Here is a 72,089-nt window from a genome sequence, read left to right on the forward strand (position 1 = left end):
ACCCTCGCAATGTTTATTCTCTTATGTTAGCATGTTCTTTGAAACTGCACGACTTAATGTATTCCCTTGACTCTCTTTATGTGTGATTTTGCCTATAATTGCTAGCCTAATAATGTCTTTGCACCTAACTTAGTTAATTTAGACTTAATGAAGCATGTTTAGTTTGGTGTTGTTGATAATTCGAATGATCTACCTTGATTATATTGTTTAATCCATGTTCTCTGCCTAATTCTGAACTTCTAGTGATTAATTGATGTTATTAGCATGCCTTAACTTGTTTAAGACCTTTACTCTAAGTGTAATATGCTCCTATGACTATGGTTTCTACTCTATGTGTTCTTGCCATGTCCAATTCTGCACCTCTAACAACCTGTTATCCTTTAAACTAATCCTCCTTGACTGATTCCCTCTATGATATCTAATCATGTTTGTATTATACTGTTTAATCCTGAGTTTGGTATAATCTGATACTTTAAGTTCTACACTGGTTGGATTGCTTGGTTTTACTAGTCTAATGCCCTTTCCTGTTGACTTGCAATCCTAGGCTCTTTGTTTCTTATCATATGTTACCCTGCCCAATGTGTTAGTTTGCTTCTTGAGTTCATTATGTGATTATCTTATAGTGTTTGCAAATGCTTTTTCAAACCTATTACTATTTTTCATTGATTGTTTCTTGTTATGAGTCTAATTTTGGGCCGGCAGAAAGCCAAGAACCCCCCTCCCCCCCCCCCAAAATCTTCTCTATTAACCTCTCTAGTGTGAGCACTGCTCGGGGTCCATTTTGATACCCTTGTGAACTCTGAAACACTAGGGTCTAAGGTTCTTTGGGCCACTTTTTCCTAATTGCTCAACTTTTCCCCCTCTTCTCACCTACCGGATAAACCAGTTGGTTTGTGTAAATGGCTATACCTCTGGGACTTTTGATGGCTACTAGATGTGGGCTATTTTGTGTGAATGGAGATTGTTTCTGGGCTGTTGTGAAACTATGTTGAAGGCCTAGCTAGGCTAGGTATACGTTGGGCCTGCCTTAGGCCCACTATAGCTATTCTGTAATTTATTTCACTCATTGGGCTTGTAATAATGTTATAATAACAATTGGGGTGTTAGTAAAATTGGGAAAAAGGGTTTATTTTAATATTAGCATGAAACAGGTAGAAATCCTGCCTATAGGTGTTTACTTTGCTCGAACATGTTCTGCTATTGTATGTGTTAGATAACCTACCTATAGGTATTTAATTCGTTTAACATATTCTGTTTCTACATACGAGATGTCATGCCTATAGAAAATAAAATGACCCATATCTCAATGTGCATTACAGCATATTCATTAGGTGCTACGACCATAGGGTTCTGTTAATTTATGTTCTACCAAATCTGCATTTTAGAAATCATGCCTATAGGGTTTAATTGGTTAATGTGTTGCTATTATAATTGCTCATTTAGGAAACATGCCTATAAGAGCTAAAATCAGTTTCAATCGCTAATCGTAAAAATCTTGCTTTAAGTGCTAAAATTAAACTTTCAACATTATTTCATTGCTTAAATCTGCTGCTATTAGAAAACATGCATATAGGATCAAACTAGGTAATTCTGAATATCTCATGTTATTATCACTGTTAATTAGTGCGTAAATCATCTAGATAGCACGCCTATAGGTTTAATCGCTTATAACCTGTAATTAGTAGGCAATTGTGTAGTCACTTAGAAATTATACTTTGCATACAAAAATGTCTGCACGTTCAAAATCCAGGTCATATAGAAACCATGTCTATAGGGCCTAGTGGCTTTAATTTTCCTCAATCCTGAAATTGTCTAACGCTTAATGTGAAAATTTGTTCGCGTGCATTTGTTTTCTAAGTGTGGAGGCTAACTTGATCCCTTAATTGCTTTTACAAGAAGTCTAACTTGTTTTGTATGTCGCCTAGTTTTATCATTTCGGAGCAGCCTAAGCTAAGTCTAGAAACCATCCAAAATAGAGGTCCAAACGCCTCCTGGGCCATAGGCATGGGACGGGTAGTGCACGCATAGGGCACGGTTTAGAATCAATTAGTGCGCTTTAGGTAAAAACTTAAAGATAGTAATCGGGTAGTAGGAGATGATAGTTTGTGCCCGCTGAGTAATACGAGTAACACCCCACCTCGAGGGAGTTACAAAGTATTATTTATGTTGCACGGGGTGATCCTTTAGGCTAAAAAACTTAAGACCCCCGTTTTCCCCTCCATCTTGTCTTTAAACCAATTACCTGTGTTTACTCAAGGACTTTCTAATAATGATGTTTTTTTCAAACTTCTTGTTTTTCTCTCTGACTATTTGACTAATTCATATAATTCAAGTTCGGCCGGGACCCACAGTTGTGGACCTCGAAAAGTGCCTAACACATTCTCTTCGAGATAATTTGAGCTCTTACCCGATCTTTGGTGACACAAATTGGTTAAAATATAGTTATTTCCAAATAGGTACCCTAACGTACCTCAAACCCATTAGGTGGTAACTCTCTCTTTTAACACCTTCCTTTAAAAGAGTTATCCTGTGTCGAAACCCGATTTCACGAGAAAGAGGGGCGCGACATAAGGTCCAAACCCCTGATGTCGATTTCGACACCATGACTACCTCCTTGGTTGCCAAAGGAAGCAGTCCCTGACGAAAATTGGCCACGAAGTCAGCCAAGACTTGCGACTTAATTGCAGTCCTCGGTTTATATTCTATGTCGAATTCACTCATTTCGACGACCAATTTGGCCAATCTGACCGAGTGTTCGGGTTATGAAGGATGTTCCGCAAAGAGAAAGTAGTCATCACAACTATTGGGTGGCATTGAAAATAGGGCCTCAGCTTCCGAACGGCGACTATGAGAGCTAAGGCCAGTTTTTCCAAATGTGGGTACTGTGTTTCTGCTCCCGTTAAAATTTTGCTAACGTAGTAAATAGGAAACTGCGTACCTTCGTCTTCCCGGACTAAAACCGCACTTACCGCAACTTTTGAAACCGCGAGATAGACTAGCAATGTTTCGCCTTCTTTTGGTTTCAAGAGCAATAAAGGGCTTGATAAGTACTTATTCAGGTCCCTCAAAGCCTGCTGGCAATCCGGCATCCATTCGAAATTGTTCTTCTTTTTTAGCAACGTAAAGAAGCGATGACACTTTTTCGACGATCGAAAAATGAACCTACTCAAAGCTGCTAACCTTCCTATGAGTCTTTGGACTTCCTTCACATTTTATAATTGATCCAGGATATCGTCTATGGCCTTGAATTTGTCGGGGTTTACCTCAATTCCCCTTTGTGAGACCAGAAACCCCACGAACTTACTGGAGTTGACCCCGAACGCGCACTTTTTGGGGTTAAGTTTCATGTTATGCTTCCTCAGGATATCAAATGTCTCTTGCAAATGCTTGAGGTGGTGACCTGCATTCAAAGACTTAACGAGCATATCGTCTATATAAACTTCCATGGTTTTTCCTATTTTCTTTTCAAACATCTTATTTACGAGCACCTGATAAGTGGCTCCGGTATTTTTCAACTCGAAAGGCATTACATTGTAACAATATGGACCAAAATTTGTTATAAATGAAGTCTTTTCTTGATCTTCCGGGTTCATCATCTTCCGAGACCAAAATTTGATCCCGGAATAAGCATCAAGGAAACTCATCAACTCGTGCCCGGCCGTGGCATCAATCATTTGATCGATGGTTGGCAGTGGAAACGAATCATTCGGGCACGCCTTATTAAGATCTTTATAATCTACACACATGCAAAATTTATTGTTCTTATTAGGAATTACTACTACATTGGCTAACCAGTTTGGATATCTTACCTCTCTGACCGAACCAATTTTAAGCAAGCGGGTTACTTCTTCGGCAATAGGGTGCTTCTTCTGTCATACCGGTGGTACATTGGGATCTAGACTTAGCTTTTTCACGGCTATTTCTGTCGGGATACCTATCATATCCTCGTGAGACCATGAAAAACAATCAACATTAATTTTATGGAATTCAATAAAACCAGACCGGAGCTTGGGGTGCAGTCCTGTTCGCAAGTTAAATTTTCTTTCTAAGAATTCTTCGAATAATGACACTTGCTCTAGTTCCTCTACAATGGATTTCGTTGCGTCCGTTTCTTCAGGAACTTGGAAATATCTCGGCACCTGATATAGTTCTAACGATTCTACCCCTAGAATAACCTCTTCTAACTCGAGAGTAGGCATTGGTTCCTCTAATTGCTATGTCGTGCGCTCATTCCCTTTACTACTGGAAACTGAGATTGCATTCATCTCCCTTGTTGCTGGTTGGTCACCTCTCATCTACTTGATTCCTTCGGGCGTTGGAAACTTTAGCAGTTAGTGATACGTCGAAGGTACAACTTTCATCTCGTGTAACCATGGCCTTCCTAAGATGATGTTGTATCCCATATCATCATCCACTACTTCGTACACAGTTGTTTTCATTACTCCTTCAACATTTGTGAGCAGCAAGATTTCTCCCCGGGTCATCACGCTCGCAGGGTTGAATCCAGCGAGGAGTTTTATCGCCGGAATAATGCTTTCGGTGAGTTTAGCTTGTTTCAATACTCTACATTGAGTTTAGCTTGTTCCAATGCTCTCAATTGTATAATATTAGTTGAACTTCCTGGATCCACTAGAACACGCTTAATTTTAAAATCTAACACATTTAAAGAGATTACCAGTGTGTCGTTGTGCGGTAACATCAATCCATCTGCGTCTTCCTCCGTGAAAGTGATATTATCCTCCCGGTGTCTTTTGCTGTAAGTTATCGATGCTTTAGTCTTCTTTGTTGCCGAAAAGGTGACCCCGTTAATCTGGTTCCCCCCAGACATCATGTTGATCGTTTGGCGTTGGGTTTCTTCTTCTGTTTTCGAGGATTCTGTGTTGTCTCTGTTGCGATCGTAATTGTTCTTAGCTCGATCACTCAAGAATTTTCAGAGATGACCATTCTTCAATAGCATTGCCACCTCCTCCAAAGATGTCAGCGGTCGCCTGTCCGGTGACCGTTTGTCACGTGGTATTCACACCATAAATTGGGATCCCTCTGGCTGGAATTGGACCTCATAGATCTCGGGAATCATGATTTAATGTTCCTCATGGCTGCCACCAACTCCACTACACTGACGTTGAAGTTATATTATGATAACCTGGGGTAAGAAAGATTTCGAGACCCCGATAATTGTTTATCTTGAAGTGATCTATTGCTTCGACCACGATCAGTCCATCCTTCAACGGTGAACTTATTTGCTGCTCGAAAATTTCTGCCACGGTCTTCGGTACGCTCGTAGGGAAAAAACCGACCCCTCGAAGTCCACCTATTCGCATCGTAGTCGTCCTTTGATTTTTCTCTGTTCTTCTCCCGTCCTTTGGCCGATGATGTAGAATCGACCTGGTGATCTTCGATCCTTACCTTCGATTCGTACCGGTTATGAACATCTGCCTAGAATGTTTCTTGAAACTCAAGCAGGCTCTCCTTCAGCTTTCGGGAAGTGTCTGAACTTCTCAGATTCAATCCTTTGGTGTATGCTTCAGCTTCCCATTCATCCAGCACGGCAGAGAGCAACATTCTTTCTTTCTAGAATCATGTCACAAACTCTTGTAATAATTCTGATTCTCCTTCTGCGATTCTGAATATGTCGGCCTTGCAGGCTTGCACCTTTCTGGCCCCGACATGAGCTTTAATGAATAATCCGCGAGCATCTCAAAGGAATCTATTGAATGCCCGGGCAGTAACAAATACCACATTAGGGATCCCCTTGTGAGAGTTTCACCGAATTTCTTTAGCAACACAGATTCAAGTTTGTGAGGAGTTAGATCATTTCCTTTCACCGCCATTGTGTAGGTGGTAATATGTTCCTATGGGTTTGAAATTCCATCATACTTTGAAACTTCGGGCATTTTGCAATGCCTCGGGATTAGTACTGGTGCCGCACTTGGCTTGTAAGGTAATTGAACATACTTCTACGAGTTCGGGCATTTCAATACTGGTGGTGTGCCCGGGATTTGATCCATGCAGGCGTTTACTTCCCTCATGAACCGTAAAAGCTCATCTTAGAATGAATCGTTCTCATTGTTAAGACCTAATCTGCTCCCCCCAGACCCATCGGAGCCAACTTCACCCCTGGGAGTGTTGTTCTTGACTCTCTGTGTTGTTTGGTCTGCGGGAACAACGGGAGGAGTTGGATCGTGCCTGTTTGCATTATTTGAAGCACCTGATAGCGCCTGCTTCAGTTCCTTCATAACCTGATCCTGCCGCGTGAGATGGCCTAGGATGATTGCTTGTTGCTCTTGCAGGATCATCACAACATCCGCTACTGGCTCCTCGTCGGCATCATAGGGAGTTGTCTCCCGAACTTGTCGAGGGTACCGTTTATCATGCACCGGTATGGCATCATTCCCCCCATTGCGGGTGTCAGTGATTGAGTCCTCGAAATGAGGTTGATCCCCTCGAATTTCAGGGTTGTGTGCATCTTTAACAGTGTTATCTGCCATTTGTTTTGCAATTGTTTTCTAAGACAAAAATAGTCAAAGCACGTTAGTAAAAAAGACAAGGATCAATTTAATTACACGGCTATCTAGGCCCCACGGTGGGCGCCAAACTGTTTACCCGTAAAACGGTACAGTTGAATTTATACGTGATTTCTAGACAAGTGAACTAATTTGATCCTGAAATAATATAATAATCGAAGAAATACACAATACTTAGCCTTGAAATGTAGATGAAATAGCAAAGGTAGCGATTCCGTAAACAAGGTTTCCGAACACAGCAATACTGAGATCAAAAAGCAAGCGAGTGAGATTGTATAAAACTTTGTATAGAATATAGTATATGTTCTTGCGAAAATTTCATGTCCATTATAATGATAAATGAGCTCACTATTTATACTTATACCTAGGGAAAAAGATCCTAGGATCATACCCTTCTTTAATGCCAATTATGAGGGTCATTGATGAAGATGTAACGTTGGCCGTAAATGCCAAATTTCTTATAACGGGCCATCGCTCTTAATGCTGTAAAATATTCTTTAGTAAATTCTACCGGGCGCAGAGCATGTAATACACTTTTATGAACATTATCCGTCCCGGTGACAAGCGTCGTGACTGCGTTCGGTCCTCAACCATTCCATCTTGGATTCCACGTGTCCTCCTTTTAGTCAGCCATGTGTCATATCATATTTTACCCTATACAAGTATCTGTTTTTGAAATAGATAATAAGTCTTGAATTTACTTCGACAAATCAGATAATCAAGACTCCACCTTTGTGATTAAATAAATAAATAAATGTGGACAAGGTTCATATAGCGCATAAGAAGACATAGATATTGTTTGAAGAATAATAGTACATAGGAATTATGATACCAAAATAAAAATAAGCTTAATACAAATATTATTAATACACGTATTCTTATGTCATATTTTATCTTGTTTAAAAACACATAAATTCTACGACATGCCTCTTCACATGTGGTTGGTTTCTTTTCAGCCCAAAGATACAGATTTTTGTATTTTACTCAAATAATCTCCACATAATTATACTTCACTAGTATTTTGTTAAACTGAATTTGTATAACTTATGTATAGTTTAATACAGAAAACTAAGCGTGTATTAGTAATTTAACTTATATCAAAATTAATATATGTACCATTTATGTATTACAAAATGCAGAATAGAAATACTTATATTTATGTGGAAAGGGCCAAATATACCCCTCTACTTTCATATATTGTCTGCATTTAACTTCTGTTATACTATCGGATCAAACGTACCCCTATCGTTATACTATCGGGCCAAATTTACCCCTACAATCAGAAAACTTTTAAAAATACCCCTTGATCTGGTAAGTAATCCAAAATCTCCTAAATTTCTTTTATTTAAATCACTTGTTGTTCTTCTTGGTCCACTATTTTTGAAATAATTAGCATTTACCTGCTTTCTGAATTAGAGAAAAAAATAAGAGAAAAAAATATTGAATAATACAACCGAATAAATAAAATATAGTAAATTAAAAACTCTAAATTAGGTAGCTTTTCTAAATTCTAAAAGTATTTACAACATCACAATTTTAATGAATTCCTTGCACCAAATGTATGGAGACTTTGCAAGTATTAGTGATTGAAGTTGAAGTTCCTCGGAGACTTTACATTGTCCAATTCAACTTTGTTTTAATTAAATGCCTACACATTTTGCACTCTTAAGTTAGTCGATCGAACTCTATACTAAACAGACAATGACAAAATATATTTGAATATACATGTACATACATGATGATCAGCTGCATATAAATACACAATAAATAGACCCATTAAATTCTACGGTGTGTATATGATTGAAAAATAAATAAAATTTTAAACCAATTTTATTTATTATAAAAGGAGAAATGGGTGCATTGGTAATAAAAAAAATATGAATAATTTGTATAGTCTTGTAACTTTAGCATTCACATCAATAGTAATTTTTCAAATTAAAATAGTGGACCAAGAAGAACAACAAGTGATTTAAATAAAAGAAATTTGGGAGATTTTGGATTACTTAACAAATCAAGGGGTATTTTTAAAAGTTTGCTGATTGTAGGAATAAATTTAGCCTGATAGTATAACGATAGGGATAAATTTGACCCAATAATATAATAGAGGTTAAATGCAGACAATATATGGAAGTAGAGAGGTATATTTGACCTTTTTTCCTATATTTATAAACACCCTTAGAATGGCAATCCTTGCATAATATGCATGTATTGTTAGTTCTTGCATAAGTAGATCGTGAACTAAACCACCCTTACTTTCATTATAAAAAGTAACACTGTGAATTGACTGTATAAGGAAAGTGAAAATGTAGAGCATAAAATGTAGAGCATACTCTCTCTCGCCTATATTAGTTGTCGTGGTTATTAAATATATGGAAAAATGCATAAGTACCCCCTCATTTATAGCCGAATTTTTAACTACACACTTTATTTTTGTGGGAGTTTTATTATTCCATAAATTATTTTAAAGTAGAATTATTTGCACCCTTAAACCTTACGTTGCAGAGTGTGTGTATTTCACTCCTTGGGAGAGTGAAAAGCAAGAAAAAATAATTTTTAATTTTTTATTTTTTATATTTTTAGTGAGATATATAATTTCTTATTTTTTTTACTTTTCCTTTTCTTTGTCGTTTCCTTCTTCTCCTCCACTTCGTCATTTCTGTCAATAACATACAGCACTCGCCGTCGAATTTTATGGCCTTCTTCTTTAATTATTTTGGTTAGTCTTCTATCTCTTTCTCTCCCTCTCAAACACACAAATCACACTTTCATAAAACAATTATACATATATAAAGCAAAGGAAAGGTGTGTAGTTAGAACTCCGGTCATAGGTTGGGCGTACTTATGAATTTTCCCTTATTATATCTAGTCTAAAATAATTTTCATTTTAGAAAATTACGATATAATTTAATTACTTTTTAACCAATTTTGCCCTTAGCAGTAAATGTTCCGGAAAGTAAAAATATTAACTACAAATCATGGAAAACCTAAAAGTGAAAAGTATTAAATAGGATATAGTAGTCAAAATGTCTTCTTATTAATACTTTTTTAAGAGGTGTGTAAAAGAAAAATACAATAACTACTGTGGATTAGAGGGAGTATATTTAGAAGCAGAGGCGGACTTATGCTATACTGGGAGGGGTCATCGGCACCCATAAAGTTCGATAAAAATTCTACATATACATGTATATGTGTTTAGAAAATAGTGATATAATAGTAGTGTACACCCTATATACAAAACAGATTTTGATTGAATCCAAACGTGCAACTGTAATGACCCAACCGGTCATTTTAATTTTTAGAACTCCGTTCCCCTAAATAAAACTCTCAGTATATACTTTTATTAATTTATGACTTGCGGGGATGGTTGGTTTGGGATTTGGAAGTGATCGAGATGAAATCGGAACAATTGGTTCCTTAGTTTGACTTTAAAAGGCCAAGTTTGACTTCGTTCAGTATTTTGAGAAAACGATCCCGGAATCGGGATTTAACGGTTCCAATAGGTTCGTATGATAATTTCGGACTTGGGCATATGTTCGAATCGGGTTTTGGATAATCCGGGAGCATTTTAGCACTTAATGGTGAAAATCAACTATTTGAAGGTTTAAAGTTTTTTAAATTTGGTTTGGAATAGGTTTTGGAGTAATCAAGGTCCGTTTGAAATTTCGAGTTTGGGAATAGTTCCGCATGGTGATTTAAGACTTGCACGCAAAATTTGGTGTCATTCCGAGTAGTATAAGTATATTTCGGCACGTTCGGAGTAAGTTTGAAGAATTTAAAATTTATAAGTTGAATCAATTTGGTTTGGGGTATGATTCTTAGATTTGATGTTGTTTATACGTTCCGAGAGTTCGAACGAGTCTGTTTTATGATTTCAAACCTGTTGGTATGTTCGGGCGGGGTCCCGGGAGTCCCGAGTGATAACCGGATGAGGCTCGGACAAATTTTGGAATTTTAAAGAAGAGCTAAAGCTTCCAGCTTTTGGTATGATCGCACCTGCGCATGGGCAGCCGCAGGTGCGAAGAGGAGGAGCAGGTCTGCCACCACAGGTGCGGAACTTTGGGCGCACCTGCGAACGCGCAGGTGCGAGGCAAGGTGCGCAGATGCGAAGCTGGTCCAGGCGAGTGAAACTCGCACCTGCGAGGAACTTTCGCAGGTGCGAAGCCACAGGTGCGGTCACTCCTTCGCAGGTGTGAAAAACCTGCTTGGACAGAACCTTAAAACGGACGAAGCTTAGTCCATTTTTGTCCGTTTTTCTTTCATGTTTGGGCAATTTCAGGGCTTTTTGAGAGGGGATTTCAACTAACAACTTAGAGGTAAGTTAATTCTACACACCTTGAGTTAAATACATAGATTATGGGTAGATTATAACCGGTAAATTTTAGAAATCAAGGGTTTAGATGAAAAACCTAAATTTTAATAAAAATGAGATTTTAACCACGAAAATGGTTATGGAATTGGATAGAAACTATATGTTTGAGTTCTTGAGATTATGGGTAACTCATCCGAAAATTTCCGGAGTCCGGGTACGTGGGCCCGGGATAAATTTTAGAAATTTTACCATTTTGGGTTGGGTAATTAATTCAATAGCCTAAATTTGAATTATTGAGCACGTATTAATTATTTTGTATAACATTTGGATAGTTTCGGATATTTCGACATCGAATTGAGAATTTTACGCGACGTGGTGATCGGAAAGTGGACTTTGAGACAAAATAAGTCTTTTGTCTAATCTTGTAAGGGGGCATTTACCCCATAGGTGATAAAATTGATAATTGTTGTTAATTGTGGGGGCTACGTACGCACGAGGTGACGAGAGTCCGTACGTAGCTACTATTTATGATAAAGTTCGGGTAGTTTAGGACTCAAAGCATGCATTATGTGTGTAAATTATATTCTTTATTTAACTAAATTATTTGAAATATATGGTGAATTATTAGGAAAAGATAGTAAAAGGTGAGAATCTTATATACTTAATTTTCTGCTTAAATTAATTAATTGTTAAAAGAAATTGTTCATCCTCTCGAATTAATCTTCTAATAAATACACTCTCATTCCGGAGGTACATAAGAAAATATCCTCCTTTCTTGTGGAGCGGGCTGAACGCCTCGGTAGTATAGATGCATCTATGGATCGCGCCGCACGTCTCTCGGCAGTGTACACGATACTCTGGAACGGGCCGTACGACCTCGGCAGAAATCGTGCCTAATAATAATAATAATAATAATTATACGATACCTTGGCATTTCAATTGCAGCTTGTGAATTTAATTAATAGATTGAAAATTATTGCATTTGAAAGAATTTAATTATTTCTTTTGGTTAAATAAAATTGTTGTTAACTCTGTGAATTATGTTGATTTAAAATATTCATATTTTTATTTTATTTATTATTGTTTACCTTAGTGAGTGTCAAAGTCGACCATCTCGTCTCTACCTCTTCGAGATTAGGCTTGATACTTATTGGGTACACGTTGTTTACGTACCCATGCTACACTTGTTGCACTTTTTGTGCAGGACCTGAGACAGGTGCTATAGTTGGACCTATCGGCGCGCACCCACGATATCCAGAGGCTTAGTGGTGAGCTGCCCTTCTAAGACATTCTGCAACAACCAAAGCCTCTTCCTAGAGACTTTATTCTGTCTATTTCATTCCATACAGTATGTATATTCTTTTTTGTATAATCTACTAGATGCTCATACACTTGTGACACCAGGTCTTGGCACACACACTAGTAGAATTTTTGGACTTGATTATTTTTAATTTGCTAGAATATTTTCATATTGTTTTAAATTCCTGTAATTAAGAAGAGTTTAATTTATCGATTAATTTTAAAAGAATTGAATATGGATTTAAATTACTAGTTGGCTTGCCTAGCTGTAGTGTTGGGCGCCATCATAATCTATAGGTAAAATTGGATCGTAATTAAGAAGAATTTAATTAGTCGGCTAATTCTACGGTGTGAATATGATTGAAAATGAATAAAATTTTAAACCAATTTTATTTATTATAAAAGGAGAAATGGGTGCATTGGTAATAAAATAAAATTATGAATAATTTGTACAGTCTTGTAACTTTAGCATTCACATCAATAATAATTTTTTAAATTAAAATAGTGGACCAAGAAGAACAACAAGTGATTTAAATAAAAGAAATTTGGGAGATTTTGGATTACTTAACAAATCAAGGGGTATTTTTAAAAGTTTGCTGATTGTAAAAGTAAATTTGGCCCGATAATATAATGATAGGGATAAATTTGACCCGATAATATAATGAAGGTTAGATGCAGATAATATATGAAAATAGAAGGGTATATTTGACCATTTTTCCTATATTTATAGACACCCTTAGAATGGCAATCCTTGCATAATATGCATGTATTGTTAGTTCTTGCACAAGTAGACACTAGACATTGAACTAAACCACCCTTACTTTCATTATAAAAAGTAACACTGTGAATTGACTGTATAAGAAAAGTGAAAATGTAGAGCATACTCCCTCTCGCCCATATCAGTTGTCGTGGTTATTAAATATAAGAAAAAATGTATAAGTACCCCCTCATCTATAGCCAAATTTTTAACTACACACTCTACATTTGCGGGAGTTTTATTATTCCCTAAATTATTTTTGAAGTAGAATTATTTGCACACTTAAAGCTTACGTTGCAGAGTGTGTATATTTTACTATTTGGGAGAGTGAGAAGCAAGAAAAAATAATTTTTTATTTTTTTTATTTTTAGTGAGATATATAATTTCTTACTTTTTTTCCTTTTCCTTTTCCTTTTCCTTTTCTTTGCCGTTTCCTTCTTCTCCTCCATTTCGTCATTCCCGTCAATAATATACAGCACTCACCGGGGACTTTTATGGCCTTCTTCTTTAATTATTTTGGTTAGTCTTCTTTTTCTTTCTCTCCCTCTCAAACACACAAATCACACTTTCATAAAAATATTATACATACATGAAGCAAAGAAAAGGTGCGTAGTTGGAACTCCGGTCATAAGTTGGGCGTACTTATGCATTTTTCCTTAATATATCTAATCTAAAATAATTTTGATTTTAAAAAATTACGATATAATTTAATTACTTTCTAACCAATTTTGCCCTTAGCAGTAAATGTTCTCGAAAGTAAAAATATTAACTACATATCATGGAAAACCTAAAAGTAAAAAGTATTAAATAGGATATAGTAGTCAAAATGTCTTCTTATTAATACTTTTTTAAGAGGCGTGTAAGAGAAAAACACAATAACTGCAGTGGATTAGAGGGAGTATATTTAGAAGCAGAGACGGACCTATGCTATACTGGGAGGGGTCATCGGCACCCGTAAAGTTCGGTAAAAACTCTACATGTACATGTATATGTCTTTAGAAAATAGTGATATATTAGTAGTGTGCACCCTATATACAAAACAGATTTTGATTGAATCCAAAAGTGCAACTCCGACCATTAATCTCTGTTTTGAAGGGAAACAATTAGAACATAAGAGCCAAAACAAAAATATAAGCCACCATAATATATAGCCTTATCCACGTATGGCCGTTACCAATCAAAATATGGATAAACTACAAAACATAGAAATGCCAGCAGATTAAACCAGCTGAAACAGAGCAGCACCACTCAACAATGGCGGATTCAGTAACAATTTCACTACTCTCCACTGTTCCAGTTCCCAATCCAGTACTGTCAACCAAATCTGGAGAATCTCAACTAAAATATTATTTTCTTTTTCAAAGAAACCAATGTTCTATTTCTTTGAAAATTGGTACAAAATGTAGTGGAATGAGGTCATCAACAAGATTGTATGCAGGGTTGACCGAGATAGAACCAGACATTAATGAAGATCCGGTTGATATATGGAGAACTAATGGCATTGAAATTGTAATGTTTCTCTATTCCTGTCACGACCCCAAATTCCCTCTGTAGGATGTCGTGATGACACCTAGTCTTTAAGACTAGGTAAGCTTATCAATGCGGAATAACAATAGGATTCTGAAATAAATAAATCTACAAATTCACTTAATTACAACTCTCAAAACCCGGTAGAAGGAAGAAAAATTACACTCAATATCTCTATATATCAGAGTATAAAGAAAAATAAGAAAATAACATAATAAGGATAAGGGGACTCCGGAGTTTACGGATGCTGGCAGATATACCTCGAAATCTCTTCGTACGGCTAATTCACTGATGTCTGGTCTGATAAGATGTACCTGGATCTGGACAAAAAGATGTGCAGAAGCGAAGTATGAATACACCATAGCAATACCCAGTAAGTGTCAAGCCTAACCTCGGTAGAGTAGTGACGAGGTCAGGTCAGACCCTACTGGAATAATAAAAGACAGAGAGAAAAGTTTAGCAATATAATGACAATGGGGATAAATCAAGTAAGTAGTATGCCACAATTTAACTACACAGAATAAGGGCAATTGTCACGATCCAATTTTTGCTCCGTTGGGTATCGTGATGGCACCTACTCTTGGGGACTAGATAAACCTAACATTTGCTAAAATAACAATAATTAAATAACATCTAACAATTTTTGAAATTGAAATCTCTATAAAATTTACAATTCCCAAAACTGGTAGTATAAGTCATAAGCTCTATTGAGTTACTAGAAAGGCCTATAAATACAGTTGTTTTGAAATAGAGATAAAACAGTGCAAGTACAATATCAGAAGGTTACTCTGAAGCATGCGAACGCAGCAACAGGCTTACCTTGAGACTCCACAGCAAGATCCGTACTGCTAGCGATCGGTCAATTGACTCCACATTACCTGGCTCTGCACAAAAATATGCAGAAGTATAGTATGAGTACACCACAGTCGGTACCCAGTAAGTATCAAGACTAACCTCAGTGGAGTAGTGACGAGGTACAGTCAAGACACTCACTAGTCAAATAACCTATGCCATACAAAAATAATCGAAAAACAAATAGCAGTGACAATAACAATAATCTACTAGTGCTATAAACAGTAAGGAAGCAAAAACACCATAATTATTACTCAGACGAATAAGAAACAGAAGAACAACCAATTAAACAAGTCTTTCACATATAATCTCTTCAAATAAATACCCTCCAAATATATTTCTTCAAATGAGTATCCTTCGAGTATAAAACTCTTCCAAATAAATATCTCATAGCATAATCATAAAATACGGTTCTCGATCCTCTTTTATATTTTCACGGCACCTCGTGCCCATATCTCTAATCACAATCGCACGAACAACTCTCGTGCCAAATATTTCAATACATAAGATCCGCACGATTAATTTATTTTTATTAAAGTAAGGTTATAATTTTTAAACTAAGTAAGAATTCAACAGAGAAATGAATTTATTTTAGAAATAGTTTGAGTAAAGAAAATGGCATTTCAATTTAAATAAAACATCAGATAATCTATTGCTCCGAATGTAAAACTTATTAATTCAAAACATAATAGTAACTTCTTTTATTTAAAATAACTCAGTCATCGAAAATCGATAAAAATCAGGAATACAAACACATAGTAAAAATCAAATAATACATCACGGCAGATCACAAGGATTGACCTATCATGGAAATACAAAATAACCAAAGACAAGTGCAACCATAGAGAGATGTCAACAAAGAGTACTCCCGAGATACCGTCTCGTAGTCCCAAAAGTAAATGCTCAATAGGGGATCTCCCGAGATACTGTCTCGTAGTCTCAAAAGTAAGTATGCAAGAAAGGGGGATCTCCCGAGGTACCGCCTCGTAGTCCCAAAGTAAATATGCAAGACATGAGGATCTCCCGGGGTACCGCCTCGTAGTCCCAAAGTAAATATGCAAGACATGAGGATCTCCCGAGATACCGCCTCGTAGTTCCAAAATAAATATGCAACAAACAACAATGCCCCCAGGCTATCACAAATCATCACAATTCAATTCCCGACATAGCCCACCTTGTCTCGCCGCATGCGCAATAATAAAGTAAATACACGTCTTGTCTCGCCACATGCGCATAATATTGTTCCCACCTTATCTCGCCACATGGGCAAACTCACATATATACATATATAGCCCGCCTTGTCACGTCGCATGTGCATAAATCAATAGTAATAATAGCACGGCAGAAACCTTGTGCAAATACCCGAATAAAACTTCCCAACAATATAACGTGCCCATATCACATCTCATAAATTGCACCTCAAATACTCGAATATGATAACATATCATAGATTTGTACATCATCAAGTGCTCAAATATTATAATTTATCACAGATTGCACATCAAGAGCTCAACTATTACAATTTATCATAGATTGCACAGCAAGCGCTCAAATATTACAACTCACCACAAAATTTAACAATACATTATTTTTCACAATAAAGAGCCCATGGATTGACCATAATGTGCACAAAATCTTAACAAATATATCCGGGAGTAAATAACTCAACAAAATAATAATTCACATAAAAATCAAGGTGGCAATCACACCAAATCATCATATAAAAATAAATTCAATAAAACAAGGATTTAGGTAAGACAATTAAAGGATTTAATAAGTGCCAATAATTTCCAATTTAATACATAAGGGCGTCTAAGGATCTTAACCAATGTAATTTGCATATATAAACCAAGTACATACTCGTCACCTCTCGTACATGGTTTTCAATTACACAAATTGCACATAAGACTCAATGCCTAAGGGATAATTCCCCCACTCAAGGTTATGCAAGATACTTACCTTTTTGAAGTTATGTCGATATTCCAAAATCGCCTTCTTGCTTGAATTGACCTCCGGACCGCTCAAATCTATCCAAATTAATTATAACACTTCATAAAAATTCATCGAAAATAATTCCGGATAATACAACGTCGACTTAGAAATTTATCCTAAAAAGTCAACAAAAGTCAACACGGGGCTCGCCTCTTGAAACCCGACATAATTTTCACGAAATCCGAACGCCCATTCCGATACAAGTTCAACCATACCAATTTTATCTAATTCCGATAACAACTCGACCTCCAAATCTTAAATTTTTATTTTTGAAAGATTTTACAAAAATCTTGATTTCCTCCATTTAAATCCAAATTAAACGATGAATATAATCATTGATTCATGAAATATAATCACTTTAGGATATAGAACACTTAACCATAGAACACTTACCCCAATCAAGCTTGTGAAAAATCCCTCCAGAATCACCCAAATTCGAGCTCTAAAAATCCAAAACGAAAATGGCGAAATGACCATTTTTGGTCCTTAACATTCTGCCTAGTTTGCGCACATGCGAGGGACCTTTCGCATCTGCGCTTTCGCATAAGCGGCATCAACGCCGCAAAAGCGGACGACAAAAGTGATGGGCATCGCATCTGCGATCCATATTTTGCAGGTGCGATCGCGTACTTGCGCTCCCCTTTCCGCATAAGCGACGCAACAGGACTGCCCTATACATCGCAGAAGCGACCAGAAATCTCGCAGGAGTGAACGCGCACATGTGCACCAAAATGCGCAGGTGCGATTGCACCAGTTGCTGCCTAGAAAATTCAGCAGCTTCAACAAGTCCAAAAATCAATCCGTTAACCATCCGAAATCCACCTGAGGCCTTCGAGACCTTAACCAAATATACCAACATGTCTCAAAATATAATACGAACTTAGTCGAGGCCTTAAACCACCTCAAACAATGCCGAAATTACGAATCGCACATCGAATCGAATTATGAGTTTTCAAATCTTCCAACTTCTATATTTTACGCCGAAACGTATCAAATCAATCCGGAATGACTTTAAATTTTACACACAAGTCATAAATGATATAACAAAGTTATTCAAATTTCCATAATCGAATTCTGACCTTGTTATCAAAATTCAACCTTCGGTCGAACTTTCCAAAAACCTTCTATTTTCAACTTTCGCCAAAATGTGTCGAATTGTCCTACGGACTTCCAAATCCAAATCCGGACACACGCCTAAGTACGAAATCACCATACGAAGCTATTGACATCATCAAAATTCCATTCCGGGGTCGTTTGCTCAAAAGTAAGCTCTCCGATCAACTCTTTCCATTTAAGCTTCTAAATTAGAATTGTTCTTTAAATTTAATTCTGAATCTTCCGAAAATCAAACTCACCCGCGTATTATAATACATATTAAGAAACTGCTCTTGACCTTTAGTCACTGAACGGTACGTTAATTCTTAAAATGACAAGTCGGATCGTTACATTCTCCCCCTTTTAAACATACGTTCGTCCTCGAACGTGCCAAGAATTATTCTGATGACATTAAATTACTGAGTACATTATTTCACACATACTCACGAGTGATTCTACGTCACCGTAAATTTAATAGGGGCCCGACAACATCATCTTAGTGGAGATTATTTCTTTTATTCACACTTATAATCCTTTAAGCCAATTCCTTAACACTCCAAATAAATTTCGAATTCTTGACATCAACATACGGTATTAGTCTCAACCGTCCATAGCAATTCGTGCCTACGTACACATCATACGTATGTCCATAACCATATCTCTGGTCGCAATAGTTGTTTATAATTAATTTCCAATATCTTCAATTAATCTCATATTCACCAAAATCTCATTTCAACTTTTTGTAACACTGACAGCAACACGCGAGGCATAAATACCTCATAATTATTTACCCAAATTAACGAGTCACCTTTAACGCCACCTGGACACCCACCTTATAGGCTAAAACTCAATATTTACAACACGAATATGGCTAAATATGCACATAAAAATATACAAGAATTATCAAATAAGCCTTATAGGCATTACTCCCTATTTATACTATAGTACAAATTTAATTTCACAAAGGGAGAATTTAAACTCATACAAATTTTCACCACAAGAACCTCGTCCTTATATAACTTCCACCGCGGCTTGTATCCCAGTTTAAATATTTTACATCATATATATAAATGTGAGGATCTCGTCCTCAACTCAGAATCACAAGTATTTTTGCACATTGTGCTAACTAAAATTTCAATTTCCTTTCTTTCTTCTTTTCAATATATTTCGTAAACAGTTTTCACAACGCATAATGAACCTTTGTACCGGTAGGGCATATAATTCATAAAATTGGAATCAATTATTCCGAAATCACATCAAAACCCATTGTAGTGAATAATAAAATTACTTTTGGACTTATAGCCTTCAATAGTGCACAAAAATAAAAACGATAGACACGGGCTAACATCATCAAATCTCCCAACATGGATAGCATATAAGCGGGTCACAAAGTTATGAAGCTCTCCCATAAGAGGAGCATAATAGGAGGACTCACCTCAATATTCGTAACCGAATCAAATTAAGGAAAAATATCCCTTTATAACAAATCGGGATCGTACCTGTAACAACACCATCTGGTGTAGTGGCCTCAGCCACACCATAGAAAATATATCAATGGGCTGGGCCTCCCCCTCTAAGGCGCCCTCTACCCACCTGTCCAGCACCTCTAACTGGCTGTGCACGTGGAATATTAACTGGAATAAAGCCTGTAGCCTGAGCGTTTTGATGAAATTCGCCTCTCCCAAGTTTTGGGACAATCTCTCATGATATGCCTAATACCACCACACTCATAACAACCTATCTGAGGTCGTAGCTGCTCGTGCTGAGTCTGTGCCAAATAATTGAAATAACCACTTTAAGAATCTTATGTCAGTGGTGCACTAAAAGTATTAACTGGAGCACAACGAGTACTCTAAATTGCGGACTAGGCTGACCGACTGCCGATCCTCCATTGTGATGAGTCATAATAGCAGAGTAGAATCTACTAAATCCTCCAGAATTTCGAGACCTTTTGGCCTCCTTAGATTTCTTCTCCTCACTTCGAACATGATCTAACATCCTGGCAGTCTTTACTACTTGCTGAAATGGAATGTCAGTCTGCAGCTCTCGAGCCATACATATTTTAAAATCATAATCGAGCCCTTCAATAAATCTGTGGGCTCGCTCTCTAATTGTAGGAACCAAGATAGGTGCATGGCGGGCTAACTCACTGAACTTGATAGCATATTTTGACATCGTCATGGTGCCCTGACGCAACCGTTCAAACTCTGTGTGCCATGCATCCCGGAGAGTTTGGGGAACAAACATTTTCAAAAAACCCTCTCCGAGAAATAAGCTCAAGTTGGTGGTATGGCATCGGCTGGTCTACCTTCTTCATAAAGGTGCCACCATTGATACGCTGCTCCTGACAGCTGAAATGTAGTATAGGCAACTCCGCTCACTTCCACAATACCCATGGTGCGGAGAATATGGTGACACTTTTCTAGAAATCCTTGAGCATCCTCTGTAGTTGTGCCACTGAAAGTAGGTGGTTTATACCTCTTAAACCTCTCAAGTCGCTTTTGTTCTTCTTTGTTGCCTCTGGCGTGACCTCAGGCTGAACCGGAATAACAGGTTGTACCAGTACTATACCCAGAACCTAACCAATATGAACTTTCTACTTTGGAGTACGGGCGGTAGGAGTCTGAGCTCCTCCCCCAATCTGTGAAATATTTGGCGAAACGGAGATCAATCACGCCTGAGTTAATGTACCAAACATGTTCAGGAATTGTGCTAAGGTCTCCTGAGTTCTAGAGGTAACAACATGTGTCTCTGGTGACTGTCCCCCAACTGGAGCTACTGGTGGCTCCTCAACTGCTGCTCTGACAGGTGCTCTAGCTGCGACACATGCCCTTCCTCGACCTCTACCTCGGCCCCTAGCAGAATGCGCGGATGCCTGCTCAGCTGACCCGGTAGCACGTGTCCTCACTATCAGTGAGAGAATAGAGATACAAAGGCTCAAATTCAAAATTCAACAAATTTTGCACGACATGAATGAAAGAAGTGGAAATTTCCTAACAGATTTGTAGCCTCTTGAAGATAAGTACAGACGCCTCCGTACAGATCCGCAAGACTCTACTAAACTTGCTTATGACTCGTAGCACCTATGAACCTAGAGCTTTGATATCAAATTGTCACGGCCCAATTTTCCCTCTGTCGGGCATCGTGATGGAAGGTAAGCCTAACATTTACTGAAACAACAATAATTAAATGACATCTAACAATTTGTGAAATGGAAATCTCTATAAAATTTACAATTTTCAAAATAGATAGTACAAGTCATAAGCTCTACCGAGTTACTAGAAAAGCCTATAAATACAATTGTTTTGAAATAGAGATAAAACAATACAAGTACAATATCAGAAGGTGATCCCGAAGCTTGCGAACACAGCAACAAGTTTACCTTGAGTCTCCACAACAAGACTCGTACTGCTAGCAATCAGTCAACTGACTCCACATTACCTGACTCTGCACAAAAATATGCAAAAGTGTAGTGTGAGTACACCACAGTCGGTACCTAATAAGTATCATGACTAACCTCAGTGGAGTAGTGACGGGGTACAGTCAAGATACTCACTAGTCAAATAACCTGTGCCATGCTAAAATAATCGAAAATAAATAGCAGTGATAGCAACAATAATTCACTAGTGCTATAAACAGTAAGGCAGCAAAAATACCATAATCTAAGTCATGGGCATCTAACAACCAATCTAGAAACAAGGTCTACTACAGTCTATGCCAAATGCCAATACAAGAGAGAAAATATAATAAGAAAGGAGAAACAAGGACTGCAGACGCCGGTAGCTGCCTCGTAAGTCTCTGATAATCAGCTCGCGCACGAATTCAGCGACCCTCAGAACCATACACACCTGGATCTGCACATGAAGTGCAGGGTGTAGCATGAGTACAACCAACTCAGCAAGTAACAGTTCATTTCAAAGGTTTTCAGTAAAGAGTGAACATGCTTTCAAATCCAGTGGTATAAGTCAAATTAGTTCGAGCTCAAGTAACACAGATATGAATCTTCTAGAAATTTCACAACAATAATAGATAATAACTTAAGTGCATCAACAAATAAAAGCAAGTACAGCCTCTCAAGGCAACAGTCACTCAACTCATCTCAACAGCTCATACTCGCGGCTATCAGCCCTCAATACACACTCTCAATAGGTACATGCGCTCACTGGGGGTGTACAGACTCCGGAGGGGCTCCTTCAGCCCAAGCGCTACATTGCTGCGGCGTGCAACCCGATCCAATCTTGTTGCGGTGTGCAACCCGATCCAATATTGTTGCGACGTGCAACCTGATCCAATATTGTTGCGACATATATATATATATATATATATATATATATATATATATATATATATATATATATATATATATATATATATATATATATATATATATATATATATATATATATATATATATATATATATATATATATATATATATATATATATATATATATATATATATATATATATATATATATATATATATATATATATATATATATATATACCCTATCTCAGTCACTAAACTCTCCATCCCCTCGGGCTCACAGAATATCATATTAATCGGCCCAAATAGAGAATACAATATGTATCAATAAGAAATGAGGGGGAACGAAGATATAACACACAAGTAAGACTGTGACTGAGTACAAGATATCAATTAACAGTCAATTCAACAAGTATACGACCGTTGCAGGTCCCAACAGTGATATCATATGGTCTAAGCATGGTTTCTAACATGAAAGGCAGTCAATTGCTCAAAGACAAGGAAGAACAAGTAATAACAATGGCTATTCAACTTTACAGTTTCACGGGACGGACCAAGTCATAATCCCTCACGGTGCATGCTCACACGCCCGTCACCAATAAGTGTGTCACCTCCAAACACTCACATCATACCAATTCTCGGGGTTTATACCCTCAAAACCAGATTTAAGACTGTTACTTATCTCAAATCGCGCAAAATCCTACTCCGCAATGCCCTTGCCCCTCGGATCAACCTCCAAACGCCCCGAATCTAGCCATAAGAAGTACGATATAATTAATGTAGGCTAAAAGAATCAATTCCACAAGAGAAACATGAAATTATAAGTTAAAACCCGAAATAGGCTCAAACTGGTCCCCGGGCCCACGTCTCGAAATCCGACAAAAGTCACAAAATATGAACACCCATCCACTCACGAGTCCAACCATACAAGAATTACTCGAATTCAACCTCAAATCACCTTCCATAATTTTAGCTTATGAAGTTTCAACTATTTTCCCCCAAATTTACAACTCAAATCCCTAATTAGATGATGAAAATAGCAACATATTCATGAAATATAGTCCAATCCGAGTTAGAATCACTTACCCCAACAATCGTCTTGAAGAAACCTCGAAAAATCACCTCACACTGAGCTCTCAAAGTCCCAAAATCGAAATGGGAATCAAACCCTCGAAATCCCATTTTTCTGCCAGTTCTTCCGCACCTGCGGAAATTCCATCATAGGTGCAGGAATGACTAAAAGGGCTGGGTCCACATCTGCGTGCAAGTGGTTGCACCTGCAGACAAAAGTCCGCTTCTACGATCCTCCCCTCCAACTCACTTTTTGCATCTATGGAGCTTCAAGTGCATCTACGGGCTCGCAGATACGGACACACACTCGCACCTATAACACCTGGCCATATCATCAACTCCCGCTTCTGTGCTCCTTCCTCCGCATGTGCGAGTACGCACCTGCGGCCTCCCCACTAGGTGCGAAACTACCAGATATCAAAAGTCTTCAGCAATTTCAAAACTCCAAAACTTAATCCGTTAAGCATCCGAAATATACCCGAGGCCCCCGGGACCTCAACCAAACATACCAAAAGGTCATATAACCCCATGCGAACTTAGTTGAACCTTCGAATCACTCAAAATAACATCAAAAAACCAATTACACCCGGATTCAAGCCTAAAGAACTTCTAAACTTTCAAGTTCCTCAAACGACGCCGAAACCTACCAAACCACGCCCGATTGACCTTAAATTTGGCATACAAGACATATTCAATATTACAGACCTAATCCAATTTCCGAAATCGGAATTCGACCCCGATATCAAAAAGTCAACCCCCGGTCAAACTTTTCAAAAATTTAACTTTCGCCATTTCAAGCCTAAATTAGCTACAGGCCTCAAATTCACAGTCCGGACACGCTCCTAAGTCCAAAATCACCCAACAGAGCTAACGGAACCGACGAAACTCCATTCCGAAGTCGTCTTCACACAAATTTAACTACGGTCAAAATCCTAAGACTTAAGATTCTATTTTAGGGACTAAGTATACCAAAACACTCTTAAACCAAAAACAAGACCTCCCGGCAAGTCACATAAGCAGAAACAGATACGGGAAAAATAGTAAATTGGGGATCGGGGCTAATACAATAAAAATGACTGGCCGGGTCGTTACATCCTCCCCCTCTTAAATAATCATCCGTCCTCGAACGAGCATAGAGACATACCTGAAGTGGTGAAAAGATGAGGATAACGGTTGCGCATATCCTGCTTGGTCTCCCAAATCGCCTCATCGACCGGTAGACCCCTCCACTGAACCTTCACAGAAGCAATTCTTCGACCTCAGCTTTCGAACCTGCCTATGTAAGATCGCCACCGACTCCTTAACATACTATAAATCCTTGTCCAACTGGAATGAGCTAAAATCCAACACGTGAGACGGATCTCCATGATACTTCCGAAGTATAGAAACATGGAATACCGAGTGAACTCCTGCTAGACTAGGAGGGAAGGCAAGCTCATAAGAAACCTCCCCAACACGTCGCAATACCTCAAATGGACCGATAAACCTAAAGCTCAGCTTCCCCTTCTTTTCGAACCTCATAACACCCTTCATGGGTGACACCCAGAGCAAGAACAGCTCTCCAATCATGAATGCAACATCGCGAACCTTTTGATCTGCATAACTCTTCTGTCTGGACTAGGCTGTGCGTAATCTATCCTGAATCACCTTAACCTTCTCTAGAGCATCCTGAACCAAGTCTGTACTCAATAATCTAGCCTCTAACAGCTTGAACCAACCCACTGGAGACCTACACCGCCTACCATACAGAGCATCATACAGTGCCATCTTGATACTCGACTGATAACTGTTGTTATAGGCAAACTCCGCTAGTGGTAAGAACTAATCCTACGAACCCCCAAACTCCATCATACACGCACGGAGCATATCCTCTAATATCTAAATAGTCTGCTCAGACTGTCCGTCCGTCTGAGGGTGAAATGTTATGCTCAACTCCATTCGAGTACCCAACTCATGTTGTACGGCCTTCCAGAACCGTGATGTAAACTGTGTACCCTGGTCAAAAATGATAGATACCGATACGCCATAAAGCCTGACGATCTCGCGGATATACACTCGAGCCAGCTGCTCGGAAGAATAGGTAGTCATCACAGGAATGAAATGAGATGCCTTGGTCAGCCGGTCCACAATCACTCAAATTTTATCAAACTTCCGCTGAGTCTGTGGAAGCCCAACAACGAAATCCATAGTGATCCGTTCCCATTTATACTCCGGAATCTCTAACTTTTGAAGCAACCCACCTGGTCGCTGATGCTCATACTTCACCTGCTGGCAATTTAGGTACCGAGCTACATACTCCACTATCTCCTTCTTCATTCTCCTCCACCAGTAATGCTGCCTCAAGTCCTGATACATCTTTACTACACCTGGATGAATAGAATACCGCGAACTATGAGCCTCCTAGAGAATCAGCTCATGTAAGCCATCTACATTGAGTACACAAAGCCTGCCCTACATCCTCAATGCACCATCATCCCCAATAGTGACCTCCCTAGCATCACCGTGCTGGACTGTGTCCTAAAGGACAAGTAGATAGGGGTCAGTATACTGACGCTCCCTGATACGATCATAAAGAGAAGACCGAGAGACCACACAAGCTAATACTCGACTCGGCTCAGAAACATCCAATCTGACAAACTGGCTGGCTAAAGCCTGAACATCCAATGCTAATGGCCTCTCTACTGCTGGAAGATGTGCTAAGCTTCCCAAACTTTCCGCCCGGCAACTCAAGGCATCAGACACCACATTGGCCTTCCCAGGATGGTATAAAATGGTGATATCATAGACCTAAAGAAGCTCCAACCACCTCCGCTAACGCAAGTTAAGATCCTTTTGCTTAAACAGATGCTGTAAACTCCGATGATCAGTGTAGATCTCACAATGGACCCTGTACAAGTAGTGCCGCCAAATCTTCAAGGCGTGAAAAATAGCTGCTAACTCAAGATCATGGACATGATAGTTCTTCTCATGGGTCTTCAACTGTGCACGAAGCATAAGCAATCACTCTACCCTCCTACATCAAAACACATCCAATACCGATCTGCGAGGCATCACAATAAATTATGTGAGAACCAGAAGTTGATGGCAGAACTAGAACTAGGGTCGTGGTCAAAGCAGTCTTGAGCTTTTGAAAGCTCTCCTCACACTCATCCGACCACCTGAATGGAGCACCCTTTTAGGTCAATTTGGTCAAGGGCGATGCAATAGATGAAAAACCTTCCACAAAATGACAGTAATAGCCCGCCAAACCAAGAAAGCTCCTAATCTTTGTGGCTGGGGATGGCCTAGGCCAACCCTGAACTGCCTCTATCTTCTTTGGGTCTACCTGAATACCCTCACTGGACACCACGTGTCCCAAGAACGCCACTGAACTGAGCCAAAACTCATACCTGGAGAATTTTTCATAAAGCTTCTCCTCCCTCAATCTCTGTAACATAATCCTCAGATGCTGGGCATGCTCCTCCTGGCTACGAGAGTACACCAGGATATCATCAATGCATACAATAATGAACGAGTCAAGATATGTCTAAAACACACTATTTATCAGATGCGTGAATGTTGCTGGGGCGTTGGTCAGCCCAAAAGACATCACAAGGAACTCATAGTGTCCATATCGGGTCCTGAAAGCTGTCTTAAGAATATCTGAGTCCCGAATATTCAGCTGGTGATACCCTTACCTCAAGTCAATCTTGGAGAACACCATCGCTCCCTGAAGCTGGTCAAACAAATCATCAATACGCGGCAATGGATACTTGTTCTTGATTGTGACCTTGTTCAACTGCCTATAATCAATGCACATTCTCATAGTACTATCCTTCTTCTTTACAAATAGAACTAGTGCACCCCAAGGTGACACGCTAGGCCGAATTAACCCCTTATCAAGGAGTTCCTGAAGCTGCTCCTTCAACTCCACCGGTTCCATACTATACGGTGGAATAGAAATGGGCTGAGTGCCCGGCACCAAATCAATATCCTTGTCGGGCGGCATGCCCGGAAGGTCTACAGGAAACACATCTGGGAAATCTCGTACCACCGGAACAGAATCAATAGCAGGGGCCTCTGCACTAACATCCATCACAAAGACAAAATAAGATAGACAACCTTTCTCAACCATCCGTTGAGCTTTCAAGTATGAAATCACTCTACTGAGAACATAGTCTATAGAGCCGCTCCACTCAACCCTCGGTAACCCCGGCATCACCAACGTCACGGTCTTAGCGTGACAATCTAGAACAACATGACATGGAGACAACCAATCCATATCCAAAATCACGTCAAAATTGACCATACTAAGCAAAAAGAGATCTACTCTGATCTCCAGACCCCCCAATAGTCACCACACATGACCGATAAATGCGGTCCACAATAATAGTATCACCCACAAGAGTATATACATGAACAGATGAAACTAAATACTCATGGGGCATATCCATAAAATGAGCAAAATACAAGAAAACATATGAATAAGTGGAACCAGGGTCAAATAATACAGAGGCATCTCTGTGGTAAACTGAGACAATACCTGTAATCACAACATCCGAAGCAATAGCATATGGTCTAGCAGGAAGAGCATAAAAATGGTCCTGACCACCCCCTGATCTGCCTCCCCCTCTCAGGCAACCCCTAGCTGATTGGGCTCCACCCCGGGTTGGCTGAGCAGGTGGTGGAGGGGCTAGTACTGATGATATAGAATGGCTCCTCTGCGAAGCAGGACCTCCCACTATACAGGGACACTCTCTCCTCATGTGACCAAACTCCCTACACTCATAGTAACTCTCCGGTGCTGGTGCAGGGGACTGAAGGGAGCCCCGAGCACCGGGTTAACTAGCAGAAGGACCTGGCATAGAAGAACCCTGACCCGATGGAGCACAGGACGAACTTTGCACTGGGAGGGCACCAAGAGATGAACGACCCTGCTGATAACTGTGCGAACTATGGCCAGATGATGCACCACGGTGAACTAGACGAGTCGTCTGAGCATGTCTGAAAGGACAGCCTCTACCGTGCTGGAACTGAAGGAGCACCTCTAAATCCACCCTGACCACGAGGCCTCTTGGCCTCCCTCTCATCCCTCTCCTGACTGCTAACCATCTCAATATGACGCGTGATGTCGACAACCTTATCAAAAGTCTCACCAGACACTCTCTCTCTCTCTCTAGTCATAAGCAATCGCAACTGAAAAGTGAGGCCATCTATAAACCTCCCGATCATCTCCCTGATACTAACTTGTCATGACCCAAATACCTAACCCGTCATGATGGTGCCTATCGTGGAACTAGGCAAGTCGACAATCTCAATATACCTTCAATATATCACAGAAAGGAGCTAAAGCAATTAAATAAACTTAAGATTTACATAATAACGGGGTAAAAACCCAAAAAAATAAGTGTGGAATGATAGCCCGACATCGGGGTGTTACTAAATCATGAGCATCTAACGACCAATCTAGAAACAGAGTCTACTACAGTCTGTGCCAAATGCCAATACAAGAGAGAAGGATAATAAGAAGAAAACATAAGGACTGCGGACGCCAGCAGCTACCTCGTAGTCTCCGATAATCAGCTCGTGCACGAACTCAGCGACCGTCAGAACCGTACACACCTGGATCTGCACATGAAGTGTAGGGCGTAGCATGAGTACAACCAACTCAGTAAGTAACAAAATTAAATAAGGAACTGAGAAGTAGTGACGAGCAATAAAAACACAGTTCATTTCAAAAGTTTTCAGTAAAGAGTGAACATGCTTTCAAATCTGGTGGTATAAGACAAATCAGTTCGAGCTCAAGTAACACAAATATGAATCTTCCAGAAATTTCACTACAACAACAGATAACAACATAAGTGCATCAACAAATAAAAGCAAGTACAACCTCTCAAGGCAGCAGTCACTCAGCTCATCTCAGCAACTCATAATCTCGGCTCTCAGCCCTCAATACACACTCTCAATAGGTACATACGCTCACTAGGGGTGTACAGACGCCGGAGGGGCTCCTTCAGCCCAAGAGTGATATCTCTGCGGCGTGCAGCCCGATCTAATATATATATATATATATATATATATATATATATATATATATATATATATATATATATATATATATATATATATAGATATATATCTCAGGCTCGTTGCGGCGTGCAACCCAATCTATTTACATACATAGCTCACAACTCGGCACTCAGGCCTTATCTCAGTTACTAACCTCTCCAGCCCCTCGGGCTCACAGAATATCATATTAATCAGCCCAAACAGAGAATACAATAAGTATCAACAAGAAATGAGGGGGAACAGAGATATAACACACAAGTAAGACTGTGACTGAGTATAAGACATCAATTAGCAGTCAATTCAATAAGTATACGACCGATGCAGGTCCCAACAGTGATATCATATGGCCTAAGCATGGTTTCTAACATGAAAGGCAGTTAATTGCTCAAAGACAAGGAAGAACAAGTAATAACAATGGCTATTCGACTTTATAGTCTCACGGGACGGACCAAGTCACAATCCCTCACGGTGCACGCTCACACGCCCGTCACCTAGCATGTGTGTCACCTTCAAACACTCACATCATACCAATTCTCGGGGTTTCATACCCTCAAAACCAGATTTAAGACTGTTACTTACCTCAAATCGCGCAAAATCCTACTCTACAATGCCCTTGCCCCTCGGATCAACCTCCAAACGCCCTGAATCTAGCCACAAGCAGTACGATATAATTAATGTAGGCTAAAAAAATCAATTTCACAAGAGAAATACGAAATTATAAGTCAAAACCCAAAATAGGCTCAAACCGGCCCCCGGGCCCACGTGTCAAAATCCAACAAAAGTCACAAAATATGAATACCAGTACACTCACGAGTCCAACCATATAAGAATTACTCGAATCCAACCTCAAATTACCTTCCAAAACTCAAAATTTTAGCCTATGAAGTTTATACCATTTCCCCCCAAATTTACAACTGAAATCCCTAATTAAAAGATGAAAATAACAATAGATTCATGAAATATAGTCCAATCCGAGTTAGAATCTCTTACCCCAACAATCTTGTTGAAGAAACCTTGAAAAATCGACTCACACCGAGCTCTCAAAGTCCCAAAATCGAAATGGGAATCAAACCCTCGAAATCCCATTTTTCTGCCCAGTTCTTCTGCACCTGCGGACCTTCTGTTGTATCTGCGAGGCTGCACCTGCGAAAATTCCATCGCAGGTGCGGGAATGACTAAAAGGGCTGGGTACGCATCTACGTGCAAGTGGTCGAACCTGCGTGTGCGCACTTGCGGACAAAAGTCCGCTTCTGCGATCCTCCCATCCAACTCACTTTCCGCATCTGTGGGGTCGCAGATGCGGAAACACCCTCGCACCTGCGACCCCTGACCATCTGCTCAACTCCCACTTTTGCGCCCCTTCCTCCGCACGTGCGAGTACGCACATGCAGCCTCCCCACCGCAAGTGCGAAACTACTAGATATCAGAAGTCTTTAGCAATTTCATAAGTCCAAAACTCAATCCGTTAAGCATCTGAAACACACCCGAGACCCCCGGGACCTCAATAAAACATACCAATAAGTCATATAACCCCATGGGAACTTAGTCGAACCTTCGAATCACTCAAAACAACATCAAAACACCAATTACACCTGGATTCAAGCCTAAAGAACTTCTAAACTTTCAAGTTCCTCAAACGACGCCCAAACCTACCAAACCACGTCCGATAGACATCAAATTTTGCACACAAGACATATTCAACATTACGGACCTACTCTAACTTCCAGAATTGGAATCCGACCCCGATATAAAAAAGTCAACCCCCCGGTCAAACTTCCCAAAAATTCAACTTTCGCCATTTCAAGCCTAAATTAGCTACAGACCTCAAATTCATAGTCCGGACACGCTTCTAAGTCCAAAATCACCTAACGGAACTAACGGAACCGACAGAACTCCATTCTGGAGTCGTCTCCATACAATTCCAACTACGGTCAAAATCTTGAGACTTAAATTTCCGTTTTAGGGACTAAGTGTCCCAAAACACTCTTAAACTAAAAACAAGACCTCCCGGTAAGTCACATAAGCAGAAACAGATACGGAAAAAATATTAAATAGGGGATCGAGGCTAATACACTAAAAAAGATCGGTCGTGTCGTTGCACCCAAAGTAAATATGCAAGACAGGGGATCTTCCGAGGTACCGCCTCGTAGTCCCAAAGTGAATATGAAAGACAGGGGATCTCCTCGGAGTGAGAGACAATTCCCTCTACTTTTCCCCCCAAATGTTGGACACACCCGCTAAAAAGAGACCCACTCTAATTAATTTTCTATTATTTTTTATATGTAATAAAATAAGAGTATAAACCTATTAATACACTACATGTCTACATCTGATATACTACACTCAAACGACACTCACAACTCTCTCTCTCCCAAATAGCCTTCCTCGTTACCGGAGATTACGAGGAGAAGACAAACCACCATCGGCGGCAACGGTGGCGTCAACACCGGAAAATCTCCTTAAGGTTAATACTCATTTTGCTAATCCGCTAGGGTTTCTCAAAATGTTGTTCGAGTTTATTGGTAGAGAATCAAATTTGTTCATGTGGTAAAAGATAAGTTTGAAAACTAATCGAAGAGCCATCTTGTTCAACTTATTAATTTTCTCTTCCTTAAAGTTGTGAGTATTTTCTGCTGAAGCTTTAAATCTAATCAGAAATCTGTTAGGATATTTTTGTACTATAATTCATCCCTTTTTTGCAATCGACTTTACGAGGAAAATATAAAATTGCACCCTAATTTCATCCTATTTTCTACTGTAAAGGTTGCACGATTTTTGCCTTTAAAGCAGAATAGTAGCAGCTTTCGCGGTCTTCTTGTCAAGGCAGAATATCCCCAAGGTATAAAATTCTCTTTTTTATTGCTGAATGTGTTAAGAATAATTGAGTTCTTACAATAGCTTCCTCTATATTTGAGCAGGGATCAATGCAATATCTGAGCTCGTAAAAATCAGATATTTTTAATATTTGTCAGCGATAAGCAGGAGGCTGTTGCTGCTACCACTGCTATCCAAGAGGAGATATTTTCCGAGATGGGAATTGGTGAGCTTTAAATTACTCATGCTTTACTTCAAAGACAGTTCAACTTAGGCAATTGTTGAGTATTAAAGAGCAAGTGCTCTTTTTTCTGCAGTATAGTCATACATATGTTCGTTGTACATATGTTAGAGCATGCGTGCAAAGACTAAGCACTTTATACTCTAATCTAGTTGAACCGTGTTGCTTGGTCATCGTATAGTGGTCCTTGTGTTTCAAAAAAGAGATGCCAAAAACCAGTTTTGCAGATAGAGCTAGGCAGAATTGCAGAACTGTTACAATGTGATTTTGCAGAAATGGTTAATATATACTTGTGATGCTGATGGTATTTCTGCTGTTTCATAAAATTGTATATTTAGCTTGGAATCAGAACCATATTACCCATTTTCTACAGGATGATAATCTTGTCATTTTGATTGTTTATTAGTTTAATTTGATAAGAAGTTAGATTGGGTTTCTGCTCTCTTTTCGTTGTTGTCGTTGGTTCAAAAACTAGTACTAAAGTTTTTCCATTGGTGATATGCAGTGTCATATAATATTTGGGGAAAAAGCGTACCTCCAATCGTTATGCATGCTTCATATAGTTATATCATTATAACATGAGTCTTTATTTCTCTGTTGCAGATCCAAGATTTGGTCTTGCTTGCTTGGGAAAAATAAACATGACTTATGAGGTTGCTTTATGGCATCATTTTCGTATAAGGAAATCTATTGCGTGAATTCTTTCTGTCCTTCCTGGTTTTCCTAAAATACTTAGTATCATGGATTTGTCATACTTTCTACCTACCATAGGCTTTATTTTGCAGCTGATAATCACCTAGGATGTGTATGCAGCTTAAATTGAAATACTATAATGTGCTAAGTTGTGTAGAAGTTCTAAATTCATTTCTTAGGAAGCAGTCTATATTCTTTTCTTGAGGTATGTTCTGTATATAGCTTTTCTTGATTACCATATTAATTGCATTCTTTTATCTTGTCAAGCTTACATTGTTCTCAATTTGAAGTGTTATCTAATTTGCAATTTCATTAATATCTGTCATGCTATCGTCTGAAAGACGTCTATTTATTTGCTTTTATTTCTCTCTTCTTGGCTCTCATGTGTATCTAATTTTGAACACAGGAAAGCGGATCAGGAATTTGAACTTGAAAGCGATGAAATAATTTAGTGTCAAGAGTTTGCTAATTACTGGGACTGGTGTCAAAAGTTTGCTAATTTAGAGAGGGTTCAACTTGTCTGCAGAATATTAAAATCATTCATGCCTTTATTCTAAGAGGTGTTTTTGAAAAATATTGTTTGACCAGCTGTTGGTGGTTCTTTTACTCGATTACTCAGTGTTTTGCTACTATAATTAGTAAGCTGATGGGATAGATAGTTCAGTTGAGCCAGCAAAAATTTGCCTCCAATGTTGTGGAGAAGTGATCAAGCTTTGGAACTCCCAAAGAACGTCGAACCTTGGTAGACGAGATGCTTGGCACAACTGATGAAAATGAACCTCTTCAGGTTTGTTTTTCTCTCAGATGCTTCTTCAGTAATGGCATACTCAAGCTTACAGGAAACTTCTGTTGCGCCGATTGTTTGACTCTCAGAGGATTATCTAAGATTTCATTACTCTATTTGATTGGTTTAAGTTTTATATTGTAGATGCTCAAGCAATACAATAATTCCTTTTCTGGAAGCACTTAGCTTTTACTATAGAACTATATGCTTTTCCAGTGCTGCCCTTTAGACAACCTATTGTGTTTGTCCATCTTATTGCAAGTTTTTAGCACGATGAAATAATTTACTACCTTATATAGCTATACATGTTCTTTATCACAATGAAGTTGAAAACTGTTAGTTTCGTTGGCTACCGAAACTGTTAGATTGTTCATTTGGTTATGTTTTTATGTTTGAGTTGGTTCAAAATAAGAAAAGCAGACAACTCTCAATTTGTCTGAATGCATATGCTTACAATTTTGGTTTTGATGATTTAGATTTGTTACTAAACTTTGGCTTCTTCGTTTGTGTGAACGTGTTTCTTTCACCTGGAAACTTTGTGCTTTATCCATTGTTCATGGACTATACCCATTCTTATAATGGTAAATCAATCCTTGAAGGGTAATGACTTTATTTATCCTCTTTTGTAGGTGGAGCAACCGAAAAAAGGAAAGATGGAGATAGTGAAGATCTAGACCTTACTTAATTAAGAAGAACGTTGAATTGTTGTTGATGTTGTAGGAGTCTTTTGTTATCAAAATTTGAAACTTTAGCTTTTGAAATGTTGAACGGTAAAACTTATGTGATTGGGTTAAAACATTTTGCTATTATGGTTATTATTAGCTTATTGGACAATATAGATTATGAAGTATTTTATCTTTTTATTTATATAATTTCCAGGTTATTACAAATATTTATATATGTAAATGTTATTTATAACCAGGCAATATTGTCAATTAAACTGTTACAATAGCCTAATAGACCTGTTGCGATAGAAATAAAATCGTTAGAATATCTGTAAATAACCGTTGCAATAACATACATAATCGTTGCAATAAATTATATGGTAACGGTTTCCAATCGTCGTGGTAAATAATAATATGGTAACAGTTTACAACCGTTGCATTAAACTCTATGGTAACGGTTTTAAACCGTTGCAGTTGAAATGACCACTCGTTGCTTCAGACAGGAAAAACCGTTGCAATAGCTGACGCTATAGCAACGGTGTGGTCAACCGTCGCAAGAACCGTTGCTCTAGATCTATTGGCACGCGAGCGGATGTAACAGTTACTAAACCGTTCCAATACATCTATAGCAATGGTTTACCTATCATTTGCAACGGTTTTCCCGCCGTTGCCATAGGCCCATTTTCCAGTAGTGCTCCACACGCGTATAATAATGTTCCACCTTGTCTCGCCACATGCGCAAACCCACATATATACATATATAGCCCGCCTTGTCACGCCGCATGTGCATAAATCAATAGTAATAATAGCACAGCAGAAATCTCGTGCAAACACCCGAACAAAACTTCCCAACAATATAACGTGCGAATATTACATCTCATAAATTGCACCTCAAGTGCTCAAATATTACAACATATCACAGATTTGCACATCAAGTACTCAAATATTATAATTTATTACAGATTGCACATCAAGTGCTCAACTATTACAATTTATCACAGATTGCACATCAAGTGCTCAAATATTACAACTCGCCACAAAATTTAACAATACATTATTTTCTACAATAAGGAGCTCATGGCTCGACCATAATGTGCACAAAATCTTAACAAATATATCCGGCAGTGAACAACTCAATAAAATAATATTTCACATAAAACTCAAGGTGACAATCACACCAAATCATCATATAAAAACAAATCCAATAAAACAAGGATTTAGGTAAGACAATTAAAGGATTTAATAAGTGCCAATAATTTTCAGTTTAATACATAAGGGCGTCTAAGGATCTTAACCAATGTAATTTGCAAATATAAACTAAGTACGTAATCGTCACCTCTCGTACATGGTTTTCAATTATACAAATTGCACATAAGACTCAATGCCTAAGGGGTAATTCCCCAACTCAAGGTTAGGCAAGATACTTACCTTTTTGAAATTATGCCGATATTCCAAAATAGCATTCTTGCTTGAATTGACCTCCGGACCGCTCAAATCTATCCAAATTAATTGTAACACTTCATTAAAATTTACCGAAAATAATTCTGGATAATAAAACGTCGACTTAGAAATTTATCCTAAAAATTCAACGCGGGGCTCGCCTCTCGGAACCCGACATAATTTTCACGAAATTCAAACACCCATTCCGATACAAGTTCAACCATACCAATTTTATATAATAACTCGACCTCCAAATCCTAAATTTTCGTTTTTGGAAGATTTTGCAAAAATCTTGATTTCCTCCATTTAAATCCGAATTAAATGATGAATATAACCATAGATTTATGAAATATAATCACTTTAGGATATAGAACACTTACCCCAATCAAGTTTGTGAAAAATCCCTCCAGAATAGCCCAAATCCGAGCTCTAAAAATCTAAAACAAAAATGGCGAAATGACCATTTTTGGTCCTTAACATTCTGCCCAGTTTGCGCACCTGCGAGGGACCTTTCGCATCTGCGCTTTCGCAGAAGCGGCATCAATGCTGTAGAAGCGGACGACAAAAATGCCGAGCATCGGATCTGCGATCCATGTTTCGCAGGTGCGATCGCGCACCTGCGCTCCCCTTTCCGCAGAAGCGACGCAACAGAACTGCCCCATACATCGCAGAAGTGACCAGAATTCTCGCAGGAGCGAACGCGCACATGCGCACCAAAATTCGCAGGTGCGATTGCACCAGTTGCTGCCCAGAAAATCCAGCAGCTTCAACAAGTCCAAAAATCAATCTGTTAACCATCCGAAATCCACCCGAGACCCTCGGGACCTTAACCAAATATACCAATATATCCCAAAATACAATACGAACTTAGTCGAGGCCTTAAACCACGTCAAACAACGCCGAATTTACGAATCGCGCATCGAATCGAATTATGAGTTTTCAAATCTTCCAACTTTTATATTTTACGTCGAAACGTATCAAATCAATCCGGAATGACTTCAAATTAAGAACACAAGTCATAAATGATATAACGAAGCTACTCAAATATTCAGAATCGAATTCCGACCTCTTTATCAAAATTTCAACCTTCGGTCGAACTTTCCAAAACCCTTCTATTTCCAACTTTCGCCAAAATGTATCGAATTGTCCTACGGACTTCTAATCCAAATTCGGACAAACGCCTAAGTACGAAATCACCATATGAAGCTATTGACATCATCAAAATTCCATTCCGAGGTCGTTTGCTCAAAAGTCAACTCTCCGGTCAACTCTTTCCATTTAAGCTTCTAAATAAGAATTATTCTTTCAATTTAATTCCGAATCTTCTGAAAATCAAACTCGACCACACCCGCAGATCATAATACATATTACGAAGCTGCTCGAGACCTTTAGTCGTTGAACAGTCCGTTAATTCTTAAAATGACAAGTCGGGTCGTTACAGCAAATAACACCTCGCGGAAGGAAAACAGAAATTTACAACTTTAAGGAAAACACCAAAAATAACCAAAGACAATGTAGCCATAGAGAAATATCAACAAGGGCACTCCCGAGGTACCACCTCGTAGTCCCAAATCATAAATAAATTCACAATATCTTATTTTTTTATATCACCATGGGAGCCTTCACATTAAATTTTAAAGAAAATAATTTTTCCGAAATAGCATCCCGAAATGCAATAGTGCTCTACACAATTTAAAGACATAATCTTTCACATTTAGCCTGTGTGCACACTCGTCACCTCGTGTACACGACTTTCAACATATCAATATTTTTATATCAATATCAATCCTAAGGGAAATTTCCCCCCCACAAGGTTAGACAAGTCACTTACCTCAAACCACGCTCAATCAGTCAAATAGTATGCCTTTTTCTCGATTTTTTGACTCCGATCGGCTCGAATCTAGTCATAATTAATTCGATTCAATCAATACAAATTATAGGAATAAATTCCATATGAAAATATAAATTTTCTAACAAAATCCGAAATTTAACCCAAAAATTGTCTGTGGGGCCTACGTCTCGGAATCCGACGAAACTCAAAAAATCCGATAACTTATTCAATTACGATTCCAACCATACTAGTTTTACTCAAATCCGACTCCGAATCGACACCGAAATCTCAAAAATTCGTTTTATGAGATTTCTAAATTTTTTTTCAAATTTCCATCTTAAAACACTAATTAAATGATGGAAACAATGATATATTCGTGTATATTGACCAAATCCTAGTTAGAATTACTTACCCCAATGATTTTCCATGAAAATCTCTCAAAAATCGCCTCTCCTAAAGCTCCAATTTGTCAAAATGAAAAATGGGACGAAACCTCCGTTTTATAACTTAAAGTCTCTGTCTAGGCGCTGCCCCCGATTTTCTGACCTCGATTTCTATACCTCGATTTCCTGACCTCGATTACCTGACCTCGATTTTCTGACCTCGATTTTGATCTCGATTTTGACCTCAATTTCTTACCTTGATTTCATGACCTCAATTTCCAGACCTCGATTTTGACTTCGATTTTTGACCTTGATTTTGACCTCGATTTTTTACCTCGATTTTTGACAGATGAAGGAAAAACCAGATCAACCAAAAACCAGCAAACTCAACTTCAGTAGTCTCCTAACTTTAATTCTTGATCCGTTAACCATCCGAAACTCACCCAAAGCCCTCAGGACCTCCACTAAATACACCAACAAGTCCTAAAATATCATACGAACTTAATTGAAACCTCAAATCATATAATACAACGCTAAAACCAAGAATCATACCCTAATTCAAGCTTAAGAAGCTTAAGAATTTTTAATTTCTACATTCGATACTGAAATCTATCAAATCAAGTCCGATTGACCTCAAATTTTGCACACAAGTTATAAATGATATAGCGGAGCTATGAAAATTTTCAGAACTGGATTTCGACCCCGATATCAAAAAGTCAACTCCCTGGTCAAATTTACCAAAAATTCAACTTTCGCCATTTCAAGCCAAATTCCACTACAAACTTCTAAAAATTTTTCCGGACATGCTCCTAAGTCTAAAATCACTATACGGAGCTATTGGAATCATCAAAACTCTATTCCGGGGTCGTTTACATATAAGTCGACATCCAATCACTATTTCAATTTAAACTTTAAACCTTGAAACTAAGTGTTCCAATTTATTCCTCTAAAACTTCTTGGACCCAAACTAATCATCCCGGCAAGTCACATAACAAATGTAAAGCATAAATTGAGCAGTAAATAGGGGAATGAGGCTACAACTCTCAAAACGACCGGTCGTGTCGTTACAATTCATCTTTGATTTATCTATTTATAGTTACAAGGCAACCCGATGCACAAAGCATCATGTATTCGCGTAGGGTTCGGGGAAGGGTTGGACCCCATGTAAACAGTCTACCCTAACTCAAATATTAGTAGCTGTTTTCACAGGTCAAACCCGTGAAATGTTCATAATTGTTCTATGAATTTGCAAATAGGCATGTCATAAAGAATTGGTATTTTCGATTGTTGCAGGAAGATTTTGTGTTTGGAAAGTACGATGATCATCACACCTATTTTGAGAGTGAAGATAAAGGTACATAATCCCATTTATATGACACTGTTATTATTTTGAGGACCACCGAAGGATGTGCAGTGGATGGAACTGCTCTTTCCTTAATTAAAGATTTCGGGTTCCAGCCCTGGGTATGGAGAAATCATTGATAGGGAGCGCTTCCCCCCGAATGGAGCCCTACGCGGCACGAATCCGGATATAATCGGGCTCCAATGCGGGTACCGGACACCGAATGGAAAACAAAAAAAGTTATTATTTTGAGGAACAATTTTTTACTACAATATTTGAATGATTAACTTTGCTGACTTATAGTACTTTCCGTATAATTTATAAATATGTAAAATTCTATTTCATAAAACTTGAAAAATTTATGTCCAAACAAGTAGCTAGGGGAGAAGCAAGATGATTATGTACGTACGGGTTCGGCCGAACTTAGTAACTTTAGTCTAAACCCTGAATTTGTGTTATAAAAATCTACTAATTATGTGCGGAAATTAAATTCAGAACCAGTACTAATGCCTAATGTCATTATCTTAGAGTTTAGATCCCACAAAGTTCAAATCTCAGCCGCTGCTAGTAGTTAACTTGATCCCAACTTTTAGAAACACTTCTGTATCATTTTAAAGTTCAGACTTCCAGATTATGTAACTTACTGTAGCTGTTTAGCCTAACAAAATATGGTCAATTTAATCTCTTAAAATGAATTGTATCACATACTTAGAAATGTAGGAAATACTTCATTTACTAGTTAAGTTCTCTATTGGCTTTAGTATGACAAAAAAGACTTGGATCTTTATGTTCAATATGATCTCAGCTATCTGATAAGTTAGTCCTATCATCCGTGGAATAAATTCATGATTTGAACTTACATTGCAGCTACATTTTGGGAATCCATAAAAGAAGATTATGCAGCTGTTGCACCACCAAGAGGATTTCAAGGTATATATAACACATTACCAACCATATGATCGTTAACGTCCGTTTATTTATTCATGCGTTTCACATAATAGTATCTATTTCTTTTCATCTTTACTTTCTCAAGGTAGGGGTAAGGCTGCGTACAATCTACCCTTCCCAGATCCCACTTTGTGGGATTATACTGCATTTGTTGTTGTTGCATTTCACATAATTAAGTTCACCTTGTTTTCTGGTGTTTCCAAAATAGGTATTATTTCATGGCTATTCCTATCAGCAATTGCTGCTGGAATGTACTTCAATGTTCCAGTAAGTCGACGAAATTTGACACTCGAAAATGCCCTTTTCTAGCAAACTAAAGTCTGATGCTTTCACCTCTTGACATGCAGGGGGAGTACTTATATATTGGAGCAGCTGTGTTTACAATTGTGTTTTGCATTATTGAGATGGACAAACCAAGTGAAGCTCACAATTTTGAGCCTCAGATATATAACATGGAACGAGGAGCACGAGACAAGTTAATATCGGATTATAACACCATGGATATTTGGGAATTCAATGAGAAATATGGTGATATATGGGATTTCACTGTTAAGATTCAGAAGGATGATATCATGAAAAGATAAAAGTACAATGAAACAAATTGTGTTTTGGATCGTCGATCTAGTTGTATAATCAATGTATATATGACATTTCATGTGAATGATATCTTTTTTGTAATTAGTTATTGTTGTAAATTAGTTTTTGGAAACAGCCTTTCGAAAACAGGATCTCTACCTTCTTAAGGCAGGAGTAAAATATGCGTACACACTATTCTTCCTAAACCCCACTCGTGTGATTACACTGTCGTAGTTATTGTTGTAGTAAATTAGTTTTTGTTGTCAGATCAGAGGAACTAGAGCAACGACTTAATTTTCTTGACTTGTTGGTGGGGAGAAGCAAGTATAAGATAAAATAATCGCCGTGTGTAAGCGACTCTATATACCACCATTATTTAAAAAGAAAAAGTAGCTTATGGGAGACAATGTACCACTGATTGTTGTCTAAAGTGGTCACTGTGAGAGTCTGTAACCCTTGTGCCCTTCTTGTGTAAGCACTAGGAAAGTTAGATTCCTATATATCAAAGATGGTTGTGGTAAATGAGGCTTGTGAAAAATGTCTATTGTTACTGTATAAATTATACTTAAATCCTTTTTAAAAGAACTAGGAAAATAGTTATACCTAGTTTCACCCATTGACACAAAAGAGTATTCGCATTTACTAATTTAAAATTCTGAATCCGTCTTTAACGAAGGGTAACTATCAACTCAGTTTCTCCACAGGATATGCCTAATGAAGACTTACAAGTCAAGAAGAATTAAAAGATCTTTCCAACTTGTAAGATTAGGTCCATTAACTATGATAAAACGAACTTGATCATAAGCTCCCAAAGGATAAGAAAAACTACAGTTAACCCTCTTTCTTGTTTAGTGCTTTCTAATTTTAACTCCACTAGCAAAAGGTAGTAAACCGGCCCATAGACGGGCAAAGGCACTAAGCCGGGTCTCCCACACCACACTCCGCCATCTCCATAGTTTTGCCGCCAAACCATTGGCTTTGATATCAGTTGTTGGGCTAAAACGGTCCAACGATACTCTTAACATGATGTGATATTGTCTGTTTTGGCTCATGTTGGTTTTCCCCAAAAGACCTCACACCACTCATCATCACGATTCACGAGTCTCTCCTCGGAACTAGTTCCATGTGGTGTATTACCACGATTCCAAGATTGTCAGAGCAATTATCTGTCATCACCATACTCATCCCGTCTAATCTGGGCTCAGATATAGTTCTTAGGTTCAACCAGCCCACAAATACTCTTAACATGGTGTGATATTATTCGCTTCGGGCTAATCTAGTATAGTTTTTTTTTTAAAAGTCTCACATCATTAAAAGATCTCTACACCATATATGCATCTCCTAATTTTTTAAACTACCAATATGAAATTTTATTTGCGCACTCAACAACTAGAATAATAATGATACGTGCAATCTAATCCGGACACCAATTATAAAGCAAAAAGAAGAAGAAAAAAAGAGAGAAAGAGACACTTAGCTTTGATGACTAGTCCTTTTGATGACCTCTCCGATACGCCGAGGCACCATTGTCTAAGTTTAAAAGTCTTGGTCTTCCAATATATATAAGTCATCCACAAATTATATTGAGACAAATGGATTTGGTATTAGGACTCTTGACAAAGTTGGCATTTAATTTGGAAAATAATACATGTTTGGACAAACAACCAACATAGCTTATTTAGAGAATTATTTTTTTTTAAAAGTGTTTGTGTTTGGTTACTTAACTTGAAAATCACTTCTGAGCAGCAATTAGTGTTTGACCAAGTTTTTAAAAACTGTTTCTAAGTATATTTTTCTCAAAAGTGCTTTTGGAGAGAAGCTATTTTTTTCTGTTTCTCCAAAACCGTTTATGCTTCTATTCGGAAGCACTTTTTTTTTTTCCAAAAGCTTGATCAAACACTTAAACTTTAAAAAAAAGTACTTATGGAATTGAAGAAGCTTTTAGTTTAATACTGGTCTTTTGATAATAATAAGATATTTTTCGATATTAAAAATTTGAGTTTCTAGTTCAATAAACGGTCCAATCACAAAGAAGCCAAACCTTTTAATTTTCTAATAGTTCCACTGTGATAGTTGTGTTTTAGTATATACTACGCTACCCTTTTGGCCATAAATTTTGGCCGTTTCTTTTTCAACCCAACTTTAAAAATTCTTCAAACTAAATTTATGTTAAATGCTAGCTACTCCTACTTTATTAGAAAAAGATGTGTCTAAAAGGCAGATGACTAGTCCAAACATGTTAAAACATTTTGCAGTCTACTAATTTGCAGAAAACAACAAAGATAAATAAGAGTATTTTCTGCATTAAGGTTGACCAAAAAGTCTTCTATGTGGGACCATCAAATTGGAAAACCTACCATCTTCCATCAATTCTATAGACAAGACCATATGAGAAATTAAAACAACCAATCCAATGAAAAAAACCTCATCTACCATTAATGGTCAAAACCAAGACTATAAGAAAAACAACAACATTTTGGGTATATAAACTTCTTAGCTCCATTATATTTTTAACACATCTTTCTCCACAAAACCAAAACAAATCAAGAAAATGAGAATCAAGCCTATGTATGGTACTTTTTCACTTCTTTTCTTCTCCATCTTCCTATTATATAACCAAAATTCATGTTATGCACAAGATGCACCAAGTACAACAGGCTATAGCTGTAATTCAAGCCAATTTTATCCATGTCAAACATATGTCTTTTACAGAGCAAGAGGACCAGAATTTCTTGATTTAGCCTCAATTGGTGACCTTTTTTCAGTAAGTAGGCTTATGATTGCAAATCCTAGTAATATTTCTACCTCAAACACAACTCTAGTCAATGACCAATCCCTCTTAGTACCAATCACTTGTTCTTGTAACAACCTCAATACCACTTCTGGTAACATCTCATATGCTGGCCTTAACTATAGTTTCAACTTCGGTGATACTATGTACATGGTCTCAACTGTTAAGTTTCAAAACCTTACAACTTATCAATCTGTTGAGGCTGTTAATCCAGCTGTTGTACCAGAAAATATTGACATAGGTCAAGTCATAGAATTCCCAATTTTTTGCAAGTGTCCAAACAGAACACAAACGCAACCCCAAAACCAAAACCAACCAAGATATCTTATTAGTTATGTATTTCAACCTTTTGACAATATTTCTTCAATTGCTTCAAGATTTGGAACAACCCCACAATCTATAAGGAAAATTAATGGAAATAATCCCAAGATTTTTGATATCCTTTTCATTCCTCTATCTAAACTTCCTGATATTACACAACCAACAGCTTCAAATGGTCCTGTAGTACAAGAAAATGACAAGAAAGGAACAGTCATAGGATTAGCTATTGGTTTAGGAATTTGTGTGCTGTTACTGATTTTGTTAGCTGGTTTATGGGGTTGTAGAGAGAAATCAGGGAAGAGTAAGAGAAGCTTATATCTTGGATTTGATGAAGGGTGTTAGATTCAAGGGTCTGTGTATAAAGGTATAATTTGCAATCAAGAAAATGAAGTGGAATGCCAGTGAGGAGCTCGAGATCCTCCAAAAGGTAAAATTTTTACTCCAATTCTATACTTTAATTAAGCCTTTGTATTCATCCCAAGAAGACACCAGTAGAAAGTTAGATTTTTCTTAAATATTGTGGAGTTTGGACTTAGTCAGTGCTTACCTCGAATTGTGAACTGTTCTATTGACTATCTCCTACCTTTCATAAAAGGATATTTCCTAATAAGTTTTTGTTTCCGCTATAATTTGAACATTAGCTTCGAAATTTACACCTACTTTATGACCATTAGAACCACTCGGGGGCTCGTTTGGTTCGGAGATAAGTTATGGTGGGACTAGTTATTCTGATTTTATTTTTTATTAATTATTTGATATATTGTACTAACTCTGAGATTATTAATTTTACTGTTTTAACCTAGGATAATTTATGACATATATATAAATTATCCCAATACAAGATTTTCCTCCAAAGTATTTAATTAAAAATTGGTGAGGTTTAGTGACCTGTCGTATTCTTAAGTCATTAGGACTATAATATTCAAGTGGACTATTATGCCTGTTTGAATTTAATAATATATTATTTAAGTTAATCAACACCATTCTATCCTGAATTTATTTGTCCTCTGCAGTATATCTTTTCATTAAAGAACTTTTTCTATTTGTTCCTCAATTATTCACCTTTTGTTTTTTCTTTTTCATTGATGTTTGTGAGGAGACCCTACCAATCCCTCAAATCCCTTTTAACAAGAATGGTGGGTGGCAGGGTAATGGACCCATAAGCAAAGTTATTGTATATCAAAAATTAACAATAATGGCTAATGAAATAGAAGAAGTATTATGAAATATAAGTTAAATTTTAACGGAGAAAAAAATATATTAATTAATTCTTCTATATGCTTATGCCTAAGTTTTGTCGTACAGAATTATTTGGTACATTTATTGGTGGAAGGTAGTAGGTATAGATGGATGCCTCATGCTTTAGCTTAGCTTGGCTGTACTACTTTGAATTGATTTTATTAGCCTACCTATTTCAATAAAGAAACGTCACCATGTCCTATTTTAAAACCTCTCTTGTAGTATTGTTGCATTTAGTGTGTTATTTCTCTTATTTTTACGTCACTAATATTTTCATTTTTGTAATAGTTATGTTTAGTTATATTTTAGGTAATTTGATATTGATAGTGTAAAATTCGTTTAGATTGTTCGGTGTATAATCATTTTTTTTAAGAAAGAAATTGCCATCATGTCCTATTTTGAAACCTCTCTTGCAGTATTGTTGGGAAACAAGTTATCCCATCATTAATTATCTGGGGATTAGTTATTCCGTGATTGTTATCCTATCCTCCCATAGGAACAAACTTAACACTATAATTTTGGGATAATCTTGGAATTAGTTATACCACGATTTTATTTCAACTAAACATAGAATAAACTAATCTCAAATTTAATCCCGGAATTAATTAATTATCTCTCGTACCAAAGGAGCCCTTAGTATATCATTTGTCTTATTTTTACGTCACTAATATTTTCACTCTTATAATAGTTATGTTTTAGGTAATCTGATATTGGTAGTGTAAAAATTCGTTTACCTTGTTAGTGTATGGAAATTAAATTTAAGAAAGAAATTGTCTATCATGTCCTATTTTGCAACCTCTCTTGCAGTGGTGTCACTTTTGGGTACATGAGTAAATTTAAGTCTTGGAATAAAAACAAAGGAATAGGGACCATGAAAATTTAGACTTTCTTCTGTTTGTCCATAAAATAAATTTCTTTTTTTAAAATTTTTTAAATGTATTTGTCCATAAAATTTTTCAAGTTTTTGAAATTTTTTCGAAAATGTGTTTTTAAAAAATGACCACATTTTCAAAATTTTCAGAAATCTTTTTTCCCCACTCACAAAGCTGCAACATTTTTTCAAATGAAATATATGTCCAAAATTCAAAATACTATTTTTTAATTTAACTTCAAACACTACTTTTTTCAAAAATTATAATTTTTATGTCCAAACGTCCTATGTTACTCGGACTCTTCAAAAATATTGTTGGGTGCGTGTCGGATCCTCCAAATTTAGTGCATTTTTTGAGAATTCGATACGGGTGCGACAACACTTTTAGAGAGTTCGAGCAACATAGCAAACGTCTACTTAATATTTTTTCCTTTTTTGTTTTTTGGTAGGTGAACCATGTGAATTTAGTGAAGTTAGAGGATTTTTGCATAGACCCTAAAGAAGCAAATTGCTATTTTGTTTATGAGTATGTTGAAAATGGTTCACTACATTCATGGCTTCACGAGGACAAAAAAGAAAAATTGAGTTGGAAAACAAGGTTAAAAATTGCCACTGATGTTGCAAATGGTCTCTTATATATCCATGAACATACAAGGCCAAGGGTTGTACACAAAGACATTAAGAGTAGCAACATTGTAATTATTCACACAATTGTGATGAGAATAAGCAGAGTATCAAGAAAGATAGAAAGAAGAAGAAATGCAGAAAAGAAGAAGAAGAAGAAGAAGAAGAAGAAGAAGCATTAGACGAGAGAGAGAATTAGTGGAGAGTATTTTTATTATTCCTAAAAAAATGTCTTTTTTACAATGTAAAGGCTTACTTATATATCAATGTTTTAACCCTCTCGTTAGCACTCTAACTAACTACTAATCCTGATATTACTAATTCTTCTAACAACCATTAACAACTTAACTCACTTCCTAACAGCTTTACCATGCAAAGACTATTATACCCTTACTTTATTCAATACTCCCCCTCAATCTAGGTGGTGAAAAAATATTAAACATTCCTAGCTTGGACTTTAGATACTCATGTTAAACTCTGGTCAATCCTTTTGTAAGAACATCTGCAGGTTGATTAGTTGTTGAAATGTATTTTGTAGTAATGAGTCCCTGCTGAATTCTTTCTGTCACAAAGTGACAATCTATTTCAATATGTTTAGTCCTTTCATGATAGACATGATTTGCAGCTATTTGTATGGCTGCTTTGCTATCACTAAATATCAATAGGTAGCTTAATATGAATCTCAACTTCCTTTAGCATTCCATGTAGCCAGATTAGCTCAGCTATTGTTGTTGCTAAGCTTCTATATTCAGCTTCTGCAGAGCTTCGAGAAACAATGATCATCCGTCTCCGGAAAGTCAGTATCGCACAATGTGGCCGCCCTGACGGGCGATGACGAAATCTTTAAAATAATATAAACACTCAGATATTACTGACTAATCTATAAGGTAAAAACACATTGAAATAATAGTAATACAAACAAACTTGCGCATGAGTAGCGACACAATGCTCTGTCGGAACATCGAGGTGCACTATAGTAGATAAAGTATGTGAAAGATCCTCAGCACCCCTTGATGATGAGCCATAACTCAGTCATCGCCCACTATGCACCTCTCGTGTCGGACGAGAATCAACAACCGTCGATGGCTCTAGAGGACCAGGAAAATACTGATCCCACTCCTGTCGCGTAATGGCCGTGCCCGCGATCAATAATGGAGCTGACGGGGTCACCTGCGAAGTCCCCGATGACAGATGAAAGCTGAATGACGGCATATCATGAGGAGAATTGTGTGGCTCAAGGTATTCACCCGGCTGATCATCTCTAATATCCTCCACGGGTGCCTCAACGCCCCCTTGCTGGGGACCCCGTCCCCGCCGACCACCACGACCACGTGGGCTACCCCTTCCACTCTGGCCACGCCTGCCTCGTCTACCACGTTCAGGCTCCACCGGTGGCCCATGATGGTACTCCTAGGGCGGCACATAAGCTGCCTCGTATCCTAAGCGCCTATCCTCTCGGGCACGTCTCAATGTGTCAGCAGCAAGATCAGTAACCCGATGGCCAAACACGTGCAAACTGCCGCTCCCTCGCCTGTATGTTGTAGCATCTCTAGTCCCAACTGGTAGAACAAGTGTAAGCCAATAGCATGCATAACATATACAATACGGAAAAGGACCTAAAATGACGCTTTACTATATGAAATAGGACATGCTAGCCCTCCGTTAAAAGTTGATCTCTATTCTGCCCTTGCGGTCAACAAATGGGCTCGTATATGCCTTCCATCACTAACGGGAGACTCATAAAGCCACGTGAAATATATGTGAGGGAAAGTTAGACCTAGTTCGAATTATACAGGGGAATATATGAGTCAGTTATAATATATCATTTCTCAAACACTTCACAACTCCATATCAGTTTACTTAGACACCTATTTGTCAACACCAAACTAATTATCACAGCAAATAAACTAAGTCATAGATACAAACATTCAAATGAACGACAATGACTTCATTAAATCCTAGTATCTCAAAGGGGTGGAATCATAACAAAAGACAACAAAAGACAATGTCGGAATGTTCTAGTAGCTCAAAGGGGTCGAATAGGAGGTGTCATTGCAGACTTGCTGCCAATTATTTCATGGCATAGACTCCTTTAAATGCTGGGAGAAGGTTTTTCAAGTGCCCGAATCATGAGGTAAATAAATGTTTTGATGGGTTTTTTTAATTATTCCGATTTGCTTGTAAATTTGCTTTATTTATTTTTGGTTTTTAGGATGAAAAATATTCCTATTGGGAATGGCAAGATGAAGAGCTTCCTCCTAGAGTGTCAAATCTCATATGCAGTTTAAAAAAGGAAAAGGAAGCTCTAATCCATGAAAGAAATGCTCTCCAAAGGAAAGTTTGATCTTGAGAATGTTATGATGCTCGTCGATCATGGAGGAATAGAAGCCTTGGAATTGGAATGAAATGTTCTAATGAAGAAAGTGACCGATTTAGAGTACTCAGTTGTGCTTGATGCTATATTTCGGAAGAAGATGTGGATTTTCATGTGTGTGATATTGATATGTTTTGTTATGTTCTTTGGATCCGTGGGAAGTGATATGTAATGTTAGTGTTATTGTGGTTTAATTGTTGTCTTTTTTTATGTAATGAAGCATTATGTTTTTGTACAAGGATTTAGTGAAGTCATTGCCGTTCATTTGTTGTGTCTATGACTGAGTTTATTTGCTATGATAATTAAATTGGTGTTGTCAAATAGGTGTCTAAGTAAACTGACTCATATATGCCCATGTACAATTCGAACTAGGTCTAACTTGCCCTCACATATATTCCACGTGGCTTTATGAGTCTCTCGTTAGTGATGGAGGGCATATACGAGCCCATTTATTGACGACAAGGGCAGAATAGAGACCAATGTTTAACGGAGGGCTAGCCTATCCTATTTCATTTAGTAAAGGGGCATTTTAGGTCATTTTCCGTATAAAATATTAATTACGGAAGGATAATATAACGTTATAAGTAAGTATAACAAATAACATACCAGCGCCTCATGTCTCCCGGCGTATGGAATGTACCGACCACCAATGCGATGAATGGGATTCCCAATGAGAAGTCGGGTAACACTACGATACCAACCCATGTACTCATTCTCGCTCTCCATACGATCAGGTGGAGGGTATGGCGGAATCAGGCCATACCTCTAGTCCCAAACTTCAATCTGGGCCTCTAGCCAGTCCAAGTATGTCTGGTCAACCTTGCAACGATCATCCCGCTGGTAATGTGTCATGTGCCAAGTGGGCAGAATAGGTACAAGCTACGGGTGACCAAACTGGCAAAGGACTCGCTCGGTGGTATGATACTCAACTATATCGAGACATATCAGTGGGATGAAAGAGCTCCACATAGCTCGACCGCACGAGTAATAATCTGGCAATCCAGCTATGAACGCGTCGTTGTATGGCCTCCATACGAACTATTTATTAAACACAACAATCGTGAGTAAACGCAATACATATCAAGCCAGGCCAAGTAAACTTAAGTATATATGTACCTCACGCCTTCAAGTAAATCCAACAAATCCTTGTAATAAGGGAAATGATGTCGAGCCTCGACCTCGCGGGTGTAGCCTCGCCTATCAACCCACCTCCAAGCTAAAGGGAGAAACGGTGGTGCATCCGGAGCTATCGATGGCAGAGGTGGCTGGAACTGCAGGAACCGCTCCCAGGCCCAAACCTAATATAGATTGTGGACGTAAAATGTAAGGAAGTTTTTACTATGTATGTTATAATCATGAAAAGAATTGACTATGTTTTCACCTGCAGTAGCGGTAAAAATAAGGCAACGTCTCTCATGGTGCCCATGCACGCCCGACACATCTGCCTATACAGGTAATCTAGAACAGCTGCGCCACAGCTGTAACCCAGATAAATCATCTATTCGTTCCAGATGATGTAGAAATCGCATGCTGACTAGGTTTCCCGAAGTGTTCGGGAACAATATACCACAAAACGTCAACATCAACAACAGTCTCGTGTGCCGGTCGATATCCTCTGGCGGTGAATCAACAGTAATCTCCGCATCCGTCGTTCCCAGATGCTACCGAACGGGCATCAGCTGCAATCGACTGTCTCCACTCAATGCAGTCGGCTCCGCTGACTGGAAACTGGTGAGCCGCTGCAACATATGAAGGTAATCCACTCCTGTATAGTCTCTAAGAGCATGCGGGTAAGTTATAGGTATACTATCAGATGGGTAGATAAAACGTGTGTGTCTCCGGTCGCCACCGCTCTATCATAGCCGTGATCAACGCCCAGTCGAACTGCAACCGGCCGATCTCTATGATCCTGTAAAAACTCGTACCTTGAAGGCGTCTAACTGTACGGGGATGCAGTGGGTGGTTCCTAATGAACTCCCACATATCGTCTATACATCTAGGGCGGAATGTCTGGGACAGACACTGCCCATTCCAGATGTGTGAAGACCTATGGTTGCTCAGTAACAACAGTATCTCTCGAGATGCAGGTCCGGGATGCACAAGGGGAACCTCCATGAAGATGTCTGTAAATTGAACAATATTAATTAAAGTATTTTTCTGTTTAATTATTTAACATATTTAAATATATTGCAATATCTTTTATATTAGTATTTAATCGATATTTTTTTTATATTATTACTTAGGTTGATATATTTTCTATATTATTGTTTTATATGTTAGTTTCTTACATTAATTTATATGTTAGTTTATTATTTTATATGTTTGTTTCTTACTCAGCTATTTTTGGGTATAACAAAATTAAATAATTAATTTTCATAACTATATATGATATAATTAATATGTATTCATATAAAAATACTTAGTTTGACAAATTTTCAATATTGTTGTTTTTTTTATGTTATTTTCTTACGTTTGTTGACAAAAATTCGAGAGAGTTTGTGTTTGAACTATCATCTTTTTTTTTCAGATATATTTTGGGTTAATAGAGAATTTAATGATTAATTTCAATAACTAAAAAGATAATTAAGTAATTATTCATATAACAAACACTTATGTTGATAAATTTTCTATATTAATATTTCATATGTTAGTTTCCAACATTTTTCTACTAAATTTCTGCATGGTTCTGTTTGAACTATCATCTTTTAAAGTTATTTTTGAATTATAACAGAATTATATATTAAAATTTCATAAGTAATCAAGATTTATTCAATAATTAATTATATAAAAAATACTACAAACTTAATAGTAAATAATATTGAATTTACTTCATTCGTAACGATTTGTTTGTTAACTGTAATAATTTGCCCAAATTTTTGTCACGTCCCAAACTATCCCCTAGACGTGATTGGCACTCAGCTAACACCACCCGCCCGGTGGACCCCTTTCTCAAACATTTACATAAACAATGAAAGAAAAATTAAGTGCAGGCTAAAAGTATTATTAATAGTTAAATACAAAATAATTATCACACAATACCTTAGTCAATTGACAGAAAAACTAGCAATCACTCAAATAATAAAACTCTAGCCTTAAGACCATGGAGCATCTAACAGAGTAATATAAATTTAACTGATGGGTATGAAAACCCCCAAAGAAAATAAAATTAACTAACACGAACTGGATAAAGCTGAAACGAAAGCCTCCATGAATAATGTGATGGCTCACCTCAACAATAGGATCCACTCGAGCAAACTCGTCAACCACTAGCTCTATCTCCTACAACGGTATCTGCATAGAGATGCAGGTAAGGAGTGAGTTATACGTACATATAGCCCAGTAAGATTCTCGACCCGCTAATTTAAATACTTCTGGATAAGTGTTAGAAAATACAAACACACCACAACAAAAACGATATAATAAATACGATAATTATACAATAACTCAATATATATGTATCAACAGAGTTAATAAGAATTAACCAACAAGAGTATACACTAAGGACTTGTCATAACTATAGTGAAGGAAATTAACCAACATCTACGAGTCCACAATGGCACCACAATGCCTCAAATATATAATGGAGCATACACAATGCTCACTGAAGCATACACAATGCCCCGAATATATCAAGAAGCATACACAATGCTCGGGTGATGTACAAAGGTGTACACAATGCCCCAACATCATGCCTCACAGTCATATCAAACTCAACACCATGGCTCACAGCCGTACGTATCAAACTCAATATCATGGCTCACAACCGTATCAAACTCAATATCATGGCTCATAGTCGTATCACGCCATAAACAACTGTATCATGACTCACAACCATATCAAACTCAATATCATGGCTCACAGCCGTATCAAACTCAACATCATGGCTCACAGCCGTATCAAACTCAACATCATGGCTCACAGCCGTATCAAACTATCAAACTCAATATCATGGCTCACAGCCATATCACGCCATAAACAACTTATAAAATAATCTTTTTATATTTTTCATAAAATAATATATTTGCGGCTAGTCTAAGACCACCGATTCTGCCAAACGCACGCTTGTCATAACACATGGACCAGGCAGAGAAAACATATTTTTTTAAATGGGTTTTAGAAAAGCAAGCATCAAAGCTTAAAGTCTCACTTACTTCGCTAACGGGAAGTTTCTCCAATCTTGAAACGTTTAGAATACCAACCAAACTACCTCAATCTATGCAAATATTAATTAACGATGTTAATTATGCTAGTTGGAATTATTTCGCACTTCTCATACAAAATTCAATAACTGGCTCACTAACTATTCAACTAATCCTTTAATCACTCACGTATGTAAAACTCGTTAACTTCAAAGGTTCCTAGGTCTACTGAACTTTACGTTTTGTTAATAAAGCCGTAGCTATACATGACTTGAAACATTCAAGTCTATTTACATGAATATGTAACGTAACTAATCTAACACTAAGGGTAGATTTCTAACACGATTCCCTGTGCAAATCAGTTAACTCCAAAATGCAATCTTAAAGAGCTTTTCCATAGTAGTAAGGTTTTTATTATTAAATTTTATTTATATTCCCAAGGTACCACATGTATAAAATGTTGCCATGATCACTTTGTTCCAACTCAATTCTCGTCATCATTGTAAATAAATTCAGAGAAAGAAATTTTTGTTAACGATTATTTCTCCTTAGTTTAATCCAAAAATATAGTTACTGGGATGAATTTAACAAAATACCTGGTCAACTCCACCAAATACCCTTTATAGCCTTCTCTTCTTAACTGCGTGATGGAACTGTAAAATTTAAGTTCATTTCATGTGTTGATTCCTTCCTTCTTCTCTTTTGAGATTATCATAGGTTTTGAGGTTATTATATGTTATGATTGTGACATGGAGGGGGCCCCTGTGAAAAGTTGATATTGATTCTGGACTATGTGAAGTTCTTAAGGCTTCAAGTTAAGGTAATATGCACTTTTTAACATTCATCTTAATTGCTTATTTAGTCAAACACTCTTCCTACCATGTTCAAGAGCAAATTATGTTCGTGGCTTTTTCTGTACATGGAGTGGGTTGCTCTAGTGGTGAGCGCCTTCCATTTCCAACCGGGAGGTTGTGAGTTCGAGTAACCCCAAGAGCAAGTTGGGGAGTTCTTGGAGGGAGGGAGCCAAGGGCCTATCGGAAACAACCTCTCTACAGGGGTAAGGTCTGCGTATACACTACCCTCCCATACCCCACTAGTGAGATTATACTGTGTTGTTGTTGTTATTCTTGTTGCTGTTTTCTGTAAAAAAACATTTAATTCACAAAGTATCAAATTGTTGGAGCCATTATAAGACACCTTTTTACAGAAGTTTACGGTCTGTGTGAGACTATTCGTGTGATGTTATCATTCCGTTTAAGTATTTTGAGTTTATATCTTGATTAGCATGTTCTTCTGAGATAACTTATTCAACTTGATCATCATGTTCCGGTAGAAACTTTCCTTCTGGGGAGTTCATGGTTTGAAATCAATTTGATTTCTGATTTCTCTACGGGTGATTGATAACATCATCTTGTCGGCTCTAGGCAATGGTTGCTGTACCTTGAGCTATTTTTTGAGCTTGATTTCATTGGGAACTAATATCCTTTTGAGTTTAATATCGAGAGATAATGCCCTTGTTAAAAAGATTTTTCTTTGAGAGATAATACAGGTTAAAGAATTTTGCTTATATACTAATTTCAGTTTGCAAATAAGCCATTATCACCTTTTTTTTTTTTTTTTTAAATTTCTCTATCTCCTGGATAACTTAAAAATAATTCCCAATTTCCCATCCTGGCTTGTTCTACCACCTACTCCCCCTGTCGCAATTTATATATGCTCGATATTTTGTGTTTGACATCATTCTGCTATTTATATATTTTAGACAAGCTTTTTCAAAAAATGGGGAGGGAGGGAATGTTAGATGTGTACATGAAAGATGAAAAAGGAGGAATCTCATACAACAGTTGAAAGTCCTCGTTTCTACTATTTATAAATAATGGAGGATTGGAGTGTTTTGGCTTTATAGTTTCCCAGTTTCTGTTCTTTGTCAGTTCAATGTATTTTTGGGATTTCTTGGCCATCATAGTCTCCTTACTGGTTTTTCATTGACAGTTTTCGTTATTGTATCTATCCTGTAAATGATGTGCATTAAAACTGCCTAATCATATTTTAATTAAACTTGTTTCTCTGCTTTCTAGTTATCGAGAATTTCTTATTTTAATCATACACATTTGACTCCAAATCGAAGGTCCGGTCGAGGGCAAAACTATTGTTAAGCTTAAATAAATATTAAGTTAGATCAAAATTCGACATGATTAATATTTTTTAATTTGTTCGCACATTGTGCGGGTTCTATACTAGTTCATTAAAAAGAAGAATAATGTTGAACCAACTAAATTTTAAAGGGGACATCTCAATAGGGTAGGTTATTGATTTTTTTAATGGACATTAATATTCGATGGTAAAATGGTGAATTCCTAGTAATGAAATTGAGAAATTAGTATTGTTTTCCCGTAAAATGGTAGAGTTGAATTTATACGTGGTTTCTAGACAAGTAAACTAATTCGATCCTGAATAATATAATAATCGAATAAATATACAGTACTTAGCCTTGGAATATAGATGAAATAGCAAAGGTAGTGATTCCGGGAACAAGGTTTTCGAACACAGCAATGATGAGATCAAAAAGCAAGAGAGTGAAATTGTATACAGCTTTGTATAGAATATAGTATATGTTCTTGCCAAAAATTTCGTGTCCATTACAATGGTAACTGAGCTCAATATTTATAGTTATGCCTAGGGAAAAAGGTCCTAGGATCATGCCCTCCTATAATGCCAATTATGAGGGTCATTGATGAAGATGTAACGTTGAGCGTAAATGCCAAATTTATTATAACGGACCGTCGCTCTTAATGCTGTAGAATATTCCTTAGTAAATGCTACCGGGTGCAGAACATTTAATACACTTTTATGAACATTATCTGTCCCGATGACAAGCATCGTGACTGCGTTCAGTCTTCAGCCATTCCATCTTGGATTTCACGTGTCCTCTTTTTAGTCAGCCACGTGTCATATCATATTTTACCCTATACACACAGTCCCCCTGCTCTCCGGTGATATAACTTTGTGTTACGGGAAAGTTGGTGGAAACGTCTTTTTGGAAGGAATTACTATAATTCCATCCGAAGGTCGCTGACAATTGATTAGATGCATATCTCTCCACATTTAATGCCCCGAACACGCGTCATCCCATGATTCAGTACAGTTTTTGCCGATTATCTAGGTAATAATGGCCACGAATTTAGCCGCCAAAATTTTACTTATATGCAACTTTCCTTTCCTTTGCGTTTCACAATAGCTTAAGCTTGCATCCTTGTTTTCCATCCTTTTTATAATTTTCTTCAAACATAAACTCTTTACCTTCTTCTTTTCCAATGGCTTCTTCCTCCAAACGTGGTGGTTCTACAAAGAATAAGAACAAAACTGAGGATTTCGTTCCTCCAACAGTGGATTCCATCATCTCAAGAAGGCTTAGTACTTCAAAGGATTTTGAAGAGAAATTTCTTACTGCTAACCCTCGTACATGAGCTGTTAGTAGGTACCCTTCTTCCATTCGTCCTTCTAGTATTCCTGTTGTGAAGGAGGATTGCCGCTGCAATGAGTTGGAAATTATCGCTCCTGATCTATCAGAGCGAGTGACCCTTCCCAAGGAAGGTTTTACATATTTTTTCATGTATCCGTTTACTTTGGGTGCGTTTTCTTTGAGTGGAGAGATAGATTCCGTGATTGCGGAGTTTTGCCTTCGCTACAAGGTATACTTGGCACAAGTAAGTCCTTCAATGTGGAGGACGATCGCCTACCTCCAACGCTTGTGCCAAGAAACTAGGGAGGAACTAACCTTAGTTCATGTGATGAATCTCTATTCCCCCAAAATCTTCCGCGGGGGAATGATAAACCTTTGCAAGTGTGGCCACCATGCTCTGTTATCTAACATGGATGATGACAACGACCGTGGGTGGATGGAACTGTTCGTTTCAATTTCCACCAACGATATCATTCCGACAACGGCTTCATCCTTTCCGGTTACTTGGAACCGCATTCGTAAGTTCTTTGTATATTATTCCTCTTACTAGATATTCTTATACGGTCGTATCATTTCTTCACCCTTCGCATGTTTCAGCAACTCGATGGCTCCCACCGGTGGTGGAAGGTTTGAACCGGTGGGTTCAAAAGATTTTGGACGTCACAACGCCCGAAACTCGTTCGTGGAAAGAACTGGCCCTTAAATACGGGTGGAAGGCTAAAAATCATGGTAACCCTAATTTACCTTGCTTCCATTTTTGTATATGAAGAACTTGGTTGAACCCTTCTGACTTTGTTTATGCAATTAGGTCTACCTACGGGCTTTGTTGCTATCCCCGAGGAGGATGTTATGGCTGATCCTGCTGATGTAGCAAGGCTGCTTCAAGAAGCACTTACTCGAACATGTATCTCCAGGCCTGTTTCGGGTGCAAATATTTCTTTACGGAGTCCCCGGCCGAAGGATAAAAAAACAAAGAAAAGACGCTCCTCTGCGGCCGGGGAAAAGAATAAAAGGGCAAAGGTTGATGCCCCCGAATCATATCTGGTGGCGATGATGACCGGTCCTCATTCTGGGCCGGTCGTAGACACCATGATGATTGATGATGATGAGGAAGCTGTTGATGAGGGAGTTTCTTTACACAGAAGGCGACGATCCTTATCGTCTCAACAGGATGCTCGACCTGTTGAGATAGTTACACCAATTGCAGACAATGTCTCGGCATTTTGGGGAGAATCTGATTTGGTAGAATATGCCAACTCCCATTTACGGGCCCCAATTGTTGCAACCGGTGCTGCTGGGATGAGTACCAGGTCCTTGCCGTCTTTGGTTGGCGAACATCAAACAACCAGCTCTGCATTTGATGTAGCTACTTCTCACTCTTCAACTCCATCAGCTCCATCTCCACATTCACCAACACCAGCAACTGCTACATCATTTCCATCTCCATCTACTCTTCCACCAGCGGTTGCTACACCATCTCCATCGGCCGCACCTGACCATGAAGAAGTTGTTCCTCTTCCACAGTCCCCAGTTCATGGGAACTTGGGGCAGAATTATGCCGCTCCTTCTGAAGATCCACAAAGGAGGAGGAACATCACTCTTTCGGTCTCTACCAGGTGCAACCTACTATCGTGACTGGTGGATCTTCCTAATTACCTGAAGCCTTTGGCTTCAGAAAAAGACTGGAAAAAGATCCAGACACTCTCTGGAGAGTGTTTGTTGAACAATGCTATGCATAAACCCACAGCGGTACGTTCCTTCCTTCCTCTATTATTTCTTCTACTTTTATAGGCCAACTTTCTTGCTTTTAAGGGCCTTTAAAGGTTGATTCATGAGAAAGAAGAACTTACTTCTGAACGAGATCATCTTTTGGCGGAACGGGACCAGACTGTTCTCTGCCTCTCGAAACTGGAAACCAGAGCTGTTGAGGTCGCTGTTTTGGAGGCTCTTTTGAAGCAAAGCGAGTAAGAAGTGGTAACCCTTAGCCAAGAAATTGGGCTGTTGAGGTTAGATTTGATGAGGCCAAGGCCAAATGGGCAGAAGTCTAGAACGTCGTTCTTGTTGCAGCCGACCTTGAGGCTGCCTCCGTTGAAAGAGTGGTTAACTTGGAGGCATCCTTGAACTCCAAAAGTGAAGAGCTTGCTGCCATGGAGGTGAAACATACCCATGTAGAAGAGAAGTACAGGAAAACTATTGAGCATAATAGGCTCTTTAGTTCAACTGTCTGCGAGCTTGATGTGAGCCTCAAATTTGCTAGATCCGCCCGGGAAAACCTTTCCGCCAAGGTTACTCAACTCAAAGAAGAACTTAAGCGCCGAGCGGCTTCCCTCATTGTTGAAAAAACCTATTCCATGTATAGCATGAGGAGAAAAACCTTGGAAGATGCCAAAGCTGGTATCATTGATATTGATGCCGAAATAGCTAAGGCCCGAGAGCTTGAGTTGACTGCAAAAAATGGACTCCCGGCGCAGTCTGAAGCTCCAGGTTCTTCTGATTCCGGTTCCAAATTTTCGTAAACTGAAGAGGGATCGGAAGGCGATGAGGCCGAAGACCAAACCGGGGAAAACGTTGAGCCATAGGCGGAACCACTTACTCTTCCCAGCAATGCAGATATTTCTCTTCTTCTTGGTCCAGGAAGCGCTGCAGTTTAGCTTTTCCTTTCTTTTCTCATTTTGTCCTTGTAACGTTTTGGCCCGTTCTTGTGAATAAAAACATACTTTTTTTTCAAATATCGTTTGAGTCTTACTTTCGTTTGAATATACATGCAAGCTTTTAACTTTTGCATTTGTTCAAGCATTCCGTGCATGTTGTTCAATTCACATTTCACTATGTGTAGTCTCGGATGGCTTTTCTTCGAAGCATTTTGGTTTCGAGTATTATCCCTTTTATATGAGGGCTTTTATGAATATTTGCTCAAGTTTGCTTTTTGCGTCCTTTTCATATGCGGCTTCGTGTGTATTTTTTCCCCGATGACATTTTGGATTCCGGGAATTGATTCTTCCGGAACCAATCCTTTAACGTGAGGGTTTTTATAAATACTTGTGCAAGTTTTCTTTTTGCGTCCTTTTCATATGCAGCATCGGGTGTATTTTTTCCCGATGGAATTTTGGATTTCGAGAATTGATTCTTCCGGAACCAACCCTTTAACTTGAGGGTTTTTATAAGAGAGGGCCCTTTTATGTTTACGGTGCTCTTGAAAAGGACGTCTCATGTTTATTACGGCACTAACATTTGAAGTACTTGTTTAACTTTCAAATGACAAAATCAGCGCATCGCTCAGACAAGAAACAAGATAAAAACAAAAGGATTTCATTTTATTCCTCCTATTTTCAGAAATTACATAAGCATTTTGCTATGCAGAAAAAAAATTGCCATTACTTGTGGCTAACTTGTTCAACTTGTTTCTACGGGGCTGGCTGCGTAGTCCCCGGTCCCGATGATGCATTTTATTTTTGGATTTTCGTTCCTGGTTGACGTGGCAATCATTGTTGTCGTATCCTCATATAACACCCCCCCTAGTGTTTGAATGCGAAGAATGTGAATTGGAACAGTGGAAGTCTTGTATCTTCGAAGGTCCCACCAATGAATTGCTAGGTAATCCTTCACTCGGCAACATATCTTGTTTCCCTTACGAATCCATGCTATCGAGCTAAAGAATACCTAACAGTCCTCTGGCGGTTTGTGCCCATGAACGGTCGAGTAACCTTTGTTCGGTAGCAAACTTAACTTCCCGATAGGAATTTGCTATCGAACCAAAGATTACCTAATCGTCCTCGAGTGGGAGCTTGTTCGTTTGCCTTGCAATCAAAGGTCTTGTTGTTGTTGTCTTCGTAGTATGTTTTCTGTCGCTGCCTCATTAAAAACCTTGCCAGAAAAATCCAATTGGGACAAAAACTGAACGAAGGGAAAAAGAGTGCAGTACATACTTTTTGTTTGAGTGTTGTTCATCAGAAATAATATCTTTTGAGGTGTGCCACATTCCAATTGTTGGGTAACTTGTCCCCATTCTGGTTCTCCAACTCGTATGAACCTTTCCCAGTGACAGCTGAAATCCGATAAGGACCTTCCCACGTTGGACCTAGCTTTCCCGTGTTGAGCTCCCGGGTATTTTGTGTTACTTTCCTTAGACCTAAGTCTCCTACTTTGAAAAAAATGGAAATTGGCTCTTCGATTGTAATATCGCTCCATCCTCTATTTTTGAGCTGTCATTCTTACATGCACTAAGTCCTAGCATCCCTCGAGCAGTTTTAAATTTATTAGCATTGCTTCGTCGTTCGATTCTTCATTTTTCTGAGAATATCTCAAAGTGGGTTTGCCCACTTCAATCGGGATTAGGGCTTCAGCACCATACACGAGGGAAAAAGGAGTTTCTCATGTACTTGATTTGGCCGTTGTTTGATAGGCCCATAGAACTCCGGGTAATCTTCGGGCCATTTGCCTTTTGCTGCTTCCAACCTTTTCTTGAGGTTCTAAATAATCACATTATTTGTTGACTCTACTTGACCATTTGCGCTCGAATGATAAGGCGAGGATGTGATTCTCTTTATTTTCAGATCTTCGAAGAACTTTGTAACTTTTGCACCGATAAATTGTGGCACATTGTCGCATGCTATCTCTTTTGGTATTCTGAACCTGCAAATTATATTTTCCCACAGGAAATCGACCACTTCGCGTTCTCTGATATTCTGATAAGAACCTGCTTCCACCCATTTAGAAAAATAATCAGTCAAAATTAAAAAGAAACCTTACCTTTACGGAGCCGATGGCAGCGGACCGACGATGTCCATCCCCCATTTCATGAACCACCACGGAGACAGAACCGAATGTAAGGGTTCTTCCGGTTGATGTACTAGTGATGAATAGCGTTGGAACTTATCACATTTTTGTTCGAAATCTTTGGCGTCTTGTTTCATGCGAGGCCAATAATATTCTGCCCGTACCAATTTCAGCACCAAAGACTTTGCGCCTGAGTGATTGCCGCATATCCCTTATTGGATTTCTCTCATGACACAGTCAGAATCTGATGCTCCTAAACACCGGGCCAGCGGGCCTTGGAAATATTTCCTATACAATTGACCTTTCCTAAAGCTATAACGTGCAGCTTTGGTGCGTAACGATCCTGACGCTTTGGGATTGTCAGGAAATTTTCCGTGTTTGAGCTAGTTGATTATTTCTCTTCTCCAGTCCTAGACCAAACTAGCTGAATTCACTTCATAGTAACCATCCGTATCAAGGACTAAACACATCAGTTGTACCACCGTTCTGGACTCCGATCCCTTTATTTCCATCAATGAACCTAAGTTTGCTAATGCGTCCACTTCTGCATTATCCTCTCTCGGGATATGAGTGATTGACCACTCACGAAATCGTGCCAAAAGAACCTGGACCTTTATCACGTATTGCTACATACGTTCTTCTTTGGTATCAAAGATCCCGTAAACCTGATTTACCACCAGCTGTGAGTCACGTTTGATTTCGATAACCTTGGAATCAAGTCCCCGGGCCAATTCGTTCCCTACAATCAAAGCTTCATACTCTGCTTCATTGTTAGTTAAAGGAATTGTTCTGATAGCTTGCCTTAAGGTTTCCCCCGAAAGCCTGATTAAAACTATTTCGAGCCCAGACCATTTTACGTTCGAGGCTTCATCCGTAAATAAGGTCCAAACCCCTGATGTTGATTTTGACACCATGACTGCCTCCTTGGTTGCCAAAGGAAGCAGTCCCGGACGAAAATCGGCCACGAAGTCAGCCAAGACTTGTGACTTAATTATAGTCCTTGATTTATATTCTATGTCGAATTCACTTATTTCGATGGCCAATTTGGCCAATCTGCCCGAGAGTTCGTGTTTATGAAGGATGTTCCACAAAGGGAAAGTAGTCACCATAGCTATTGAGTGGCATTGAAAATAGGGCCTCAGCTTCCGAGCGGCGACTATGAGAGCTAAGGCCAGTATTTTCAAATGTAGATAGCGAGTTTATGCTCCCGTTAAAATTTTGCTAACGTAGTAAATAGGAAACTGCGTACCTTCGTCCTCCCGGACTAAAACCGCACTTACAGCAACTTCCGAAACCGTGAGGTAGAATAGTAATGTTTCGCCTTCTTTTGGTTTTGAGAGCAATGGAGGGCTTGATAAGTACTTATTCAGGTCCCTCAAAGCCTGTTGGCAATCCGTCATCCATTCGAAATTGTTCTTCTATTTGAGCAATATAAAGAAGCGATGACACTTTTTCGACGACCTAATGAACCTACTCAAAGCTGCTAACATTCCTTTGAGTCTTTGGACTTCCTTCACGTTTGATAATTGATCCAAGATATCGTCTATGGCATTGATTTTGTCGGGGTTTACCTCAATTCCCCTTTGTGAGACCAGAAACGCCACGAACTTACCGGAGCTGACCCCGAACGCGCACTTTTCGGGGTTAAGTTTCATGTTTTGCTTCCTCAGGATATCGAATGTCTCTTGAAAATGCTTGAGGTGATCACCTGCATTAAAAGATTTAACGAGCATATCGTCTATATAAACTTCCATGATTTTTTTTTATTTGCTTTTCAAACATCTTATTTACGAGCACCTGATAAGTGGCTCCGGCGTTTTTCTATCCGAATGGAATTACATTGTAGCAATATGTACCAAAATTTATTATAAATGAAGTCTTTTCCTGATCTTCCGGGACCAAAATTTTATCCCGCAATAAGCATCGAGGAAACTCATCAACTCGTTCCCGGTCGTGGCATCAATCATTTTATCGATGTTTGGCATTAGAAACGAATCATTCGGGCACCCCTTATTAATATTTTTATATTCTACATACATACAAATTTATTGTTCTTATTAGGAAATATTACTATATTGGCTAACCAGTCTGGATATCTTACCTCTATGACCGAACCGATTTAAGCAAGCGGGTTACCTCTTCTTTGACTCATTTATTCGTGGCCTCGGCAATAAGGCGCTTCTTCTGTCGTACCGGTGGTACGTTGGGATCATACTTAGCTTTTACACGGCTATTTCCGTCAGGATACCTATCATATCCTCGTGCGACCATGCAAAACAATCATCGTTAATTTTAAGGAATTCAATAAAACCAGGCCTGAGCTCGGGGTGCAGTCCTCTTCCCAAGTTAAATTTTCTTTCTAAGAATTCTTCGAATAATGACACTTGCTCTAGTTTTTCTCGTGGATTTCGTTGCGTCCGTTTCTTCAAGAACTTGGAAATATCTCGGTACCTGATATTGTTCTGACGATTCTGCTCCTGGAATAACCTCTTCTAACTCGGGAGTAGGCGCCCGTTCCTGTAATTGCTATGTCGTGCGCTCCTTCCCTTTGCTACTGGAAACTGAGATTGCATTCATCTCCCTTACTGCTGGTTGGTCACCTCTTATCTACTTGATTTCTTCGGGCATTGGAAACTTCAGCAGTTGGTGATACGTCGAAGGTACAACTTTTATCTCGTGTAACTATAGCCTTCCTAAGATGATGTTGTATCCCATATCACCATCCACTACTTTGAAGAGAGTTATTTTCATTACTCCTTCAACATTCGTGAGCTGCAAGATTTCTCCCCGGGTCGTCACGCTCGCAAGGTTAAATCCACCGAGGAGTTTTGTCACCAGAATAATGCTTGCGGTGAGTTTATCTTGTTCCAATACTCTCTATTGTATGATAATAGCCAAACTTCCTGGATCCACTAGAACACGCTTAATTTTAAAATCTAACACATTTAAAGAGATTACCAGTGCGTCATTGTGTGGTAACAACAATCCGTTTGTGTCTTCCTCCGTGAAAGTGATATCGTCCTCCCAGAGTTTTTTGCTGTGAGTAATCGATACTTTAGTCTTCTTTGCTGCCGAAAAGGTGACCCCATTAATCTCGTTCCCCCCTCCCCCAAGATTATGTTGATCGTTTGGCGTGGGGTTTCGTCTTCTACTTTTGAGGATTTCGTGTTGTCTCTATTGCGACCGATCACTCAAGAATTCTCGGAGATGACCATTCTTCAATAGTGTTGCCACCTCCTCCCGAAGATGTCGGCAATCCCCTATCTGGTGATCGTTCGTTCCGTGATATTCGCACCATAAATAGGGATCCCTCTAGCTAGAATCAGACCTCATAGATCTCGGGAATCGTGCTTCTTTAATGTTCCTCATGGCTGACACCAGTTCCACTACACTGGTGTTGAAGTTATATTCTGATAACCTGGGGTAAAAAAGATCTCGAGACCCCGATGTTTGTTTATCTTGAAGTGATCTATTGCTTCGACCATGTCAATCTCTCCTTCAACGGTGAACTTGTTTGCTGCTCGAAAATTTCTGCCACGGCCTTCGGTACGCTCGTAGGGCAAAAATCGACCCCTCGAAGTCCATCTATCCGCGTTGTAGTCGTCCTTTGATTTTTCTCTGTTCTTCTCCCGTCCTTTGGCCGATGATGTAGAACCGACCTGGTCATCTTCGATCCTTATCTCCGACTCGTATCGGTTGTGAACATCTGCCCAGGTTGTTGCTTGAAACTCAAGCAGGCTCTCCGTCAGCTTCCGGGAAGCGTCTGAACTTCTCGGATTCAATCCTTTGATGAATGCTTCAGCTTCCCATTCATCTGGGATGGCCGGGAGAAACATTCTTTCTTTCTGGAATCGTGTAACAAACTCTCGTAATAATTCTGATTCTCCTTCTGCGATTCTGAATATGTCGGCCTTGCGGGCTTGCACCTTTCTGGACCCGGCATGAGCTTTAATGAAATAATTCGCGAGCATCTCAAAGGAATCTATTGAATACTCGGGCAGTAACGAATACCACATTAGGGATCCCCTCGTGAGAGTTTCGCCGAAGTTCTTTAGTAACACAGATTCAATTTCGTGAGGAGCTAGATCATTTCCTTTCACCGCCATTGTGTAGGTGGTAATATGTTCGTGTGGGTCTGAAGTTCCATTATACTTTGGAACTTCGGGCATTTTGAAATGCTTCGGGGTTAGTACTGGTGCCACACTTGGCTTGTAAGGTAATTGCACATACTTCTTCAAGTTCGGGCCTTTCAATACTGGTGGTGCGTCCGGAATTTGATCCATGCGGGCATTTATTTCTCTAATGAACCATAAAAGCTCATCTTTGAATGAATCGTTCTCGTTGTTAAGACCTGATCTGCTCCCCCAGTCCCATCGGAACTAACTTTACCCCTGGGAGTGTTGTTGTCGACTCTCTCCATTATTTGGTCTTTGGGAATAACTGGAGGAATTGGATCGCGCCTGTTTGCATTATTTGAAGCACCTGATAGTGCCTGCTTCAGTTCCGTCATAACCTGATCCTACCGCGTGAGATGGCCTAGGATGATTGCTTGTTGCTCTTACAGGATCCTCACAACATCCGCTACTTGCTCCTCGTCAGCATCATCAGAAGTTGTCTCCCGAAACTGTCGAGGGTACCGTCTGTCATGCACCGGCGTGGTGTCATTCCCCTCATTGCGGGTGTCAGTGATTGAGTCCTCGAAATGAGGCTGATCCCCTCGAATTTCAGGGTTGTGTGCATCGTTAACAGTGTTATCTGCCATTTTTTGCGATTGTTTTCTAACACAAAAATAGTCAAAACATGTTAGTAAAAAAGGCAAGGATCAATTTAATTGCACGGTTATCTAGGCCCCACGGTGGGCGCTAAATTATTTACCCGTAAAACGGTACAGTTAAATTTATACGTGGTTTCTATACAAGTGAACTAATTTGATCCTGAAATAATATAATAATCGAAGAAATACACAGTACTTAGCCTTGAAATGTAAATTAAATAACAAAGGTAGTGATTCCGTGAACAAGGTTTTCGAATACAGCAATGATGAGATCAAACAGCAAGAGAGTGAAATTGTATAATGCTTTGTATAGAATATAGTATATGTTCTTGCCAGAAATTTCGTGTCCATTACAATGGTAACTGAGCTCACTATTTATAGCTATGCCTAGGGAAAAAGGTCCTAGGATCATACTCTCCTTTAATGCCAATTATGAGGGTCATTGATGAAGATGTAACATTGAGCGTAAATGTCATATTCTTTATAACCGACCATCGCTATTAATACTGTAGAATATTCTTTAGTAAATGCTACCGGACGCAGAATATTTAATACACTTTTATGAACATTATCCGTCCCGGCCACAAGCGCAGTGACTGCATTCGGTCCTCAACCATTCCATCTTGAATTCCGCGTGTCCTCATTTTAGTCAGTCACGTATCATATCATATTTTACCTTATACAAGTATTTATTTTCGAAATATATAATAAGTCTTGAATTTATTTCGACAAATCAGATAATCAAGACTCCACCTTTGTGATTAAATAAATAAATAAATGATCGACAAGGTTTATATAGCGCATAAGAAGACATAGATATTGTTTGAACAATAATCTATCTATACTATATTAAAAGTACGAAGGTCCTCAGCGAAATATTGTTCGCCTTTTTTACCCTTTAAAATAAAGTTCACATTAGACAAAATAGTCATTTAATTATTTTTCGAATATTTAAGACTTTAAAATCAACTACAAATCTTAATTGTTACATCTTTCCTTATAAAAGTAGTTTTCTTGTTTGAAATTTGCACAATATAAAATTTTAGAAATTTTAGCTTAAAACATTTGTTCCTTGTTTGAAGTTTGAGCCATGTGAGGCTTTGGGGTCCAAAGTAAGCGTCGCAATTTCACATGAAATTGGCTACGGTTACTATAAATTTACATGTTTCCATATTGATTATCAATAATAGAAGGAATTTGGAGAAAAGAAAATGATTTGCTCTTTCCTCAAATAGAGATGAAAAAAGAAATTGATTTTTTACAACATAACAACGTTTATCATTATGAAAAGTACTATTTTATTTCGACAAATAAATAGGTCCGTACTAGATAAGTTTGTAATATTTAATATTTTAAATAATATTTAAGAATTTATATTAGATAAAATTATAATTTAATTATTTTCTTAATACTTAGCACTTTAAAATCAACGAAAATTATACTTTAAGAAAATTTAAATTACCTTATACCTTTTCTTATCTACCTATATCTATCCATCTATCTATACTATAACGAAAGTACGAAATCTTTTACCGAAATATTTTATTAATTACTTTTTTAATATTTAAGATTTTTAAAATCAACTAATAAATTGTTCCTTGTTTAAACTGCATAAGAAATCCTAATATTTAATACTTTCAAAAGGTAAATAAAATAAGATTTCCTAATATGTATGAGATAACCTTCAAAAGGTCAGCATGTTTCACAAATAATTCTGGAGATAATAAACTTTTATTGGTGTTCAATTTGACTTGTGATTGTAGAATACAAATTGTCATTTATTAATTACTTTCTTAATATTTAAGATTTTTAAAATCAACTAATAATTGTTTTCGTGTTTTAATTGCATAAAAAGTCCTAATATTTAGTACTTTCAAAAGGTAAATAAAATAAGATTTCCTAATTTGTATGAGATAACCTTCAAATGTTTCACAAATAATTCTAGAGATAATATAAGTTATAATATAGTATTGCAAGTTAAATTGGTTGAAACACAACATTGAAAGAGTTAGTATATAATGCATGAGTAGAAGACGATATGTATTTTAAATAATTTGTGATAAAGTTTTTTTTCTTTCTATTTTCATTCTTTCCCCTCCCCCCCCCCTCTCTCTCTCTCTCTCTCTCTCTTTCTTTCTCTCCCCCCCTCCCCCCCTCTCTCTCTCTCTAATAGATTAACAATAACTAATTTTAGACTTTATATTGTCACTGACCGCTTTTTTAAAAACAATTATAGGACTAATCTATTCGTTCTCAAATCTTAAAATAAAATAGCTATAATTATTAATATAATTAACTTAATTAAATCGTTCATTGTTGCAAGTTTAAAAGATATTTAATTATTTTAAATTCAATAAACGAGTCAATATAACAACATTATTGTTGTCATTTAAATGAATATCGCATCAATTTTAACGTCCATTTGCATTTTACATAATTTATTCTTGTTGTATGTAATTTTTAGTTTATTAACACGTGCAACGCACGTACTCTAAAACTAGTAATATATTTAAAGAACGAAGACCCTTAGCAAAATGTCGTTCGACTTTTTTATCTTCCAAAGATAGAGTTCATACTAGATAAAATAGTCATTTAATTATTACCCTAAAATTTTGGACTTTGAAATCAACTAAAAATTTATTTATTAAATACTTCCTTATTTTAACTATGTACAAGATCCTAAATATTAGGATTCTTCTTAAATCCTTCAAAGTGTCCAAGTTGTTTTTTAAACCATGTCAGGACCGTTGGGCAAATTTTTTTCCAAGCCTTTGGCCTTTTCATTTTGATAAAATATAATTTAATCATATTTAGTATCAAACTTAGATAGTTAAATATAATAAAATTCTATCTTTGTCCAAATTCCCGCCAGACATATTTATTTTTCAAGTCTTTACCCTTTTTGTTTTGTTATAAATAATATAAATTATGCTTGAACTTAAATAGTTAAAAATAATAAAATTTCACCGTTGGCCAAATCCAAATTATACATAAGTTTACACCTTTTTAGTCTATTTCTGTTAGACTTATCGGCTAATTTGGTAACCAAAAGCGAAAAAACAGACAAAATAAGTTTTTTTTTAACAAATTATTTTTTTGAATTTTGGTTTCTTCTCTCTCCGTTTATTGAAATGTTACGATAACATTTTGACATATTTAATTAGAACCGTCCCAAAATATCATAACCATATTTGGTGTAGTTTGAGCAATTGTATATCTCATTAGAGCATTAAAATTTATATCTATCTATCTCTTTGTACTATATTAAAAGCGTAAAAACCTTTAGCGAAATATCATTCGCCTATTTTGCCCTTTAAAGATAGATTTTATACTAGATAAAATAGTTATTTAATTATTTTTTTAGTTTTAGAACTTTAAAATCAACTCCTTATTTAAAGCCCATTAATATTAGAGTTGTATTGAACTATTTCTATAAGATTCTTTATTATTTAAAATGTGAGTTAGCAAAATTCAGTAGGAGTCAAACACACAACGAATTCTGAAAACATTAAAGATTCAAAACATATGCTTTTTCTTACTATTTGAAAATCGAATTCTTATTGGAAAATTATAATTTGTAATGACCCAAAATGTCATCTTTAAATTTAATAAGTAATTCTGTGTTCTAAGACCTCAAAAAATACCATTTATTATTTCTCGACTTGCGTGCACAATCCGTAAAATTTTTCGAAAATTTTTCATGTGAAAAATGAATTAAAATGTGAAATAGAGCTTTAAAACTCAACTGAGTTGACTTTGGTCAACATTTTTAGCAAACTGACCCGGATTAGTGTTTTGACAGTTTCGGTAGCTCCGTATCGTGATTTGGAACTTGGGCGTATGCCCGAAATTTAATTTGAAAGTTCCTAGCTCAAGTTATGACGATTTAGCGGAACTAGCAATTTAAAGGCTAAAGATTTCCAAGTTTGACCACGGGGTTGACTTTTTGATATCGGAGCCGGAATCCGATTCTGAAAATTTGAACAGCTCAGTTATGTCATTTATGACTTGTATGCCAAATTTGAAGTCATTCCGGATTCATTTAATACGTTTTGGCACGAGATTTGCAAATTAAAAAGTTTAAAACTCAAAGTTTGAATCGGGGTGTGAATTATAATTTCAGCATTGTTTGACGTGATACGAGACCCCGAGTAAGTCCGTATTATGTTATTGGACTTGTTGGTGTATTCGTACGGGGTCTCGAGTACCCCGAGAGTGATACGGTTTGAAATCGGATCAAGAATTGGACTTAAGCAAAATCTGAATTTTTCCTTCTGTTGTAATCGCACCTGCGGATTTTTGACCGCAGGTGCGAGCTCGCAGAAGCAAGTCTTCCATCGCAGATGTGCCCAGGCGTGTCCAGGCTTCGATCGCAGAAGTGGACAGCTTCTCGCTGAAGCGTGTCCGCAGATGCGCACCAAATCACGCAGATGCGGGACTGGGCTGGCCTGGGGTCTTCGCAGGTGCGACCATTTTGCGCAGAAGCGGATGTCGCAAGTGCGACAGGAGTGTCCGCAGATGCGGAACTTCACCTGGCAGCCTGGCATCGCAAATTCGAGCTTTGTCTTGCAAATGCGGAATTTTTATCCGCAGATACGAAAATGACTGGGCAGAGCCCATAAATTCGGAAGTCGCCATTTTTACTCATTTTTGAGTTTCAAGTCTCGGATTTTGGGCAATTTCAAGGGGGATTTTCACGACTTTGAATTGGGTAAGTGTTCTTTAACCAAAAGTGATTATATTTCATAAATCCATGTCTATATTTATCATTTATTTCGGATTTAGATGGAAGAAATTGAAATTTTTGTAAAACTTTCCAAAAAAAGCGAAAATTTAGATTTGAAGGTCCATTTGACATCAGAATTGGATAATTTTTATATGGTTGAACTCGTAGCGGAACAGGTGTTCGGATTTTGTGAGTTTTTCCGGAATTTGAACGTGGGTCCCACTGTCGAATATTTTAATAAATTTTGGAATTTTATCCGGAAAATTAGTAAATTCATATGGAATTAATTCCTATGATTCGTATTGAGTATATTGAATTGTTTATGAATAGATTTGAAACTTTTGGAGACAAATTTAAAAGGAAAAGTTGTGGTTGAGCAATTGATTGGAATTTGCAAAGCGAGATAAGTATCGTGGTTAACCTTGACTTGAGGGAATAGAACCTTTAAATCATTTGTTATGTGAAATGCATGTGAACGACGTATAGGAGAGGTGACGAGTGTCTATACGTCGTCAAATTAATTGTTTGCATAA

General features: G+C 38.0%; 2 protein-coding genes and 1 long non-coding RNA gene across 4 annotated transcripts; all 3 read left to right on the forward strand.

Moving 5' to 3' along the window:
- Positions 1-13,985: 13,985 nt before the first annotated feature.
- Positions 13,986-41,466, forward strand: LOC107810842 (photosynthetic NDH subunit of subcomplex B 5, chloroplastic-like). Its single transcript, XM_075229339.1, has 5 exons — positions 13,986-14,398; positions 39,886-39,946; positions 40,802-40,864; positions 41,091-41,149; positions 41,230-41,466. Exons 1-5 carry the CDS (start codon positions 14,144-14,146, stop codon positions 41,464-41,466), a joined length of 675 nt encoding a protein of 224 aa, XP_075085440.1. The 5' UTR covers positions 13,986-14,143.
- On the forward strand, positions 32,066-35,136 carry LOC107810845 (uncharacterized). 2 transcript variants are annotated; one of them, XR_001653750.2, is made up of 5 exons: positions 32,066-32,205; positions 32,505-32,580; positions 32,660-32,781; positions 33,896-34,276; positions 34,903-35,136. It is a non-coding gene; the product is annotated as an uncharacterized LOC107810845 (long non-coding RNA). The 2 variants fall into 2 exon arrangements; XR_012698526.1 differs by lacking the exon at positions 34,903-35,136 and adding an exon at positions 33,400-33,449 and having other exon boundaries at positions 33,896-34,034.
- Positions 41,467-43,857: 2,391 nt separating the features above from the next.
- LOC107810844 (serine/threonine receptor-like kinase NFP) lies at positions 43,858-47,599 on the forward strand. The gene is made up of 2 exons (XM_016635675.2): positions 43,858-44,997; positions 47,130-47,599. The coding sequence occupies exon 1, from the start codon at positions 44,010-44,012 to the stop codon at positions 44,910-44,912; it is 903 nt and encodes a 300-aa protein (XP_016491161.2). The 5' UTR covers positions 43,858-44,009; the 3' UTR covers positions 44,913-44,997; positions 47,130-47,599.
- Positions 47,600-72,089: the final 24,490 nt, after the last annotated feature.

The sequence above is a fragment of the Nicotiana tabacum genome, chromosome 14 (assembly GCF_000715075.1).
Source record: "Nicotiana tabacum cultivar K326 chromosome 14, ASM71507v2, whole genome shotgun sequence".
Lineage (NCBI taxonomy): Eukaryota > Viridiplantae > Streptophyta > Magnoliopsida > Solanales > Solanaceae > Nicotiana > Nicotiana tabacum.

What these genes read in the sequence shown, in the direction of transcription:
- LOC107810844 (XM_016635675.2), top strand. Translation starts at nt 44,010, where the DNA reads ATGAGAATCAAGCCTATGTATGGTACTTTTTCACTTCTTTTCTTCTCC.
- LOC107810842 (XM_075229339.1), top strand. Translation starts at nt 14,144, where the DNA reads ATGGCGGATTCAGTAACAATTTCACTACTCTCCACTGTTCCAGTTCCC. An exon ending in GAACTAATGGCATTGAAATT is followed by an intron (nt 14,399 to 39,885) that starts GTAATGTTTCTC and finishes CGATTGTTGCAG; the next exon opens with GAAGATTTTGTGTTTGGAAA. An exon ending in GAATGTACTTCAATGTTCCA is followed by an intron (nt 41,150 to 41,229) that starts GTAAGTCGACGA and finishes CTTGACATGCAG; the next exon opens with GGGGAGTACTTATATATTGG.